The following is a 67,867-nucleotide window of genomic DNA, read 5'->3' on the forward strand; positions in this document are numbered from 1 at the left end:
TGTCAGAGTGTGTCAGAGAGTGATAGAGAGTGTCAGAGTGTGTCAGAGAGTGATACAGTGTGATTGAGTGTGTCAAAGAGTGTCAGAGAGCGATAGACAGTTTCAGAGAGTGATAGAGAGTGTCTGAGATTGTCTGAGAGTGACAGAGAGTGAAAGAGAGTGTCTGAGAGTGTCAGTGAGTGTCAGAGAGTGATAGAGAGTGTCTGAGAGTGTCAGTGAGTGATAGAGAGTGATAGAGAGCCTCTGAGAGTGTCAGAGAGATTCAGAGAGTGATAGAGAGTGTCAGAAAGTGATAGTGAGTGGCAGAGTGTGTCTGAGAGTGTCAGTGAGTGTCAGAGAGTGATAAAGAGTGTCAGAGAGTGATAGAGATTGATAGAGAGTGTCAGAGAGTGTCAGAGAGTGTCATAGAGTGATGGAGAGTGTCAGAGAGTGTCAGAGAGTGTCAGAGAGTGATAGAGAGTGTCTGAGAGTGTCTGAGAGTGACAGAGAGTGAAAGAGAGTGTCTGAGAGTGTCTGAGAGTATCAGTGAGTGACAGAGAGTGATAGAGAGTGTCTGAGAGTGTCAGTGAGTGATAGAGAGTGATAGAGAGCCACTGAGAGTGTCAGAGAGTGTCAGAGAGTGATAGAGATTGTCAGAGAGTGATAGAGAGTGTCAGAGAGTGATAGAGAGTGATAGAGAGTGTCTGAGAGTGATAGAGAGGGTCAGAGAGTGATGGAGAGTGTCAGAGAGTGATAGAGAGTGACAGAGAGGGTCTGAGAGTGTCAGAGAGTGTCAGAGTGTGTCAGAGAGTGATAGAGAGTGTCAGAGTGTGTCAGAGAGTGATATAGTGTGATTGAGTGTATCAGAGAGTGTCAGAGAGCGATAGACAGTTTCAGAGAGTGATAGAGTGTGTCTGAGATTGTCTGAGAGTGACAGAGAGTGAAAGAGAGTGTCTGAGAGTGTCAGTGAGTGTCAGAGAGTGATAGAGAGTGTCTGAGAGTGTCAGTGAGTGATAGAGAGTGATAGAGAGCCTCTGAGAGTGTCAGAGAGATTCAGAGAGTGATAGAGAGTGTCAGAGAGTGATAGTGAGTGGCAGAGAGTGTCTGAGAGTGTCAGTGAGTGTCAGAGAGTGATAGAGAGTTTCAGAGAGTGATAGAGAGTGATAGAGAGTGTCAGAGAGTGTCATAGAGTGATGGAGAGTGTCAGAGAGTGTCAGAGAGTGTCAGAGAGTGATAGAGAGTGACAGAGAGGGTCTGAGAGTGTCAGAGAGTGTCAGAGTGTGTCAGAGAGTGATAGAGAGTGTCAGAGTGTGTCAGAGAGTGATATAGTGTGATTGAGTGTGTCAGAGAGTGTCAGAGAGCGATAGACAGTTTCAGAGAGTGATAGAGTGTGTCTGAGATTGTCTGAGAGTGACAGAGAGTGATAGAGAGTGTCTGAGAGTGTCAGTGAGTGATAGAGAGTGATAGAGAGCCTCTGAGCGTGTCAGAGAGATTCAGAGAGTGATAGAGAGTGTCAGAGAGTGATAGTGAGTGGCAGAGAGTGTCTGAGAGTGTCAGTGAGTGTCAGAGAGTGATAGAGAGTTTCAGAGAGTGATAGAGAGTGTCAGAGAGTGTCATGGAGTGATGGAGAGTGTCAGAGAGTGTCAGAGAGTGTCAGAGAGTGATAGAGAGTGATAGAGAGTGTCAGAGTGTGTCAGAGAGTTTCAGAGAGTGATAGAGAGTCATTGAGAGTGTCAGAGAGTGTCAGAGAGTGATAGAGATTGTCAGAGAGTGATAGAGAGTGTCAGAGAGTGATATAGAGTGATAGAGAGTGTCTGAGAGTGATAGAGAGGGTCAGAGAGTGATGGAGAGTGTCAGAGAGTGATAGAGAGTGACAGAGAGGGTCTGAGAGTGTCAGAGAGTGTCAGAGTGTGTCAGAGAGTGATAGAGAGTGTCAGAGTGTGTCAGAGAGTGATATAGTGTGATTGAGTGTATCAGAGAGTGTCAGAGAGCGATAGACAGTTTCAGAGAGTGATAGAGTGTGTCTGAGATTGTCTGAGAGTGACAGAGAGTGAAAGAGAGTGTCTGAGAGTGTCAGTGAGTGTCAGAGAGTGATAGAGAGTGTCTGAGAGTGTCAGTGAGTGATAGAGAGTGATAGAGAGCCTCTGAGAGTGTCAGAGAGATTCAGAGAGTGATAGAGAGTGTCAGAGAGTGATAGTGAGTGGCAGAGAGTGTCTGAGAGTGTCAGTGAGTGTCAGAGAGTGATAGAGAGTTTCAGAGAGTGATAGAGAGTGATAGAGAGTGTCAGAGAGTGTCATAGAGTGATGGAGAGTGTCAGAGAGTGTCAGAGAGTGTCAGAGAGTGATAGAGAGTGACAGAGAGGGTCTGAGAGTGTCAGAGAGTGTCAGAGTGTGTCAGAGAGTGATAGAGAGTGTCAGAGTGTGTCAGAGAGTGATATAGTGTGATTGAGTGTGTCAGAGAGTGTCAGAGAGCGATAGACAGTTTCAGAGAGTGATAGAGTGTGTCTGAGATTGTCTGAGAGTGACAGAGAGTGATAGAGAGTGTCTGAGAGTGTCAGTGAGTGATAGAGAGTGATAGAGAGCCTCTGAGCGTGTCAGAGAGATTCAGAGAGTGATAGAGAGTGTCAGAGAGTGATAGTGAGTGGCAGAGAGTGTCTGAGAGTGTCAGTGAGTGTCAGAGAGTGATAGAGAGTTTCAGAGAGTGATAGAGAGTGTCAGAGAGTGTCATGGAGTGATGGAGAGTGTCAGAGAGTGTCAGAGAGTGTCAGAGAGTGATAGAGAGTGATAGAGAGTGTCAGAGTGTGTCAGAGAGTTTCAGAGAGTGATAGAGAGTCATAGAGAGTGTCACAGAGTGTCATTGATTAATAGAGAGTGTCAGAGAGTGTCAGAGATTGATAGAGAGTGATAGAGAGTGATAGAGAGTGTCAGAGAGTGTCAGAGAGTGAAAGAGAGTGATAGAGTGTGTCAGAGTGTGTCAGAGAGTGATAGAGAGTGATAGAGAGAGTCAGAGAGAGTTAGAGAGTTACAGAGAGTGTCAGAGAGTGATAGAGTGTGTCAGAGTGTGTCAGAGAGTGATAGAGAGTGATAGAGAGAGTCAGAGAGAGTTAGAGAGTTACAGAGAGTGTCATTGAGTGATAGAGAGTGTCAGAGAGTGTCAAGGTGTGATAGAGATTGTCAGAGAGTGTCAGAGAGTGATAGAGAGTGTCTGAGAATGTCAGAGAGTGATGGAGAGTGTCAGAGAGTGATAGAGATTGTCTGAGAGTTTCAGAGAGTGAGAGAGAGATTCTGAGAGTGTCAGAGTGTGTCAGAGAGTGATAGCGAGTGATAGAGAGAGTCTGAGAGTGTCAGAGAGTGTCAGAGTGTGTCAGAGAGTGTCAGAGAGTGATAGAGAGTGTCTGAGCGTGTCTGAGAGTGACAGAGAGTGTCTGAGAGTGACAGCGAGTGTCTGACAGTGTCAGTGAGTGTCAGAGATTGATAAAGAGAGATAGAGAGTGATAGAGAGTTTCAGAGTGTGTCATTGAGTGATAGAGAGTGTCAGACCGTGTCAGAGTGTGATAGAGAGTGTCAGAGAGTGACAGAGAGTGACAGAGAGTGATAGAGAGTGTCAGAGAGTGATAGAGAGTGTCAGAGAGTGTCAGAGAGTGTCATATAGTGATAGAGTGTCAGAGTGTGTCAGAGAGTGATAGAGAGTGATTGAGAGTGTCAGAGAGTGTCAGAGAGCGATAGAGAGTGTCAGAGAGAGACAGAGAGTGTCAGAGAGTGATAGAGAGTGTCTGAGAGTGTCAGTGAGTGTCAGAGAGTGATAGAGAGTGTCTGAGAGTGATAGAGAGTGATAGAGAGAGATAGAGAGTTTCAGAGTGTGTCATTGAGTGATAGAGAGTGTCAGACAGTGTCAGAGTGTGATAGAGAGTGTCTGAGAGTGTCTGAGAGTGTCAGAGAGTGTCAGAGTGTGTCAGAGAGTGATAGAGCGTGATAAAGAGTGTCAGAGAGTGTCATAGAGTGATAGAGAGTGTCAGAGTGTGTCAGAGAGTGATAGAGAGTGATTGAGTGTGTCAGATAGTGTCAGAGAGCGATAGAGAGTGTCAGAGAGAGATAGAGAGTGCCAGAGAGTGATAGAGAGTGTCTGAGAGTGTCTGAGAGTGACAGAGAGTGAAAGAGAGTGTCTGAGAGTGTCAGTGAGTGTCAGAGAGTGATAGAGAGTGTCTGAGAGTGTCAGTGAGTGATAGAGAGTGATAGAGAGCCACTGAGAGTGTCAGAGAGTGTCAGAGAGTGATAGAGAGTGTCAGAGAGTGATAGAGAGTGTCAGAGAGTGATAGAGGGTGATAGAGAGTGTCTGAGAGTGATAGAGAGTGATGGAGAGTGTCAGAGAGTGATAGAGAGTGATAGAGAGTGACAGAGAGGGTCTGAGATTGTCAGAGAGTGTCAGAGTGTGTCAGAGAGTGATAGAGAGTGTCAGAGTGTGTCAGAGAGTGATACAGTGTGATTGAGTGTGTCAGAGAGTGTCAGAGAGCGATAGACAGTTTCAGAGAGTGATAGAGAGTGTCTGAGATTGTCTGAGAGTGACAGAGAGTGAAAGAGAGTGTCTGAGAGTGTCAGGGAGTGTCAGAGAGTGATAGAGAGTGTCTGAGAGTGACAGAGAGTGACAGAGAGTGAAAGAGAGTGTCTGAGAGTGTCAGGGAGTGTCAGAGAGTGATAGAGAGTGTCTGAGAGTGTCAGGGAGTGTCAGAGAGTGATAGAGAGTGTCTGAGAGTGTCAGTGAGTGATAGAGAGTGATAGAGAGCCACTGAGAGTGTCAGAGAGTGTCAGAGAGTGATAGAGAGTGTCAGAGAGTGATAGAGAGTGTCAGAGAGTGATAGAGGGCGATAGAGAGTGTCTGAGAGTGATAGAGAGTTTCAGAGAGTGATGGAGAGTGTCAGAGAGTGATAGAGAGTGATAGAGAGTGACAGAGAGGGTCTGAGAGTGTCAGAGAGTGTCAGAGTGTGTCAGAGAGTGATAGAGAGTGTCAGAGTGTGTCAGAGAGTGATACAGTGTGATTGAGTGTGTCAGAGAGTGTCAGAGAGCGATAGACAGTTTCAGAGAGTGATAGAGAGTGTCTGAGATTGTCTGAGAGTGACAGAGAGTGAAAGAGAGTGTCTGAGAGTGTCAGTGAGTGTCAGAGAGTGATAGAGAGTGTCTGAGAGTGTCAGTGAGTGATAGAGAGTGATAGAGAGCCTCTGAGAGTGTCAGAGAGATTCAGAGAGTGATAGAGAGTGTCAGAGAGTGATAGTGAGTGGCAGAATGTGTCTGAGAGTGTCAGTGAGTGTCAGAGAGTGATAAAGAGTGTCAGAGAGTGATAGAGATTGATAGAGAGTGTCAGAGAGTGTCAGAGAGTGTCATAGAGTGATGGAGAGTGTCAGAGAGTGTCAGAGAGTGTCAGAGAGTGATAGAGAGTGTCTGAGAGTGTCTGAGAGTGATAGAGAGTGAAAGAGAGTGTCTGAGAGTGTCTGAGAGTATCAGTGAGTGACAGAGAGTGATAGAGAGTGTCTGAGAGTGTCAGTGAGTGATAGAGAGTGATAGAGAGCCACTGAGAGTGTCAGAGAGTGTCAGAGAGTGATAGAGATTGTCAGAGAGTGATAGAGAGTGTCAGAGAGTGATAGAGAGTGATAGAGAGTGTCTGAGAGTGATAGAGAGTGTCAGAGAGTGTCAGAGAGTGATGGAGAGTGTCAGAGAGTGATAGAGAGTGACAGAGAGGGTCTGAGAGTGTCAGAGAGTGTCAGAGTGTGTCAGAGAGTGATAGAGAGTGTCAGAGTGTGTCAGAGAGTGATATAGTGTGATTGAGTGTATCAGAGAGTGTCAGAGAGCGATAGACAGTTTCAGAGAGTGATAGAGTGTGTCTGAGATTGTCTGAGAGTGACAGAGAGTGAAAGAGAGTGTCTGAGAGTGTCAGTGAGTGTCAGAGAGTGATAGAGAGTGTCTGAGAGTGTCAGTGAGTGATAGAGAGTGATAGAGAGCCTCTGAGAGTGTCAGAGAGATTCAGAGAGTGATAGAGAGTGTCAGAGAGTGATAGTGAGTGGCAGAGAGTGTCTGAGAGTGTCAGTGAGTGTCAGAGAGTGATAGAGAGTTTCAGAGAGTGATAGAGAGTGATAGAGAGTTTCAGAGAGTGTCATAGAGTGATGGAGAGTGTCAGAGAGTGTCAGAGAGTGTCAGAGAGTGATAGAGAGTGACAGAGAGGGTCTGAGAGTGTCAGAGAGTGTCAGAGTGTGTCAGAGAGTGATAGAGAGTGTCAGAGTGTGTCAGAGAGTGATATAGTGTGATTGAGTGTGTCAGAGAGTGTCAGAGAGCGATAGACAGTTTCAGAGAGTGATAGAGTGTGTCTGAGATTGTCTGAGAGTGACAGAGAGTGATAGAGAGTGTCTGAGAGTGTCAGTGAGTGATAGAGAGTGATAGAGAGCCTCTGAGCGTGTCAGAGAGATTCAGAGAGTGATAGAGAGTGTCAGAGAGTGATAGTGAGTGGCAGAGAGTGTCTGAGAGTGTCAGTGAGTGTCAGAGAGTGATAGAGAGTTTCAGAGAGTGATAGAGAGTGTCAGAGAGTGTCATGGAGTGATGGAGAGTGTCAGAGAGTGTCAGAGAGTGTCAGAGAGTGATAGAGAGTGATAGAGAGTGTCAGAGTGTGTCAGAGAGTTTCAGAGAGTGATAGAGAGTCATTGAGAGTGTCAGAGAGTGATAGAGATTGTCAGAGAGTGATAGAGAGTGTCAGAGAGTGATAGAGAGTGTCAGAGAGTGATAGAGCATGATAGAGAGTGTCAGAGAGTGATGGAGAGTGTCAGAGAGTGATAGAGAGTGACAGAGAGGGTCTGAGAGTGTCAGAGAGTGTCAGAGTGTGTCAGAGAGTGATAGAGAGTGTCAGAGTGTGTCAGAGAGTGATATAGTGTGATTGAGTGTATCAGAGAGTGTCAGAGAGCGATAGACAGTTTCAGAGAGTGATAGAGTGTGTCTGAGATTGTCTGAGAGTGACAGAGAGTGAAAGAGAGTGTCTGAGAGTGTCAGTGAGTGTCAGAGAGTGATAGAGAGTGTCTGAGAGTGTCAGTGAGTGATAGAGAGTGATAGAGAGCCTCTGAGAGTGTCAGAGAGATTCAGAGAGTGATAGAGAGTGTCAGAGAGTGATAGTGAGTGGCAGAGAGTGTCTGAGAGTGTCAGTGAGTGTCAGAGAGTGATAGAGAGTTTCAGAGAGTGATAGAGAGTGATAGAGAGTGTCAGAGAGTGTCATAGAGTGATGGAGAGTGTCAGAGAGTGTCAGAGAGTGTCAGAGAGTGATAGAGAGTGACAGAGAGGGTCTGAGAGTGTCAGAGAGTGTCAGAGTGTGTCAGAGAGTGATAGAGAGTGTCAGAGTGTGTCAGAGAGTGATATAGTGTGATTGAGTGTGTCAGAGAGTGTCAGAGAGCGATAGACAGTTTCAGAGAGTGATAGAGTGTGTCTGAGATTGTCTGAGAGTGACAGAGAGTGATAGAGAGTGTCTGAGAGTGTCAGTGAGTGATAGAGAGTGATAGAGAGCCTCTGAGCGTGTCAGAGAGATTCAGAGAGTGATAGAGAGTGTCAGAGAGTGATAGTGAGTGGCAGAGAGTGTCTGAGAGTGTCAGTGAGTGTCAGAGAGTGATAGAGAGTTTCAGAGAGTGATAGAGAGTGTCAGAGAGTGTCATGGAGTGATGGAGAGTGTCAGAGAGTGTCAGAGAGTGTCAGAGAGTGATAGAGAGTGATAGAGAGTGTCAGAGTGTGTCAGAGAGTTTCAGAGAGTGATAGAGAGTCATAGAGAGTGTCACAGAGTGTCATTGATTAATAGAGAGTGTCAGAGAGTGTCAGAGATTGATAGAGAGTGATAGAGTGTGATAGAGAGTGTCAGAGAGTGTCAGAGAGTGAAAGAGAGTGATAGAGTGTGTCAGAGTGTGTCAGAGAGTGATAGAGAGTGATAGAGAGAGTCAGAGAGAGTTAGAGAGTTACAGAGAGTGTCAGAGAGTGATAGAGTGTGTCAGAGTGTGTCAGAGAGTGATAGAGAGTGATAGAGAGAGTCAGAGAGAGTTAGAGAGTTACAGAGAGTGTCATTGAGTGATAGAGAGTGTCAGAGAGTGTCAAGGTGTGATAGAGATTGTCAGAGAGTGTCAGAGAGTGATAGAGAGTGTCTGAGAATGTCAGAGAGTGATGGAGAGTGTCAGAGAGTGATAGAGATTGTCTGAGAGTTTCAGAGAGTGAGAGAGAGATTCTGAGAGTGTCAGAGTGTGTCAGAGAGTGATAGCGAGTGATAGAGAGAGTCTGAGAGTGTCAGAGAGTGTCAGAGTGTGTCAGAGAGTGTCAGAGAGTGATAGAGAGTGTCTGAGCGTGTCTGAGAGTGACAGAGAGTGTCTGAGAGTGACAGCGAGTGTCTGACAGTGTCAGTGAGTGTCAGAGATTGATAAAGAGAGATAGAGAGTGATAGAGAGTTTCAGAGTGTGTCATTGAGTGATAGAGAGTGTCAGACCGTGTCAGAGTGTGATAGAGAGTGTCAGAGAGTGACAGAGAGTGACAGAGAGTGATAGAGAGTGTCAGAGAGTGATAGAGAGTGTCAGAGAGTGTCAGAGAGTGTCATATAGTGATAGAGTGTCAGAGTGTGTCAGAGAGTGATAGAGAGTGATTGAGAGTGTCAGAGAGTGTCAGAGAGCGATAGAGAGTGTCAGAGAGAGACAGAGAGTGTCAGAGAGTGATAGAGAGTGTCTGAGAGTGTCAGTGAGTGTCAGAGAGTGATAGAGAGTGTCTGAGAGTATCAGTGAGTGATAGAGAGTGATAGAGAGCCTCTGAGAGTGTCAGAGAGTGAAAGAGAGTGATAGAGAGTGTCAGAGAGTGATAGAGAGTGACAGAGAGTGTCATAGAGTGATAGAGAGTGTCAGAGAGTGACAGAGAGTGTCAGAGAGTAATAGAGAGTGTCTAAGAGTGACAGAGAGTGTCAGAGAGTGTCTGAGAGTGATAGAGAGTGATAGAGAGTGATAGAGAGTTTCAGAGTGTGTCATTGAGTGATAGAGAGTGTCAGACAGTGTCAGAGTGTGATAGAGAGTGTCTGAGAGTGTCTGAGAGTGTCAGAGAGTGTCAGAGTGTGTCAGAGAGTGATAGAGCGTGATAAAGAGTGTCAGAGAGTGTCATAGAGTGATAGAGAGTGTCAGAGTGTGTCAGAGAGTGATAGAGAGTGATTGAGTGTGTCAGATAGTGTCAGAGAGCGATAGAGAGTGTCAGAGAGAGATAGAGAGTGCCAGAGAGTGATAGAGAGTGTCTGAGAGTGTCTGAGAGTGACAGAGAGTGAAAGAGAGTGTCTGAGAGTGTCAGTGAGTGTCAGAGAGTGATAGAGAGTGTCTGAGAGTGTCAGTGAGTGATAGAGAGTGATAGAGAGCCACTGAGAGTGTCAGAGAGTGTCAGACAGTGATAGAGAGTGTCTGAGAGTGTCAGGGAGTGTCAGAGAGTGATAGAGAGTGTCTGAGAGTGTCTGAGAGTGATAGAGAGTGATGGAGAGTGTCAGAGAGTGATAGAGAGTGATAGAGAGTGACAGAGAGGGTCTGAGATTGTCAGAGAGTGTCAGAGTGTGTCAGAGAGTGATAGAGAGTGTCAGAGTGTGTCAGAGAGTGATACAGTGTGATTGAGTGTGTCAGAGAGTGTCAGAGAGCGATAGACAGTTTCAGAGAGTGATAGAGAGTGTCTGAGATTGTCTGAGAGTGACAGAGAGTGAAAGAGAGTGTCTGAGAGTGTCAGGGAGTGTCAGAGAGTGATAGAGAGTGTCTGAGAGTGACAGAGAGTGACAGAGAGTGAAAGAGAGTGTCTGAGAGTGTCAGGGAGTGTCAGACAGTGATAGAGAGTTTCTGAGAGTGTCAGGGAGTGTCAGAGAGTGATAGAGAGTGTCTGAGAGTGTCAGTGAGTGATAGGGAGTGATAGAGAGCCACTGAGAGTGTCAGAGAGTGTCAGAGAGTGATAGAGAGTGTCAGAGAGTGATAGAGAGTGTCAGAGAGTGATAGAGGGCGATAGAGAGTGTCTGAGAGTGATAGAGAGTTTCAGAGAGTGATGGAGAGTGTCAGAGAGTGATAGAGAGTGATAGAGAGTGACAGAGAGGGTCTGAGAGTGTCAGAGAGTGTCAGAGTGTGTCAGAGAGTGATAGAGAGTGTCAGAGTGTGTCAGAGAGTGATACAGTGTGATTGAGTGTGTCAGAGAGTGTCAGAGAGCGATAGACAGTTTCAGAGAGTGATAGAGAGTGTCTGAGATTGTCTGAGAGTGACAGAGAGTGAAAGAGAGTGTCTGAGAGTGTCAGTGAGTGTCAGAGAGTGATAGAGAGTGTCTGAGAGTGTCAGTGAGTGATAGAGAGTGATAGAGAGCCTCTGAGAGTGTCAGAGAGATTCAGAGAGTGATAGAGAGTGTCAGAGAGTGATAGTGAGTGGCAGAGTGTGTCTGAGAGTGTCAGTGAGTGTCAGAGAGTGATAAAGAGTGTCAGAGAGTGATAGAGATTGATAGAGAGTGTCAGAGAGTGTCATAGAGTGATGGAGAGTGTCAGAGAGTGTCAGAGAGTGTCAGAGAGTGATAGAGAGTGTCTGAGAGTGTCTGAGAGTGACAGAGAGTGAAAGAGAGTGTCTGAGAGTGTCTGAGAGTATCAGTGAGTGACAGAGAGTGATAGAGAGTGTCTGAGAGTGTCAGTGAGTGATAGAGAGTGATAGAGAGCCACTGAGAGTGTCAGAGAGTGTCAGAGAGTGATAGAGATTGTCAGAGAGTGATAGAGAGTGTCAGAGAGTGATAGAGAGTGATAGAGAGTGTCTGAGAGTGATAGAGAGTGTCAGAGAGTGATGGAGAGTGTCAGAGAGTGATAGAGAGTGACAGAGAGGGTCTGAGAGTGTCAGAGAGTGTCAGAGTGTGTCAGAGAGTGATAGAGAGTGTCAGAGTGTGTCAGAGAGTGATATAGTGTGATTGAGTGTATCAGAGAGTGTCAGAGAGCGATAGACAGTTTCAGAGAGTGATAGAGTGTGTCTGAGATTGTCTGAGAGTGACAGAGAGTGAAAGAGAGTGTCTGAGAGTGTCAGTGAGTGTCAGAGAGTGATAGAGAGTGTCTGAGAGTGTCAGTGAGTGATAGAGAGTGATAGAGAGCCTCTGAGAGTGTCAGAGAGATTCAGAGAGTGATAGAGAGTGTCAGAGAGTGATAGTGAGTGGCAGAGAGTGTCTGAGAGTGTCAGTGAGTGTCAGAGAGTGATAGAGAGTTTCAGAGAGTGATAGAGAGTGATAGAGAGTGTCAGAGAGTGTCATAGAGTGATGGAGAGTGTCAGAGAGTGTCAGAGAGTGTCAGAGAGTGTCAGAGAGTGATAGAGAGTGATAGAGAGTGTCTGAGAGTGATAGAGAGTGTCAGAGAGTGATAGAGAGTGACAGAGAGGGTCTGAGAGTGTCAGAGAGTGTCAGAGTGTGTCAGAGAGTGATAGAGAGTGTCAGAGAGTGATAGAGATTGTCAGAGAGTGATAGAGAGTGTCAGAGAGTGATAGAGAGTGATAGAGAGTGTCTGAGAGTGATAGAGAGTGTCAGAGAGTGATAGAGAGTGACAGAGAGGGTCTGAGAGTGTCAGAGAGTGTCAGAGTGTGTCAGAGAGTGATAGAGAGTGTCAGAGTGTGTCAGAGAGTGATATAGTGTGATTGAGTGTGTCAGAGAGTGTCAGAGAGCGATAGACAGTTTCAGAGAGTGATAGAGTGTGTCTGAGATTGTCTGAGAGTGACAGAGAGTGATAGAGAGTGTCTGAGAGTGTCAGTGAGTGATAGAGAGTGATAGAGAGCCTCTGAGCGTGTCAGAGAGATTCAGAGAGTGATAGTGAGTGGCAGAGAGTGTCTGAGAGTGTCAGTGAGTGTCAGAGAGTGATAGAGAGTTTCAGAGAGTGATAGAGAGTGTCAGAGAGTGTCATAGAGTGATGGAGAGTGTCAGAGAGTGTCAGAGAGTGTCAGAGAGTGATAGAGAGTGATAGAGAGTGTCAGAGTGTGTCAGAGAGTTTCAGAGAGTGATAGAGAGTCATAGAGAGTGTCACAGAGTGTCATTGATTAATAGAGAGTGTCAGAGAGTGTCAGAGATTGATAGAGAGTGATAGAGAGTGATAGAGAGTGTCAGAGAGTGTCAGAGAGTGAAAGAGAGTGATAGAGTGTGTCAGAGTGTGTCAGAGAGTGATAGAGAGTGATAGAGAGAGTCAGAGAGAGTTAGAGAGTTACAGAGAGTGTCAGAGAGTGATAGAGTGTGTCAGAGTGTGTCAGAGAGTGATAGAGAGTGATAGAGAGAGTCAGAGAGAGTTAGAGAGTTACAGAGAGTGTCATTGAGTGATAGAGAGTGTCAGAGAGTGTCAAGGTGTGATAGAGATTGTCAGAGAGTGTCAGAGAGTGATAGAGAGTGTCTGAGAATGTCAGAGAGTGATGGAGAGTGTCAGAGAGTGATAGAGATTGTCTGAGAGTTTCAGAGAGTGAGAGAGAGATTCTGAGAGTGTCAGAGTGTGTCAGAGAGTGATAGCGAGTGATAGAGAGAGTCTGAGAGTGTCAGAGAGTGTCAGAGTGTGTCAGAGAGTGTCAGAGAGTGATAGAGAGTGTCTGAGCGTGTCTGAGAGTGACAGAGAGTGTCTGAGAGTGACAGCGAGTGTCTGACAGTGTCAGTGAGTGTCAGAGATTGATAAAGAGAGATAGAGAGTGATAGAGAGTTTCAGAGTGTGTCATTGAGTGATAGAGAGTGTCAGACCGTGTCAGAGTGTGATAGAGATTGTCAGAGAGTGACAGAGAGTGTCAGAGAGTGATAGAGAGTGTCAGAGAGTGATAGAGAGTGTCAGAGAGTGTCAGAGAGTGTCATATAGTGATAGAGTGTCAGAGTGTGTCAGAGAGTGATAGAGAGTGATTGAGAGTGTCAGAGAGTGTCAGAGAGCGATATAGAGTGTCAGAGAGAGACAGAGAGTGTCAGAGAGTGATAGAGAGTGTCTGAGAGTGTCAGTGAGTGTCAGAGAGTGATAGAGAGTGTCTGAGTGTGTCAGAGAGTGATAGAGAGTGATAGAGAGAGTCAGAGAGAGTTAGAGAGTTACAGAGAGTGTCATTGAGTGATAGAGAGTGTCAGAGAGTGTCAAGGTGTGATAGAGATTGTCAGAGAGTGTCAGAGAGTGATAGAGAGTGTCTGAGAATGTCAGAGAGTGATGGAGAGTGTCAGAGAGTGATAGAGATTGTCTGAGAGTTTCAGAGAGTGAGAGAGAGATTCTGAGAGTGTCAGAGTGTGTCAGAGAGTGATAGCGAGTGATAGAGAGAGTCTGAGAGTGTCAGAGAGTGTCAGAGTGTGTCAGAGAGTGTCAGAGAGTGATAGAGAGTGTCTGAGCGTGTCTGAGAGTGACAGAGAGTGTCTGAGAGTGACAGTGAGTGTCTGACAGTGTCAGTGAGTGTCAGAGATTGATAAAGAGAGATAGAGAGTGATAGAGAGTTTCAGAGTGTGTCATTGAGTGATAGAGAGTGTCAGACCGTGTCAGAGTGTGATAGAGAGTGTCAGAGAGTGACAGAGAGTGACAGAGAGTGATAGAGAGTGTCAGAGAGTGATAGAGAGTGTCAGAGAGTGTCAGAGAGTGTCATATAGTGATAGAGTGTCAGAGTGTGTCAGAGAGTGATAGAGAGTGATTGAGAGTGTCAGAGAGTGTCAGAGAGCGATATAGAGTGTCAGAGAGAGACAGAGAGTGTCAGAGAGTGATAGAGAGTGTCTGAGAGTGTCAGTGAGTGTCAGAGAGTGATAGAGAGTGTCTGAGAGTATCAGTGAGTGATAGAGAGTGATAGAGAGCCTCTGAGAGTGTCAGAGAGTGAAAGAGAGTGATAGAGAGTGTCAGAGAGTGATAGAGAGTGACAGAGAGTGTCATAGAGTGATAGAGAGTGTCAGAGAGTGACAGAGAGTGTCAGAGAGTGATAGAGAGTGTCTAAGAGTGACAGAGAGTGTCAGAGAGTGTCTGAGAGTGATAGAGAGTGATAGAGAGTGATAGAGAGTTTCAGAGTGTGTCATTGAGTGATAGAGAGTGTCAGACAGTGTCAGAGTGTGATAGAGAGTGTCTGAGAGTGTCTGAGAGTGTCAGAGAGTGTCAGAGTGTGTCAGAGAGTGATAGAGCGTGATAAAGAGTGTCAGAGAGTGTCATAGAGTGATAGAGAGTGTCCGAGTGTGTCAGAGAGTGATAGAGAGTGATTGAGTGTGTCAGATAGTGTCAGAGAGCGATAGAGAGTGTCAGAGAGAGATAGAGAGTGCCAGAGAGTGATAGAGAGTGTCTGAGAGTGTCTGAGAGTGACAGAGAGTGAAAGAGAGTGTCTGAGAGTGTCAGTGAGTGTCAGAGAGTGATAGAGAGTGTCTGAGAGTGTCAGTGAGTGATAGAGAGTGATAGAGAGCCACTGAGAGTGTCAGAGAGTGTCAGAGAGTGATAGAGAGTGTCAGAGAGTGATAGAGAGTGTCAGAGAGTGATAGAGGGTGATAGAGAGTGTCTGAGAGTGATAGAGAGTGATGGAGAGTGTCAGAGAGTGATAGAGAGTGATAGAGAGTGACAGAGAGGGTCTGAGATTGTCAGAGAGTGTCAGAGTGTGTCAGAGAGTGATAGAGAGTGTCAGAGTGTGTCAGAGAGTGATACAGTGTGATTGAGTGTGTCAGAGAGTGTCAGAGAGCGATAGACAGTTTCAGAGAGTGATAGAGAGTGTCAGAGAGTGATAGAGAGTGACAGAGAGTGTCATAGAGTGATAGAGAGTGTCAGAGAGTGACAGAGAGTGTCAGAGAGTGATAGAGAGTGTCTAAGAGTGACAGAGAGTGTCAGAGAGTGTCTGAGAGTGATAGAGAGTGATAGAGAGTGATAGAGAGTTTCAGAGTGTTTCATTGAGTGATAGAGAGTGTCAGACAGTGTCAGAGTGTGATAGAGAGTGTCTGAGAGAGTCTGAGAGTGTCAGAGAGTGTCAGAGTGTGTCAGAGAGTGATAGAGCGTGATAAAGAGTGTCAGAGAGTGTCATAGAGTGATAGAGAGTGTCAGAGTGTGTCAGAGAGTGATAGAGAGTGATTGAGTGTGTCAGATAGTGTCAGAGAGCGATAGAGAGTGTCAGAGAGAGATAGAGAGTGCCAGAGAGTGATAGAGAGTGTCTGAGAGTGTCTGAGAGTGACAGAGAGTGAAAGAGAGTGTCTGAGAGTGTCAGTGAGTGTCAGAGAGTGATAGAGAGTGTCTGAGAGTGTCAGTGAGTGATAGAGAGTGAGAGAGAGCCACTGAGAGTGTCAGAGAGTGTCAGAGAGTGATAGAGAGTGTCAGAGAGTGATAGAGAGTGTCAGAGAGTGATAGAGGGTGATAGAGAGTGTCTGAGAGTGATAGAGAGTGATGGAGAGTGTCAGAGAGTGATAGAGAGTGATAGAGAGTGACAGAGAGGGTCTGAGATTGTCAGAGAGTGTCAGAGTGTGTCAGAGAGTGATAGAGAGTGTCAGAGTGTGTCAGAGAGTGATACAGTGTGATTGAGTGTGTCAGAGAGTGTCAGAGAGCGATAGACAGTTTCAGAGAGTGATAGAGAGTGTCTGAGATTGTCTGAGAGTGACAGAGAGTGAAAGAGAGTGTCTGAGAGTGTCAGTGAGTGTCAGAGATTGATAGAGAGTGACAGAGAGTGTCTGAGAGTGATAGAGAGTGTCAGAGAGTGACAGAGAGTGTCAGAGAGTGATAGAGAGTGTCTGAGAGTGACAGAGAGTGTCAGAGAGTGTCTGAGAGTGATAGAGAGTGATAGAGAGTGATAGAGAGTTTCAGAGTGTGTCATTGAGTGATAGAGAGTGTCAGACAGTGTCAGAGTGTGATAGAGAGTGTCTGAGAGTGTCAGAGAGTGTCAGAGTGTGTCAGAGAGTGATAGAGCGTGATAGAGAGTGTCAGAGAGTGTCATAGAGTGATAGAGAGTGTCAGAGTGTGTCAGAGAGTGATAGAGAGTGATTGAGTGTGTCAGATAGTGTCAGAGAGCGATAGAGAGTGTCAGAGAGAGATAGAGAGTGTCAGAGAGTGATAGAGAGTGTCTGAGAGTGTCTGAGAGTGACAGAGAGTGACAGAGAGTGAAAGAGAGTGTCTGAGAGTGTCAGGGAGTGTCAGAGAGTGATAGAGAGTGTCTGAGAGTGACAGAGAGTGACAGAGAGTGAAAGAGAGTGTCTGAGAGTGTCAGGGAGTGTCAGAGAGTGATAGAGAGTGTCTGAGAGTGTCAGGGAGTGTCAGAGAGTGATAGAGAGTGTCTGAGAGTGTCAGTGAGTGATAGAGAGTGATAGAGAGCCACTGAGAGTGTCAGAGAGTGTCAGAGAGTGATAGAGAGTGTCAGAGAGTGATAGAGAGTGTCAGAGAGTGATAGAGGGTGATAGAGAGTGTCTGAGAGTGATAGAGAGTTTCAGAGAGTGTCTGAGATTGTCTGAGAGTGACAGAGAGTGAAAGAGAGTGTCTGAGAGTGTCAGTCAGTGTCAGAGAGTGATAGTGTCTGAGAGTGTCAGTGAGTGATAGAGAGTGATAGAGAGCCTCTGAGAGTGTCAGAGAGATTCAGAGAGTGATAGAGAGTGTCAGAGAGTGATAGTGAGTGGCAGAGTGTGTCTGAGAGTGTCAGTGAGTGTCAGAGAGTGATAAAGAGTGTCAGAGAGTGATAGAGAGTGATAGAGAGTGTCAGAGAGTGTCATAGAGTGATGGAGAGTGTCAGAGAGTGTCAGAGAGTGTCAGAGAGTGATAGAGAGTGTCTGAGAGTGTCTGAGAGTGACAGAGAGTGAAAGATGTCTGAGAGTGTCTGAGAGTATCAGTGAGTGTCAGAGAGTGATAGAGAGTGTCTGAGAGTGTCAGTGAGTGATAGAGAGTGATAGAGAGCCACTGAGAGTGTCAGAGAGTGTCAGAGAGTGATATAGATTGTCAGAGAGTGATAGAGAGTGTCAGAGAGTGATAGAGAGTGATAGAGAGTGTCTGAGAGTGATAGAGAGTGTCAGAGAGTGATAGAGAGTTTCAGAGAGTGTCATAGAGTGATGGAGAGTGTCAGAGAGTGTCAGAGAGTGTCAGAGAGTGATAGAGAGTGACAGAGAGGGTCTGAGAGTGTCAGAGAGTGTCAGAGTGTGTCAGAGAGTGATAGAGAGTGTCAGAGTGTGTCAGAGAGTGATATAGTGTGATTGAGTGTGTCAGAGAGTGTCAGAGAGCGATAGACAGTTTCAGAGAGTGATAGAGTGTGTCTGAGATTGTCTGAGAGTGACAGAGAGTGATAGAGAGTGTCTGAGAGTGTCAGTGAGTGATAGAGAGTGATAGAGAGCCTCTGAGCGTGTCAGAGAGATTCAGAGAGTGATAGAGAGTGTCAGAGAGTGATAGTGAGTGGCAGAGAGTGTCTGAGAGTGTCAGTGAGTGTCAGAGAGTGATAGAGAGTTTCAGAGAGTGATAGAGAGTGTCAGAGAGTGTCATGGAGTGATGGAGAGTGTCAGAGAGTGTCAGAGAGTGTCAGAGAGTGATAGAGAGTGATAGAGAGTGTCAGAGTGTGTCAGAGAGTTTCAGAGAGTGATAGAGAGTCATTGAGAGTGTCAGAGAGTGTCAGAGAGTGATAGAGATTGTCAGAGAGTGATAGAGAGTGTCAGAGAGTGATAGAGAGTGTCAGAGAGTGATAGAGAGTGATAGAGAGTGTCAGAGAGTGATGGAGAGTGTCAGAGAGTGATAGAGAGTGACAGAGAGGGTCTGAGAGTGTCAGAGAGTGTCAGAGTGTGTCAGAGAGTGATAGAGAGTGTCAGAGTGTGTCAGAGAGTGATATAGTGTGATTGAGTGTATCAGAGAGTGTCAGAGAGCGATAGACAGTTTCAGAGAGTGATAGAGTGTGTCTGAGATTGTCTGAGAGTGACAGAGAGTGAAAGAGAGTGTCTGAGAGTGTCAGTGAGTGTCAGAGAGTGATAGAGAGTGTCTGAGAGTGTCAGTGAGTGATAGAGAGTGATAGAGAGCCTCTGAGAGTGTCAGAGAGATTCAGAGAGTGATAGAGAGTGTCAGAGAGTGATAGTGAGTGGCAGAGAGTGTCTGAGAGTGTCAGTGAGTGTCAGAGAGTGATAGAGAGTTTCAGAGAGTGATAGAGAGTGATAGAGAGTGTCAGAGAGTGTCATAGAGTGATGGAGAGTGTCAGAGAGTGTCAGAGAGTGTCAGAGAGTGATAGAGAGTGACAGAGAGGGTCTGAGAGTGTCAGAGAGTGTCAGAGTGTGTCAGAGAGTGATAGAGAGTGTCAGAGTGTGTCAGAGAGTGATATAGTGTGATTGAGTGTGTCAGAGAGTGTCAGAGAGCGATAGACAGTTTCAGAGAGTGATAGAGTGTGTCTGAGATTGTCTGAGAGTGACAGAGAGTGATAGAGAGTGTCTGAGAGTGTCAGTGAGTGATAGAGAGTGATAGAGAGCCTCTGAGCGTGTCAGAGAGATTCAGAGAGTGATAGAGAGTGTCAGAGAGTGATAGTGAGTGGCAGAGAGTGTCTGAGAGTGTCAGTGAGTGTCAGAGAGTGATAGAGAGTTTCAGAGAGTGATAGAGAGTGTCAGAGAGTGTCATGGAGTGATGGAGAGTGTCAGAGAGTGTCAGAGAGTGTCAGAGAGTGATAGAGAGTGATAGAGAGTGTCAGAGTGTGTCAGAGAGTTTCAGAGAGTGATAGAGAGTCATAGAGAGTGTCACAGAGTGTCATTGATTAATAGAGAGTGTCAGAGAGTGTCAGAGATTGATAGAGAGTGATAGAGAGTGATAGAGAGTGTCAGAGAGTGTCAGAGAGTGAAAGAGAGTGATAGAGTGTGTCAGAGTGTGTCAGAGAGTGATAGAGAGTGATAGAGAGAGTCAGAGAGAGTTAGAGAGTTACAGAGAGTGTCAGAGAGTGATAGAGTGTGTCAGAGTGTGTCAGATAGTGATAGAGAGTGATAGAGAGAGTCAGAGAGAGTTAGAGAGTTACAGAGAGTGTCATTGAGTGATAGAGAGTGTCAGAGAGTGTCAAGGTGTGATAGAGATTGTCAGAGAGTGTCAGAGAGTGATAGAGAGTGTCTGAGAATGTCAGAGAGTGATGGAGAGTGTCAGAGAGTGATAGAGATTGTCTGAGAGTTTCAGAGAGTGAGAGAGAGATTCTGAGAGTGTCAGAGTGTGTCAGAGAGTGATAGCGAGTGATAGAGAGAGTCTGAGAGTGTCAGAGAGTGTCAGAGTGTGTCAGAGAGTGTCAGAGAGTGATAGAGAGTGTCTGAGCGTGTCTGAGAGTGACAGAGAGTGTCTGAGAGTGACAGCGAGTGTCTGACAGTGTCAGTGAGTGTCAGAGATTGATAAAGAGAGATAGAGAGTGATAGAGAGTTTCAGAGTGTGTCATTGAGTGATAGAGAGTGTCAGACCGTGTCAGAGTGTGATAGAGAGTGTCAGAGAGTGACAGAGAGTGACAGAGAGTGATAGAGAGTGTCAGAGAGTGATAGAGAGTGTCAGAGAGTGTCAGAGAGTGTCATATAGTGATAGAGTGTCAGAGTGTGTCAGAGAGTGATAGAGAGTGATTGAGAGTGTCAGAGAGCGATAGAGAGTGTCAGAGAGAGACAGAGAGTGTCAGAGAGTGATAGAGAGTGTCTGAGAGTGTCAGTGAGTGTCAGAGAGTGATAGAGAGTGATAGAGAGTGTCAGAGAGTGTCATAGAGTGATGGAGAGTGTCAGAGAGTGTCAGAGAGTGTCAGAGAGTGATAGAGAGTGTCTGAGAGTGTCTGAGAGTGACAGAGAGTGAAAGAGAGTGTCTGAGAGTGTCTGAGAGTATCAGTGAGTGTCAGAGAGTGATAGAGAGTGTCTGAGAGTGTCAGTGAGTGATAGAGAGTGATAGAGAGCCACTGAGAGTGTCAGAGAGTGTCAGAGAGTGATATAGATTGTCAGAGAGTGATAGAGAGTGTCAGAGAGTGATAGAGAGTGATAGAGAGTGTCTGAGAGTGATAGAGAGTGTCAGAGAGTGATAGAGAGTTTCAGAGAGTGTCATAGAGTGATGGAGAGTGTCAGAGAGTGTCAGAGAGTGTCAGAGAGTGATAGAGAGTGACAGAGAGGGTCTGAGAGTGTCAGAGAGTGTCAGAGTGTGTCAGAGAGTGATAGAGAGTGTCAGAGTGTGTCAGAGAGTGATATAGTGTGATTGAGTGTGTCAGAGAGTGTCAGAGAGCGATAGACAGTTTCAGAGAGTGATAGAGTGTGTCTGAGATTGTCTGAGAGTGACAGAGAGTGATAGAGAGTGTCTGAGAGTGTCAGTGAGTGATAGAGAGTGATAGAGAGCCTCTGAGCGTGTCAGAGAGATTCAGAGAGTGATAGAGAGTGTCAGAGAGTGATAGTGAGTGGCAGAGAGTGTCTGAGAGTGTCAGTGAGTGTCAGAGAGTGATAGAGAGTTTCAGAGAGTGATAGAGAGTGTCAGAGAGTGTCATGGAGTGATGGAGAGTGTCAGAGAGTGTCAGAGAGTGTCAGAGAGTGATAGAGAGTGATAGAGAGTGTCAGAGTGTGTCAGAGAGTTTCAGAGAGTGATAGAGAGTCATTGAGAGTGTCAGAGAGTGTCAGAGAGTGATAGAGATTGTCAGAGAGTGATAGAGAGTGTCAGAGAGTGATAGAGAGTGTCAGAGAGTGATAGAGAGTGATAGAGAGTGTCAGAGAGTGATGGAGAGTGTCAGAGAGTGATAGAGAGTGACAGAGAGGGTCTGAGAGTGTCAGAGAGTGTCAGAGTGTGTCAGAGAGTGATAGAGAGTGTCAGAGTGTGTCAGAGAGTGATATAGTGTGATTGAGTGTATCAGAGAGTGTCAGAGAGCGATAGACAGTTTCAGAGAGTGATAGAGTGTGTCTGAGATTGTCTGAGAGTGACAGAGAGTGAAAGAGAGTGTCTGAGAGTGTCAGTGAGTGTCAGAGAGTGATAGAGAGTGTCTGAGAGTGTCAGTGAGTGATAGAGAGTGATAGAGAGCCTCTGAGAGTGTCAGAGAGATTCAGAGAGTGATAGAGAGTGTCAGAGAGTGATAGTGAGTGGCAGAGAGTGTCTGAGAGTGTCAGTGAGTGTCAGAGAGTGATAGAGAGTTTCAGAGAGTGATAGAGAGTGATAGAGAGTGTCAGAGAGTGTCATAGAGTGATGGAGAGTGTCAGAGAGTGTCAGAGAGTGTCAGAGAGTGATAGAGAGTGACAGAGAGGGTCTGAGAGTGTCAGAGAGTGTCAGAGTGTGTCAGAGAGTGATAGAGAGTGTCAGAGTGTGTCAGAGAGTGATATAGTGTGATTGAGTGTGTCAGAGAGTGTCAGAGAGCGATAGACAGTTTCAGAGAGTGATAGAGTGTGTCTGAGATTGTCTGAGAGTGACAGAGAGTGATAGAGAGTGTCTGAGAGTGTCAGTGAGTGATAGAGAGTGGCAGAGAGTGTCTGAGAGTGTCAGTGAGTGTCAGAGAGTGATAGAGAGTTTCAGAGAGTGATAGAGAGTGTCAGAGAGTGTCATGGAGTGATGGAGAGTGTCAGAGAGTGTCGGAGAGTGTCAGAGAGTGATAGAGAGTGATAGAGAGTGTCAGAGTGTGTCAGAGAGTTTCAGAGAGTGATAGAGAGTCATAGAGAGTGTCACAGAGTGTCATTGATTAATAGAGAGTGTCAGAGAGTGTCAGAGATTGATAGAGAGTGATAGAGAGTGATAGAGAGTGTCAGAGAGTGTCAGAGAGTGAAAGAGAGTGATAGAGTGTGTCAGAGTGTGTCAGAGAGTGATAGAGAGTGATAGAGAGAGTCAGAGAGAGTTAGAGAGTTACAGAGAGTGTCAGAGAGTGATAGAGTGTGTCAGAGTGTGTCAGAGAGTGATAGAGAGTGATAGAGAGAGTCAGAGAGAGTTAGAGAGTTACAGAGAGTGTCATTGAGTGATAGAGAGTGTCAGAGAATGTCAAGGTGTGATAGAGATTGTCAGAGAGTGTCAGAGAGTGATAGAGAGTGTCTGAGAATGTCAGAGAGTGATGGAGAGTGTCAGAGAGTGATAGAGATTGTCTGAGAGTTTCAGAGAGTGAGAGAGAGATTCTGAGAGTGTCAGAGTGTGTCAGAGAGTGATAGCGAGTGATAGAGAGAGTCTGAGAGTGTCAGAGAGTGTCAGAGTGTGTCAGAGAGTGTCAGAGAGTGATAGAGAGTGTCTGAGCGTGTCTGAGAGTGACAGAGAGTGTCTGAGAGTGACAGCGAGTGTCTGACAGTGTCAGTGAGTGTCAGAGATTGATAAAGAGAGATAGAGAGTGATAGAGAGTTTCAGAGTGTGTCATTGAGTGATAGAGAGTGTCAGACCGTGTCAGAGTGTGATAGAGAGTGTCAGAGAGTGACAGAGAGTGACAGAGAGTGATAGAGAGTGTCAGAGAGTGATAGAGAGTGTCAGAGAGTGTCAGAGAGTGTCATATAGTGATAGAGTGTCAGAGTGTGTCAGAGAGTGATAGAGAGTGATTGAGAGTGTCAGAGAGCGATAGAGAGTGTCAGAGAGAGACAGAGAGTGTCAGAGAGTGATAGAGAGTGTCTGAGAGTGTCAGTGAGTGTCAGAGAGTGATAGAGAGTGTCTGAGAGTATCAGTGAGTGATAGAGAGTGATAGAGAGCCTCTGAGAGTGTCAGAGAGTGAAAGAGAGTGATAGAGAGTGTCAGAGAGTGATAGAGAGTGACAGAGAGTGTCATAGAGTGATAGAGAGTGTCAGAGAGTGACAGAGAGTGTCAGAGAGTAATAGAGAGTGTCTAAGAGTGACAGAGAGTGTCAGAGAGTGTCTGAGAGTGATAGAGAGTGATAGAGAGTGATAGAGAGTTTCAGAGTGTGTCATTGAGTGATAGAGAGTGTCAGACAGTGTCAGAGTGTGATAGAGAGTGTCTGAGAGTGTCTGAGAGTGTCAGAGAGTGTCAGAGTGTGTCAGAGAGTGATAGAGCGTGATAAAGAGTGTCAGAGAGTGTCATAGAGTGATAGAGAGTGTCAGAGTGTGTCAGAGAGTGATAGAGAGTGATTGAGTGTGTCAGATAGTGTCAGAGAGCGATAGAGAGTGTCAGAGAGAGATAGAGAGTGCCAGAGAGTGATAGAGAGTGTCTGAGAGTGTCTGAGAGTGACATAGAGTGAAAGAGAGTGTCTGAGAGTGTCAGTGAGTGTCAGAGAGTGATAGAGAGTGTCTGAGAGTGTCAGTGAGTGATAGAGTGTGATAGAGAGCCACTGAGAGTGTCAGAGAGTGTCAGAGTGTGATAGAGAGTGTCAGAGAGTGATAGAGAGTGTCAGAGAGTGATAGAGGGTGATAGAGAGTGTCTGAGAGTGATAGAGAGTGATGGAGAGTGTCAGAGAGTGATAGAGAGTGACAGAGAGTGACAGAGAGGGTCTGAGATTGTCAGAGAGTGTCAGAGTGTGTCAGAGAGTGATAGAGAGTGTCAGAGTGTGTCAGAGAGTGATACAGTGTGATTGAGTGTGTCAGAGAGTGTCAGAGAGCGATAGACAGTTTCAGAGAGTGATAGAGAGTGTCTGAGATTGTCTGAGAGTGACAGAGAGTGAAAGAGAGTGTCTGAGAGTGTCAGGGAGTGTCAGAGAGTGATAGAGAGTGTCTGAGAGTGACAGAGAGTGACAGAGAGTGAAAGAGAGTGTCTGAGAGTGTCAGGGAGTGTCAGAGAGTGATAGAGAGTGTCTGAGAGTGTCAGTGAGTGATAGAGAGTGATAGAGAGCCACTGAGAGTGTCAGAGAGTGTCAGAGAGTGATAGAGAGTGTCAGAGAGTGATAGAGGGCGATAGAGAGTGTCTGAGAGTGATAGAGAGTTTCAGAGAGTGATGGAGAGTGTCAGAGAGTGATAGAGAGTGATAGAGAGTGACAGAGAGGGTCTGAGAGTGTCAGAGAGTGTCAGAGTGTGTCAGAGAGTGATAGAGAGTGTCAGAGTGTGTCAGAGAGTGATACAGTGTGATTGAGTGTGTCAGAGAGTGTCAGAGAGCGATAGACAGTTTCAGAGAGTGATAGAGAGTGTCTGAGATTGTCTGAGAGTGACAGAGAGTGAAAGAGAGTGTCTGAGAGTGTCAGTGAGTGTCAGAGAGTGATAGAGAGTGTCTGAGAGTGTCAGTGAGTGATAGAGAGTGATAGAGAGCCTCTGAGAGTGTCAGAGAGATTCAGAGAGTGATAGAGAGTGTCAGAGAGTGATAGTGAGTGGCAGAGTGTGTCTGAGAGTGTCAGTGAGGGTCAGAGAGTGATAAAGAGTGTCAGAGAGTGATAGAGATTGATAGAGAGTGTCAGAGAGTGTCATAGAGTGATGGAGAGTGTCAGAGAGTGTCAGAGAGTGTCAGAGAGTGATAGAGAGTGTCTGAGAGTGTCTGAGAGTGACAGAGAGTGAAAGAGAGTGTCTGAGAGTGTCTGAGAGTATCAGTGAGTGACAGAGAGTGATAGAGAGTGTCTGAGAGTGTCAGTGAGTGATAGAGAGTGATAGAGAGCCACTGAGAGTGTCAGAGAGTGTCAGAGAGTGATAGAGATTGTCAGAGAGTGATAGAGAGTGTCAGAGAGTGATAGAGAGTGATAGAGAGTGTCTGAGAGTGATAGAGAGTGTCAGAGAGTGATGGAGAGTGTCAGAGAGTGATAGAGAGTGACAGAGAGGGTCTGAGAGTGTCAGAGAGTGTCAGAGTGTGTCAGAGAGTGATAGAGAGTGTCAGAGTGTGTCAGAGAGTGATATAGTGTGATTGAGTGTATCAGAGAGTGTCAGAGAGCGATAGACAGTTTCAGAGAGTGATAGAGTGTGTCTGAGATTGTCTGAGAGTGACAGAGAGTGAAAGAGAGTGATAGAGAGTGTCTGAGAGTGATAGAGAGTGTCAGAGAGTGATAGAGAGTGACAGAGAGGGTCTGAGAGTGTCAGAGAGTGTCAGAGTGTGTCAGAGAGTGATAGAGAGTGTCAGAGAGTGATAGAGATTGTCAGAGAGTGATAGAGAGTGTCAGAGAGTGATAGAGAGTGATAGAGAGTGTCTGAGAGTGATAGAGAGTGTCAGAGAGTGATAGAGAGTGACAGAGAGGGTCTGAGAGTGTCAGAGAGTGTCAGAGTGTGTCAGAGAGTGATAGAGAGTGTCAGAGTGTGTCAGAGAGTGATATAGTGTGATTGAGTGTGTCAGAGAGTGTCAGAGAGCGATAGACAGTTTCAGAGAGTGATAGAGTGTGTCTGAGATTGTCTGAGAGTGACAGAGAGTGATAGAGAGTGTCTGAGAGTGTCAGTGAGTGATAGAGAGCCTCTGAGCGTGTCAGAGAGATTCAGAGAGTGATAGAGAGTGTCAGAGAGTGATAGTGAGTGGCAGAGAGTGTCTGAGAGTGTCAGTGAGTGTCAGAGAGTGATAGAGAGTTTCAGAGAGTGATAGAGAGTGTCAGAGAGTGTCATAGAGTGATGGAGAGTGTCAGAGAGTGTCAGAGAGTGTCAGAGAGTGATAGAGAGTGATAGAGAGTGTCAGAGTGTGTCAGAGAGTTTCAGAGAGTGATAGAGAGTCATAGAGAGTGTCACAGAGTGTCATTGATTAATAGAGAGTGTCAGAGAGTGTCAGAGATTGATAGAGAGTGATAGAGAGTGATAGAGAGTGTCAGAGAGTGTCAGAGAGTGAAAGAGAGTGATAGAGTGTGTCAGAGTGTGTCAGAGAGTGATAGAGAGTGATAGAGAGAGTCAGAGAGAGTTAGAGAGTTACAGAGAGTGTCAGAGAGTGATAGAGTGTGTCAGAGTGTGTCAGAGAGTGATAGAGAGTGATAGAGAGAGTCAGAGAGAGTTAGAGAGTTACAGAGAGTGTCATTGAGTGATAGAGAGTGTCAGAGAGTGTCAAGGTGTGATAGAGATTGTCAGAGAGTGTCAGAGAGTGATAGAGAGTGTCTGAGAATGTCAGAGAGTGATGGAGAGTGTCAGAGAGTGATAGAGATTGTCTGAGAGTTTCAGAGAGTGAGAGAGAGATTCTGAGAGTGTCAGAGTGTGTCAGAGAGTGATAGCGAGTGATAGAGAGAGTCTGAGAGTGTCAGAGAGTGTCAGAGTGTGTCAGAGAGTGTCAGAGAGTGATAGAGAGTGTCTGAGCGTGTCTGAGAGTGACAGAGAGTGTCTGAGAGTGACAGCGAGTGTCTGACAGTGTCAGTGAGTGTCAGAGATTGATAAAGAGAGATAGAGAGTGATAGAGAGTTTCAGAGTGTGTCATTGAGTGATAGAGAGTGTCAGACCGTGTCAGAGTGTGATAGAGAGTGTCAGAGAGTGACAGAGAGTGACAGAGAGTGATAGAGAGTGTCAGAGAGTGATAGAGAGTGTCAGAGAGTGTCATATAGTGATAGAGTGTCAGAGTGTGTCAGAGAGTGATAGAGAGTGATTGAGAGTGTCAGAGAGTGTCAGAGAGCGATATAGAGTGTCAGAGAGAGACAGAGAGTGTCAGAGAGTGATAGAGAGTGTCTGAGAGTGTCAGTGAGTGTCAGAGAGTGATAGAGAGTGTCTGAGTGTGTCAGAGAGTGATAGAGAGTGATAGAGAGAGTCAGAGAGAGTTAGAGAGTTACAGAGAGTGTCATTGAGTGATAGAGAGTGTCAGAGAGTGTCAAGGTGTGATAGAGATTGTCAGAGAGTGTCAGAGAGTGATAGAGAGTGTCTGAGAATGTCAGAGAGTGATGGAGAGTGTCAGAGAGTGATAGAGATTGTCTGAGAGTTTCAGAGAGTGAGAGAGAGATTCTGAGAGTGTCAGAGTGTGTCAGAGAGTGATAGCGAGTGATAGAGAGAGTCTGATAGTGTCAGAGAGTGTCAGAGTGTGTCAGAGAGTGTCAGAGAGTGATAGAGAGTGTCTGAGCGTGTCTGAGAGTGACAGAGAGTGTCTGAGAGTGACAGTGAGTGTCTGACAGTGTCAGTGAGTGTCAGAGATTGATAAAGAGAGATAGAGAGTGATAGAGAGTTTCAGAGTGTGTCATTGAGTGATAGAGAGTGTCAGACCGTGTCAGAGTGTGATAGAGAGTGTCAGAGAGTGACAGAGAGTGACAGAGAGTGATAGAGAGTGTCAGAGAGTGATAGAGAGTGTCAGAGAGTGTCAGAGAGTGTCATATAGTGATAGAGTGTCAGAGTGTGTCAGAGAGTGATAGAGAGTGATTGAGAGTGTCAGAGAGTGTCAGAGAGCGATATAGAGTGTCAGAGAGAGACAGAGAGTGTCAGAGAGTGATAGAGAGTGTCTGAGAGTGTCAGTGAGTGTCAGAGAGTGATAGAGAGTGTCTGAGAGTATCAGTGAGTGATAGAGAGTGATAGAGAGCCTCTGAGAGTGTCAGAGAGTGAAAGAGAGTGATAGAGAGTGTCAGAGAGTGATAGAGAGTGACAGAGAGTGTCATAGAGTGATAGAGAGTGTCAGAGAGTGACAGAGAGTGTCAGAGAGTGATAGAGAGTGTCTAAGAGTGACAGAGAGTGTCAGAGAGTGTCTGAGAGTGATAGAGAGTGATAGAGAGTTTCAGAGTGTTTCATTGAGTGATAGAGAGTGTCAGACAGTGTCAGAGTGTGATAGAGAGTGTCTGAGAGTGTCTGAGAGTGTCAGAGAGTGTCAGAGTGTGTCAGAGAGTGATAGAGCGTGATAAAGAGTGTCAGAGAGTGTCATAGAGTGATAGAGAGTGTCAGAGTGTGTCAGAGAGTGATAGAGAGTGATTGAGTGTGTCAGATAGTGTCAGAGAGCGATAGAGAGTGTCAGAGAGAGATAGAGAGTGCCAGAGAGTGATAGAGAGTGTCTGAGAGTGTCTGAGAGTGACAGAGAGTGAAAGAGAGTGTCTGAGAGTGTCAGTGAGTGTCAGAGAGTGATAGAGAGTGTCTGAGAGTGTCAGTGAGTGATAGAGAGTGATAGAGAGCCACTGAGAGTGTCAGAGAGTGTCAGAGAGTGATAGAGAGTGTCAGAGAGTGATAGAGAGTGTCAGAGAGTGATAGAGGGTGATAGAGAGTGTCTGAGAGTGATAGAGAGTGATGGAGAGTGTCAGAGAGTGATAGAGAGTGATAGAGAGTGACAGAGAGGGTCTGAGATTGTCAGAGAGTGTCAGAGTGTGTCAGAGAGTGATAGAGAGTGTCAGAGTGTGTCAGAGAGTGATACAGTGTGATTGAGTGTGTCAGAGAGTGTCAGAGAGCGATAGACAGTTTCAGAGAGTGATAGAGAGTGTCTGAGATTGTCTGAGAGTGACAGAGAGTGAAAGAGAGTGTCTGAGAGTGTCAGTGAGTGTCAGAGATTGATAGAGAGTGACAGAGAGTGTCTGAGAGTGATAGAGAGTGTCAGAGAGTGACAGAGAGTGTCAGAGAGTGATAGAGAGTGTCTGAGAGTGACAGAGAGTGTCAGAGAGTGTCTGAGAGTGATAGAGAGTGATAGAGAGTGATAGAGAGTTTCAGAGTGTGTCATTGAGTGATAGAGAGTGTCAGACAGTGTCAGAGTGTGATAGAGAGTGTCTGAGAGTGTCAGAGAGTGTCAGAGTGTGTCAGAGAGTGATAGAGCGTGATAGAGAGTGTCAGAGAGTGTCATAGAGTGATAGAGAGTGTCAGAGTGTGTCAGAGAGTGATAGAGAGTGATTGAGTGTGTCAGATAGTGTCAGAGAGCGATAGAGAGTGTCAGAGAGAGATAGAGAGTGTCAGAGAGTGATAGAGAGTGTCTGAGAGTGTCTGAGAGTGACAGAGAGTGACAGAGAGTGAAAGAGAGTGTCTGAGAGTGTCAGGGAGTGTCAGAGAGTGATAGAGAGTGTCTGAGAGTGACAGAGAGTGACAGAGAGTGAAAGAGAGTGTCTGAGAGTGTCAGGGAGTGTCAGAGAGTGATAGAGAGTGTCTGAGAGTGTCAGGGAGTGTCAGAGAGTGATAGAGAGTGTCTGAGAGTGTCAGTGAGTGATAGAGAGTGATAGAGAGCCACTGAGAGTGTCAGAGAGTGTCAGAGAGTGATAGAGAGTGTCAGAGAGTGATAGAGAGTGTCAGAGAGTGATAGAGGGTGATAGAGAGTGTCTGAGAGTGATAGAGAGTTTCAGAGAGTGTCTGAGATTGTCTGAGAGTGACAGAGAGTGAAAGAGAGTGTCTGAGAGTGTCAGTGAGTGTCAGAGAGTGATAGAGAGTGTCTGAGAGTGTCAGTGAGTGATAGAGAGTGATAGAGAGCCTCTGAGAGTGTCAGAGAGATTCAGAGAGTGATAGAGAGTGTCAGAGAGTGATAGTGAGTGGCAGAGAGTGTCTGAGAGTGTCAGTGAGTGTCAGAGAGTGATAGAGAGTTTCAGAGAGTGATAGAGAGTGATAGAGAGTGTCAGAGAGTGTCATAGAGTGATGGAGAGTGTCAGAGAGTGTCAGAGAGTGTCATAGAGTGATGGAGAGTGTCAGAGAGTGTCAGAGAGTGTCAGAGAGTGTCAGAGAGTGATAGAGAGTGATAGAGAGTGTCAAAGTGCGTCAGAGAGATTCAGAGAGTGATAGAGAGTCATAGAGAGTGTCACAGAGTGTCATTGATTAATAGAGAGTGTCAGAGAGTGTCAGAGATTGATAGAGAGTGATAGAGAGTGTCAGAGAGTGTCAGAGAGTGAAAGAGAGTGATAGAGTGTGTCAGAGTGTGTCAGAGAGTGATAGAGAGTGATAGAGAGAGTCAGAGAGAGTTAGAGAGTTACAGAGAGTGTCATTGAGTGATAGAGAGTGTCAGAGAGTGTCAAGGTGTGATAGAGATTGTCAGAGAGTGTCAGAGAGTGATAGAGAGTGTCTGAGAATGTCAGAGAGTGATGGAGAGTGTCAGAGAGTGATAGAGATTGTCTGAGAGTTTCAGAGAGTGAGAGAGAGATTCTGAGAGTGTCAGAGTGTGTCAGAGAGTGATAGCGAGTGATAGAGAGAGTCTGAGAGTGTCAGAGAGTGTCAGAGTGTGTCAGAGAGTGTCAGAGAGTGATAGAGAGTGTCTGAGCGTGTCTGAGAGTGACAGAGAGTGTCTGAGAGTGACAGTGAGTGTCTGACAGTGTCAGTGAGTGTCAGAGAGTGATAAAGAGAGATAGAGAGTGATAGAGAGTTTCAGAGTGTGTCATTGAGTGATCGAGAGTGTCAGACCGTGTCAGAGTGTGATAGAGAGTGTCAGAGAGTGACAGAGAGTGACAGAGCGTGATAGAGAGTGTCAGAGAGTGATAGAGAGTGTCAGAGAGTGTCAGAGAGTGTCATATAGTGATAGAGAGTGTCAGAGTGTGTCAGAGAGTGATAGAGAGTGATTGAGAGTGTCAGAGAGTGTCAGAGAGCGATAGAGAGTGTCAGAGAGAGACAGAGAGTGTCAGAGAGTGATAGAGAGTGTCTGAGAGTGTCAGTGAGTGTCAGAGAGTGATAGAGAGTGTCTGAGAGTATCAGTGAGTGATAGAGAGTGATAGAGAGAGTTATCTGAGAGTGTCAGAGAGTGAAAGAGAGTGTCAGAGAGTGATAGAGAGTGACAGAGAGTGTCTGAGAGTGATAGAGAGTGTCAGAGAGTGACAGAGAGTGTCAGAGAGTGATAGAGAGTGTCTGAGAGTGACAGAGAGTGTCAGAGAGTGTCTGAGAGTGATAGAGAGTGATAGAGAGTGATAGAGAGTTTCAGAGTGTGTCATTGAGTGATAGGGAGTGTCAGACAGTGTCAGAGTGTGATAGAGAGTGTCTGAGAGTGTCAGAGAGTGTCAGAGTGTGTCAGAGAGTGATAGAGCGTGATAGAGAGTGTCAGAGAGTGTCATAGAGTGATAGAGAGTGTCAGAGTGTGTCAGAGAGTGATAGAGAGTGATTGAGTGTGTCAGATAGTGTCAGAGAGCGATAGAGAGTGTCAGAGAGAGATAGAGAGTGTCAGAGAGTGATAGAGAGTGTCTGAGAGTGTCTGAGAGTGACAGAGAGTGAAAGAGAGTGTCTGAGAGTGTCAGTGAGTGTCAGAGAGTGATAGAGAGTGTCTGAGAGTGTCAGTGAGTGATAGAGAGTGATAGAGAGCCACTGAGAGTGTCAGAGAGTGATAGAGAGTGTCAGAGAGTGATAGAGAGTGTCAGAGAGTGATAGAGGGTGATAGAGAGTGTCTGAGAGTGACAGGGAGTGTCAGAGAGTGATGGAGAGTGTCAGAGAGTGATAGAGAGTGATAGAGAGTGAAAGAGAGGGTCTGAGAGTGTCAGAGAGTGTCAGAGTGTGTCAGAGAGTGATAGAGAGTGTCAGAGTGTGTCAGAGAGTGATACAGTGTGATTGAGTGTGTCAGAGAGTGTCAGAGAGCGATAGACAGTTTCAGAGAGTGATAGAGAGTGTCTGAGATTGTCTGAGAGTGACAGAGAGTGAAAGAGAGTGTCTGAGAGTGTCAGTGAGTGTCAGAGATTGATAGAGAGTGACAGAGAGTGTCTGAGAGTGATAGAGAGTGTCAGAGAGTGACAGAGAGTGTCAGAGAGTGATAGAGAGTGTCTGAGAGAGACAGAGAGTGTCAGAGAGTGTCTGAGAGTGATAAAGAGTGATAGAGAGTGATAGAGAGTGATAGAGAGTTTCAGAGTGTGTCATTGAGTGATAGAGAGTGTCAGACAGTGTCAGAGTGTGATAGAGAATGTCTGAGAGTGTCAGAGTGTGTCAGAGAGTGATAGAGCGTGATAGAGAGTGTCAGAGAGTGTCATAGAGTGATAGAGAGTGTCAGAGAGTGACAGAGAGTGTCAGAGAGTGATAGAGATTGTCTGAGAGTGACAGAGAGTGTCTGAGAGTGTCTGAGAGTGATAGAGAGTGATAGAGAGTGATAGAGAGTTTCAGAGTGTGTCATTGAGTGATAGGGAGTGTCAGACAGTGTCAGAGTGTGATAGAGAGTGTCTGAGAGTGTCAGAGAGTGTCAGAGTGTGTCAGAGAGTGATAGAGCGTGATAGAGAGTGTCTGAGAGTGATAGAGAGTGCCAGAGAGTGATGGAGAGTGTCAGAGAGTGATAGAGAGTGATAGAGAGTGACAGAGAGGGTCTGAGAGTGTCAGACAGTGTCATAGAGTGATAGAGAGTGTCAGAGTGTGTCAGAGAGTGATAGAGAGTGATTGAGTGTGTCAGATAGTGTCAGAGAGCGATAGAGAGTGTCAGAGAGAGATAGAGAGTGTCAGAGAGTGGTAGAGAGTGTCTGAGAGTGTCTGAGAGTGACAGAGAGTGAAAGAGAGTGTCTGAGAGTGTCAGTGAGTGTCAGAGAGTGATAGAGAGTGTCTGAGAGTGTCAGTGAGTGATAGAGAGTGATAGAGAGCCACTGAGAGTGTCAGAGAGTGATAGAGAGTGTCAGAGAGTGATAGAGAGTGTCAGAGAGTGATAGAGGGTGATAGAGAGTGTCTGAGAGTGATAGAGAGTGCCAGAGAGTGATGGAGAGTGTCAGAGAGTGATAGAGAGTGATAGAGAGTGACAGAGAGGGTCTGAGAGTGTCAGAGAGTGTCAGAGTGTGTCAGAGAGTGATAGAGAGTGTCAGAGTGTGTCAGAGAGTGATACAGTGTGATTGAGTGTGTCAGAGAGTGTCAGAGAGCGATAGACAGTTTCAGAGAGTGATAGAGAGTGTCTGAGATTGTCTGAGAGTGACAGAGAGTGAAAGAGAGTGTCTGAGAGTGTCAGCGAGTGTCAGAGATTGATAGAGAGTGACAGAGAGTGTCTGAGAGTGATAGAGAGTGTCAGAGAGTGACAGAGAGTGTCAGAGAGTGATAGAGGGTGATAGAGAGTGTCTGAGAGTGATAGAGAGTGCCAGAGAGTGATGGAGAGTGTCAGAGAGTGATAGAGAGTGATAGAGAGTTTCAGAGTGTGTCATTGAGTGATAGAGAGTGTCAGACAGTGTCAGAGTGTGATAGAGAGTGTCTGAGAGTGTCAGAGTGTGTCAGAGAGTGATAGAGCGTGATAGAGAGTGCCAGAGAGTGTCATAGAGTGATAGAGAGTGTCAGAGTGTGTCAGAGAGTGAAAAAGAGTGATTGAGTGTGTCAGATAGTGTCAGAGAGCGATAGACAGTGTCAGAGAGAGATAGAGAGTGTCAGAGAGTGGTAGAGAGTGTCTGAGAGTGTCTGAGAGTGTCTGAGAGTGACAGAGAGTGACAGAGAGTGAAAGAGAGTGTCTGAGAGTGTCAGGGAGTGTCAGAGAGTGATAGAGAGTGTCTGAGAGTGTCAGGGAGTGTCAGAGAGTGATAGAGAGTGTCTGAGAGTGTCAGTGATTGATAGAGAGTGATAGAGAGCCACTGAGAGTGTCAGAGAGTGTCAGAGAGTGATAGAGAGTGTCAGAGAATGATAGAGGGTGATAGAGAGTGTCTGAGGGTGATAGAGAGTGTCTGAGAGTGATTGAGAATGTCAGAGAGTGATAGAGTGTGTCAGAGTGTGTCAGAGAGTGATAGAGAGTGTCAGAGTGTGTCAGAGAGTGTCAGAGAGCGATAGACAGTTTCAGAGAGTGATAGAGAGTGTCTGAGATTGTCTGAGAGTGACAGAGAGCGAAAGAGAGTGTCTGAGAGTGTCAGTGAGTGTCAGAGAGTGATAGAGAGTGTCTGAGAGTGTCAGTGAGTGATAGAGAGTGATAGAGAGCCTCTGAGAGTGTCAGAGAGATTCAGAGAGTGATAGAGAGTGTCAGAGAGTGATAGTGAGTGGCAGAGTGTGTCTGAGAGTGTCAGTGAGTGTCAGAGAGTGATAGAGAGTGTCAGAGAGTGATAGAGAGTGATAGAGAGTGTCAGAGAGTGTCATAGAGTGATGGAGAGTGTCAGAGAGTGTCAGAGAGTGTCAGAGAGTGATAGAGAGTGTCTGAGAGTGTCTGAGAGTGACAGAGAGTGAAAGAGAGTGTCTGAGAGTGTCTGAGAGTATCAGTGAGTGTCAGAGAGTGATAGAGAGTGTCTGAGAGTGTCAGTGAGTGATAGAGAGTGATAGAGAGCCACTGAGAGTGTCAGAGAGTGTCAGAGAGTGATAGAGATTGTCAGAGAGTGATAGAGAGTGTCAGAGAGTGATAGAGAGTGATAGAGAGTGTCTGAGAGTGATAGAGAGTGTCAGAGAGTGATGGAGAGTGTCAGAGAGTGATAGAGAGTGACAGAGAGGGTCTGAGAGTGTCAGAGAGTGTCAGAGTGTGTCAGAGAGTGATAGAGAGTGTCAGAGTGTGTCAGAGAGTGATATAGTGTGATTGAGTGTGTCAGAGAGTGTCAGAGAGCGATAGACAGTTTCAGAGAGTGATAGAGTGTGTCTGAGATTGTCTGAGAGTGACAGAGAGTGAAAGAGAGTGTCTGAGAGTGTCATTGAGTGTCAGAGAGTGATAGAGAGTGTCTGAGAGTGTCAGTGAGTGATAGAGAGTGACAGAGAGTGATAGAGAGTGTCTGAGAGTGACAGAGAGTGTCAGAGAGTGTCTGAGAGTGATAGAGAGTGATAGAGAGTGATAGAGAGTTTCAGAGTGTGTCATTGAGTGATAGAGAGTGTCAGACAGTGTCAGAGTGTGATAGAGAGTGTCTGAGAGTGTCAGAGTGTGTCAGAGAGTGATAGAGCGTGATAGAGAGTGCCAGAGAGTGTCATAGAGTGATAGAGAGTGTCAGAGTGTGTCAGAGAGTGAAAAAGAGTGATTGAGTGTGTCAGATAGTGTCAGAGAGCGATAGACAGTGTCAGAGAGAGATAGAGAGTGTCAGAGAGTGGTAGAGAGTGTCTGAGAGTGTCTGAGAGTGTCTGAGAGTGACAGAGAGTGACAGAGAGTGAAAGAGAGTGTCTGAGAGTGTCAGGGAGTGTCAGAGAGTGATAGAGAGTGTCTGAGAGTGTCAGGGAGTGTCAGAGAGTGATAGAGAGTGTCTGAGAGTGTCAGTGATTGATAGAGAGTGATAGAGAGCCACTGAGAGTGTCAGAGAGTGTCAGAGAGTGATAGAGAGTGTCAGAGAATGATAGAGGGTGATAGAGAGTGTCTGAGGGTGATAGAGAGTGTCTGAGAGTGATTGAGAATGTCAGAGAGTGATAGAGTGTGTCAGAGTGTGTCAGAGAGTGATAGAGAGTGTCAGAGTGTGTCAGAGAGTGTCAGAGAGCGATAGACAGTTTCAGAGAGTGATAGAGAGTGTCTGAGATTGTCTGAGAGTGACAGAGAGCGAAAGAGAGTGTCTGAGAGTGTCAGTGAGTGTCAGAGAGTGATAGAGAGTGTCTGAGAGTGTCAGTGAGTGATAGAGAGTGATAGAGAGCCTCTGAGAGTGTCAGAGAGATTCAGAGAGTGATAGAGAGTGTCAGAGAGTGATAGTGAGTGGCAGAGTGTGTCTGAGAGTGTCAGTGAGTGTCAGAGAGTGATAGAGAGTGTCAGAGAGTGATAGAGAGTGATAGAGAGTGTCAGAGAGTGTCATAGAGTGATGGAGAGTGTCAGAGAGTGTCAGAGAGTGTCAGAGAGTGATAGAGAGTGTCTGAGAGTGTCTGAGAGTGACAGAGAGTGAAAGAGAGTGTCTGAGAGTGTCTGAGAGTATCAGTGAGTGTCAGAGAGTGATAGAGAGTGTCTGAGAGTGTCAGTGAGTGATAGAGAGTGATAGAGAGCCACTGAGAGTGTCAGAGAGTGTCAGAGAGTGATAGAGATTGTCAGAGAGTGATAGAGAGTGTCAGAGAGTGATAGAGAGTGATAGAGAGTGTCTGAGAGTGATAGAGAGTGTCAGAGAGTGATGGAGAGTGTCAGAGAGTGATAGAGAGTGACAGAGAGGGTCTGAGAGTGTCAGAGAGTGTCAGAGTGTGTCAGAGAGTGATAGAGAGTGTCAGAGTGTGTCAGAGAGTGATATAGTGTGATTGAGTGTGTCAGAGAGTGTCAGAGAGCGATAGACAGTTTCAGAGAGTGATAGAGTGTGTCTGAGATTGTCTGAGAGTGACAGAGAGTGAAAGAGAGTGTCTGAGAGTGTCATTGAGTGTCAGAGAGTGATAGAGAGTGTCTGAGAGTGTCAGTGAGTGATAGAGAGTGATAGAGAGCCTCTGAGAGTGTCAGAGAGATTCAGAGAGTGATAGAGAGTGTCAGAGAGTGATAGTGAGTGGCAGAGAGTGTCTGAGAGTGTCAGTGAGTGTCAGAGAGTGATAGAGAGTTTCAGAGAGTGATAGAGAGTGTCAGAGAGTGTCATAGAGTGTCAGAGAGTGTCAGAGAGTGATAGAGAGTGATAGAGAGTGTCAGAGTGTGTCAGAGAGTTTCAGAGAGTGATAGAGAGTCATAGAGAGTGTCACAGAGTGTCATTGATTAATAGAGAGTGTCAGAGAGTGTCAGAGATTGATAGAGAGTGATAGAGAGTGATAGAGAGTATCAGAGAGTGATAGAGAGTTTCAGAGAGTGATAGAGAGTGATAGAGAGTGTCAGAGAGTGTCATAGAGTGATGGAGAGTGTCAGAGAGTGTCAGAGAGTGTCAGAGAGTGATAGAGAGTGATAGAGAGTGTCAGAGTGTGTCAGAGAGTGATAGAGAGTGATAGAGAGAGTCAGAGATAGTTAGAGAGTTACAGAGAGTGTCAGAGAGTGATAGAGTGTGTCAGAGTGTGTCAGAGAGTGATAGAGAGTGATAGAGAGAGTCAGAGAGAGTTAGAGAGTTACAGAGAGTGTCATTGAGTGATAGAGAGTGTCTGAGAGTGTCAAGGTGTGATAGAGATTGTCAGAGAGTGTCAGAGAGTGATAGAGAGTGTCTGAGAATGTCAGAGAGTGATGGAGAGTGTCTGAGAGTGTCAGAGTGTGTCAGAGAGTGATAGCGAGTGATAGAGAGAGTCTGAGAGTGTCAGAGAGTGTCAGAGTGTGTCAGAGAGTGTCAGAGAGTTATAGAGAGTGTCTGAGCGTGTCTGAGAGTGACAGAGAGTGTCTGAGAGTGACAGCGAGTGTCTGACAGTGTCAGTGAGTGTCAGAGAGTGATAAAGAGAGATAGAGAGTGATAGAGAGTTTCAGAGTGTGTCATTGAGTGATAGAGAGTGTCAGACCGTGTCAGAGTGTGATAGAGAGTGTCAGAGAGTGACAGAGAGTGACAGAGAGTGATAGAGAGTGTCAGAGAGTGATAGAGAGTGTCAGAGAGTGTCAGAGAGTGTCATATAGTGATAGAGAGTGTCAGAGTGAGTCAGAGAGTGATAGAGAGTGATTGAGAGTGTCAGAGAGTGTCAGAGAGCGATAGAGAGTGTCAGAGAGAGACAGAGAGTGTCAGAGAGTGATAGAGAGTGTCTGAGAGTGTCAGTGAGTGTCAGAGAGTGATAGAGAGTGTCTGAGAGTATCAGTGAGTGATAGAGAGTGATAGAGAGCCTCTGAGAGTGTCAGAGAGTGAAACAGAGTGATAGAGAGTGTCAGAGAGTGATAGAGAGTGACAGAGAGTGTCATAGAGTGATAGAGAGTGTCAGAGAGTGACAGAGAGTGTCAGAGAGTGATAGAGAGTGTCTGAGAGTGACAGAGAGTGTCAGAGAGTCTCTGAGAGTGATAGAGAGTGATAGAGAGTGATAGAGAGTTTCAGAGTGTGTCATTGAGTGATAGAGAGTGTCAGACAGTGTCAGAGTGTGATAGAGAGTGTCTGAGAGTGTCAGAGAGTGTCAGAGTGTGTCAGAGAGTGATAGAGCGTGATAGAGAGTGTCAGAGAGTGTCATAGAGTGATAGAGAGTGCCTGAGAGTGTCAGAGAGTGATAGAGAGTGATTGAGTGTGTCAGATAGTGTCAGAGAGCGATAGAGAGTGTCAGAGAGAGATAGAGAGTGTCAGAGAGTGATAGAGAGTGTCTGAGAGTGTCTGAGAGTGACAGAGAGTGACAGAGAGTGAAAGAGAGTGTCTGAGAGTGTCAGTGAGTGTCAGAGAGTGATAGAGAGCGTCTGAGAGTGTCAGTGAGTGATAGAGAGTGATAGAGAGCCTCTGAGAGTGTCAGAGAGATTCAGAGAGTGATAGAGAGTGTCAGAGAGTGATAGTGAGTGGCAGAGAGTGTCTGAGAGTGTCAGTGAGTGTCAGAGAGTGATAAAGAGTTTCAGAGAGTGATAGAGAGTGATAGAGAGTGTCAGAGAGTGTCATAGAGTGATGGAGAGTGTCAGAGAGTGTCAGAGAGTGTCAGAGAGTGATAGAGAGTGATAGAGAGTGTCAGAGAGTGTCAGAGAGTGAAAGAGAGTGATAGAGTGTGTCAGAGTGTGTCAGAGAGTGATAGAGAGTGATAGAGAGAGTCAGAGAGAGTTAGAGAGTTACAGAGAGTGTCAGAGAGTGATAGAGTGTGTCAGAGTGTGTCAGAGAGTGATAGAGAGTGATAGAGAGAGTCAGAGAGAGTTAGAGAGTTACAGAGAGTGTCATTGAGTGATAGAGAGTGTCAGAGAGTGTCAAGGTGTGATAGAGATTGTCAGAGAGTGTCAGAGAGTGATAGAGAGTGTCTGAGAATGTCAGAGAGTGATGGAGAGTGTCAGAGAGTGACAGAGATTGTCTGAGAGTTTCAGAGAGTGAGAGAGAGATTCTGAGAGTGTCAGAGTGTGTCAGAGAGTGATAGCGAGTGATAGAGAGAGTCTGAGAGTGTCAGAGAGTGTCAGAGTGTGTCAGAGAGTGTCAGAGAGTTATAGAGAGTGTCTGAGCGTGTCTGAGAGTGACAGAGAGTGTCTGAGAGTGACAGCGAGTGTCTGACAGTGTCAGTGAGTGTCAGAGAGTGATAAAGAGAGATAGAGAGTGATAGAGAGTTTCAGAGTGTGTCATTGAGTGATCGAGAGTGTCAGACCGTGTCAGAGTGTGATAGAGAGTGTCAGAGAGTGACAGAGAGTGACAGAGAGTGACAGAGAGTGATAGAGAGTGTCAGAGAGTGATAGAGAGTGTCAGAGAGTGTCATATAGTGATAGAGAGTGTCAGAGTGTGTCAGAGAGTGATAGAGAGTGATTGAGGGTGTCAGAGAGTGTCAGAGAGCGATAGAGAGTGTCAGAGAGAGACAGAGAGTGTCAGAGAGTGATAGAGAGTGTCTGAGAGTGTCAGTGAGTGTCAGAGAGTGATAGAGTGTGTCTGAGAGTATCAGTGAGTGATAGAGAGTGATAGAGAGCCTCTGAGAGTGTCAGAGAGTGAAAGAGAGTGATAGAGAGTGATAGAGAGTGTCAGAGAGTGATAGAGAGTGACAGAGAGTGTCATAGAGTGATAGAGAGTGTCAGAGAGTGACAGAGAGTGTCAGAGAGTGATAGAGAGTGTCTGAGAGTGACAGAGAGTGTCAGAGAGTGTCTGAGAGTGATAGAGAGTGATAGAGAGTGATAGAGAGTTTCAGAGTGTGTCATTGAGTGATAGGGAGTGTCAGACAGTGTCAGAGTGTGATAGAGAGTGTCTGAGAGTGCCAGAGAGTGTCAGAGTGTGTCAGAGAGTGATAGAGCGTGATAGAGAGTGTCAGAGAATGTCATAGAGTGATAGAGAGTGTCAGAGTGTGTCAGAGAGTGATAGAGAGTGATTGAGTGTGTCAGATAGTGTCAGAGAGCGATAGAGAGTGTCAGAGAGAGATAGAGAGTGTCAGAGAGTGATAGAGAGTGTCTGAGAGTGTCTGAGAGTGACAGAGAGTGAAAGAGAGTGAAAGAGAGTGTCTGAGAGTGTCAGTGAGTGTCAGAGAGTGATAGAGAGTGCCTGAGAGTGTCAGTGAGTGATAGAGAGTGATAGAGAGCCACTGAGAGTGTCAGAGAGTGTCAGAGAGTGATAGAGAGTGTCAGAGAGTGATAGAGAGTGTCAGAGAGTGATAGAGGGTGATAGAGAGTGTCTGAGAGTGATAGAGAGTGTCAGAGAGTGATGGAGAGTGTCAGAGAGTGATAGAGAGTGATAGAGAGTGACAGAGAGTGTCTGAGAGTGTCAGAGAGTGTCAGAGTGTGTCAGAGAGTGATGGAGAGTGTCAGAGTGTGTCAGAGAGTGATACAGTGTGATTGAGTGTGTCAGAGAGTGTCAGAGAGCGATAGACAGTTTCAGAGAGTGATAGAGAGTGTCTGAGATTGTCTTAGAGTGACAGAGAGTGAAAGAGAGTGTCTGAGAGTGTCAGCGAGTGTCAGAGATTGATAGAGAGTGACAGAGAGTGTCTGAGAGTGATAGAGAGTGTCAGAGAGTGACAGAGAGTGTCAGAGAGTGATAGAGAGTGTCTGAGAGTGACAGAGAGTGTCAGAGAGTGTCTGAGAGTGATAGAGAGTGATAGAGAGTGATAGAGAGTGATAGAGAGTTTCAGAGTGTGTCATTGAGTGATAGAGAGTGTCAGACAGTGTCAGAGTGTGATAGAGAGTGTCTGAGAGTGTCAGAGTGTGTCAGAGAGTGATAGAGCGTGATAGAGAGTGTCAGAGAGTGTCATAGAGTGATAGAGAGTGTCAGAGTGTGTCAGAGAGTGATAGAGAGTGATTGAGTGTGTCAGATAGTGTCAGAGAGCGATAGACAGTGTCAGAGAGAGATAGAGAGTGTCAGAGAGTGATAGAGAGTGTCTGAGAGTGTCTGAGAGTGACAGAGAGTGACAGAGAGTGAAAGAGAGTGTCTGAGAGTGTCAGGGAGTGTCAGAGAGTGATAGAGAGTGTCTGAGAGTGTCAGGGAGTGTCAGAGAGTGATAGAGAGTGTCTGAGAGTGTCAGTGATTGATAGAGAGTGATAGAGAGCCACTGAGAGTGTCAGAGAGTGTCAGAGAGTGATAGAGAGTGTCTGAGAGTGATAGAGAGTGTCAGAGAGTGATGGAGAGTGTCAGAGAGTGATAGAGTGTGTCAGAGTGTGTCAGAGAGTGATAGAGAGTGTCAGAGTGTGTCAGAGAGTGTCAGAGAGCGATAGACAGTTTCAGAGAGTGATAGAGAGTGTCTGAGATTGTCTGAGAGTGACAGAGAGCGAAAGAGAGTGTCTGAGAGTGTCAGTGAGTGTCAGAGAGTGATAGAGAGTGTCTGAGAGTGTCAGTGAGTGATAGAGAGTGATAGAGAGCCTCTGAGAGTGTCAGAGAGATTCAGAGAGTGATAGAGAGTGTCAGAGAGTGATAGTGAGTGGCAGAGTGTGTCTGAGAGTGTCAGTGAGTGTCAGAGAGTGATAGAGAGTGTCAGAGAGTGATAGAGAGTGATAGAGAGTGTCAGAGAGTGTCATAGAGTGATGGAGAGTGTCAGAGAGTGTCAGAGAGTGTCAGAGAGTGATAGAGAGTGTCTGAGAGTGTCTGAGAGTGACAGAGAGTGAAAGAGAGTGTCTGAGAGTGTCTGAGAGTATCAGTGAGTGTCAGAGAGTGATAGAGAGTGTCTGAGAGTGTCAGTGAGTGATAGAGAGTGATAGAGAGCCACTGAGAGTGTCAGAGAGTGTCAGAGAGTGATAGAGATTGTCAGAGAGTGATAGAGAGTGTCAGAGAGTGATAGAGAGTGATAGAGAGTGTCTGAGAGTGATAGAGAGTGTCAGAGAGTGATGGAGAGTGTCAGAGAGTGATAGAGAGTGACAGAGAGGGTCTGAGAGTGTCAGAGAGTGTCAGAGTGTGTCAGAGAGTGATAGAGAGTGTCAGAGTGTGTCAGAGAGTGATATAGTGTGATTGAGTGTGTCAGAGAGTGTCAGAGAGCGATAGACAGTTTCAGAGAGTGATAGAGTGTGTCTGAGATTGTCTGAGAGTGACAGAGAGTGAAAGAGAGTGTCTGAGAGTGTCATTGAGTGTCAGAGAGTGATAGAGAGTGTCTGAGAGTGTCAGTGAGTGATAGAGAGTGATAGAGAGCCTCTGAGAGTGTCAGAGAGATTCAGAGAGTGATAGAGAGTGTCAGAGAGTGATAGTGAGTGGCAGAGAGTGTCTGAGAGTGTCAGTGAGTGTCAGAGAGTGTTAGAGAGTTTCAGAGAGTGATAGAGAGTGATATAGAGTGTCAGAGTGTGTCAGAGAGTTTCAGAGAGTGATAGAGAGTCATAGAGAGTGTCACAGAGTGTCATTGATTAATAGAGAGTGTCAGAGAGTGTCAGAGATTGATAGAGAGTGATAGAGAGTGATAGAGAGTGTCAGAGAGTTATAGAGAGTTTCAGAGAGTGATAGAGAGTGATAGAGAGTGTCAGAGAGTGTCATAGAGTGATGGAGAGTGTCAGAGAGTGTCAGAGAGTGATAGAGAGTGATAGAGAGTGTCAGAGTGTGTCAGAGAGTGATAGAGAGTGATAGAGAGAGTCAGAGAGAGTTAGAGAGTTACAGAGAGTGTCAGAGAGTGATAGAGTGTGTCAGAGTGTGTCAGAGAGTGATAGAGAGTGATAGAGAGAGTCAGAGAGAGTTAGAGAGTTACAGAGAGTGTCATTGAGTGATAGAGAGTGTCAGAGAGTGTCAAGGTGTGATAGAGATTGTCAGAGAGTGTCAGAGAGTGATAGAGAGTGTCTGAGAATGTCAGAGAGTGATGGAGAGTGTCAGAGAGTGATAGAGATTGTCTGAGAGTTTCAGAGAGTGTCAGAGAGTGATAGCGAGTGATAGAGAGAGTCTGAGAGTGTCAGAGAGTGTCAGAGAGTGTCAGAGTGTGTCAAAGAGTGTCAGAGAGTGATAGAGAGTGTCTGAGTGTGTCTGAGAGTGACAGAGAGTGTCTGAGAGTGACAGCGAGTGTCTGACAGTGTCAGTGAGTGTCAGAGAGTGATAAAGAGAGATAGAGAGTGATAGAGAGTTTCAGAGTGTGTCATTGAGTGATAGAGAGTGTCAGACCGTGTCAGAGTGTGATAGAGAGTGTCAGAGAGTGACAGAGAGTGACAGAGAGTGATAGAGAGTGTCAGAGAGTGATAGAGAGTGTCAGAGAGTGTCAGAGAGTGTCATATAGTGATAGAGAGTGTCAGAGTGAGTCAGAGAGTGATAGAGAGTGATTGAGAGTGTCAGAGAGTGTCAGAGAGCGATAGAGAGTGTCAGAGAGAGACAGAGAGTGTCAGAGAGTGATAGAGAGTGTCTGAGAGTGTCAGTGAGTGTCAGAGAGTGATAGAGAGTGTCTGAGAGTATCAGTGAGTGATAGAGAGTGATAGAGAGCCTCTGAGAGTGTCAGAGAGTGAAAGAGAGTGATAGAGAGTGACAGAGAGTGCCATAGAGTGATAGAGAGTGTCAGAGAGTGACAGATAGTGTCAGAGAGTGATAGAGAGTGTCTGAGAGTGACAGAGAGTGTCAGAGAGTGTCTGAGAGTGATAGAGAGTGATAGAGAGTGATAGAGAGTTTCAGAGTGTGTCATTGAGTGATAGAGAGTGTCAGACAGTGTCAGAGTGTGATAGAGAGTGTCTGAGAGTGTCAGAGAGTGTCAGAGTGTGTCAGAGAGTGATAGAGCGTGATAGAGAGTGTCAGAGAGTGTCATAGAGTGATAGAGAGTGTCAGAGTGTGCCAGAGAGTGATAGAGAGTGATTGAGTGTGTCAGATAGTGTCAGAGAGCGAGAGAGAGTGTCAGAGAGAGATAGAGAGTGTCAGAGAGTGATAGAGAGTGTCTGAGAGTGTCTGAGAGTGACAGAGAGTGAAAGAGAGTGTCTGAGAGTGTCAGTGAGTGTCAGAGAGTGATAGAGAGTCTCTGAGAGTGTCAGTGAGTGATAGAGAGTGATAGAGAGCCACTGAGAGTGTCAGAGAGTGTCAGAGAGTGATAGAGAGTGTCAGAGAGTGATAGAGAGTGTCAGAGAGTGATAGAGAGTGATAGAGAGTGTCTGAGAGTGATAGAGAGTGTCAGAGAGTTATGGAGAGTGTCAGAGAGTGACAGAGAGTGATAGAGAGTGACAGAGAGGGTCTGAGAGTGTCAGAGAGTGTCAGAGTGTGTCAGAGAGTGATAGAGAGTGTCAGAGTGTGTCAGAGAGTGATACAGTGTGATTGAGTGTGTCAGAGAGTGATAGAGAGTGTCTGAGATTGTCTGAGAGTGACAGAGAGTGAAAGAGAGTGTCTGAGAGTGTCAGTGAGTGTCAGAGATTGATAGAGAGTGTCTGAGAGTGTCAGTGAGTGACAGAGAGTGATAGAGAGCCTCTGAGAGTGTCAGAGAGATTCAGAGAGTGATAGAGAGTGTCAGAGAGTGATAGTGAGTGGCAGAGTGTGTCTGAGAGTGTCAGTGAGTGACAGAGAGTGATAGAGAGTGTCAGAGAGTGATAGAGAGTGATAGAGAGTGTCAGAGAGTGTCATAGAGTGATGGAGAGTGTCAGAGAGTGTCAGAGAGTGTCAGAGAGTGATAGAGAGTGTCTGAGAGTGTCTGAGAGTGTCAGAGAGTTTCAGAGAGTGTCAGAGAGTGATAGAGAGTGTCTGAGAGTGTCTGAGAGTGACAGAGAGTGACAGAGAGTGAAAGAGAGTGTCTGAGAGTGTCTGAGAGTGTCTGAGAGTGTCCGTGAGTGTCAGAGAGTGATAGAGAGTGTCTGAGAGTGTCAGTGAGTGATAGAAAGAGATAGAGAGCCACTGAGAGTGTCAGAGAGAGTCAGAGAGTGATAGAGATTGTCAGAGAGTGATAGAGAGTGATAGAGAGTGTCTGAGAGTGATAGAGAGTGTCAGAGAGTGATGGAGAGTGTCAGAGAGTGATAGAGAGTGACAGAGAGGGTCTGAGAGTGTCAGAGAGTGTCAGAGTGTGTCAGAGAGTGATAGAGAGTGTCAGAGTGTGTCAGAGAGAGATATAGTGTGATTGAGTGTGTCAGAGAGTGTCAGAGAGCGATAGACAGTTTCAGAGAGTGATAGAGTGTGTCTGAGATTGTCTGAGAGTGACAGAGAGTGAAAGAGAGTGTCTGAGAGTGTCAGTGAGTGTCAGAGAGTGATAGAGAGTGTCTGAGAGTGTCAGTGAGTGATAGAGAGTGATAGAGAGCCTCTGAGAGTGTCAGAGAGTGATAGTGAGTGTCAGAGAGTGTCTGAGATTGTCAGTGAGTGTCAGAGAGTGATAGAGAGTTTCAGAGAGTGATAGAGAGTGATAGAGAGTGTCAGAGAGTGTCATAGAGTGATGGAGAGTGTCAGAGAGTGTCAGAGATTGATAGAGAGTGATAGAGAGTGTCAGAGTGTGTCAGAGAGTTTCAGAGAGTGATAGAGAGTCATAGAGAGTGTCACAGAATGTCATTGATTAATAGAGAGTGTCAGAGAGTGTCAGAGAGTGTCAGAGATTGATAGAGAGTGATAGAGAGTGATATAGAGTGTCAGAGAGTGTCAGAGAGTGAAAGAGAGTGATAGAGTGTGTCAGAGTGTGTCAGAGAGTGATAGAGAGTGATAGAGAGAGTCAGAGAGAGTTAGAGAGTTACAGAGAGTGTCAGAGAGTGATAGAGTGTGTCAGAGTGTGTCAGAGAGTGATAGAGAGTGATAGAGAGAGTCAGAGAGAGTTAGAGAGTTACAGAGAGTGTCATTGAGTGATAGAGAGTGTCAGAGAGTGTCAAGGTGTGATAGAGATTGTCAGAGAGTGTCAGAGAGTGATAGAGAGTGTAAGAGAGTGATAGAGAGTGATAGAGAGTGTCAGAGATTGATAGAGATTGATAGAGAGTGACAGAGAGTGACAGGGAGTGTCTGAGAGTGTCAGAGAGTGTCAGAGTGTGTCAGAGAGTGATAGAGAGTGATAGAGAGTGTCAGAGAGTGCCATAGAGTGATAGAGAGTGTCAGAGTGTTTCAGAGAGTGATAGAGAGTGATAGAGAGTGATTGAGTGTGTCAGAGAGTGTCAGAGAGCGATAGAGAGTGTCAGAGAGCGATAGAGAGTGTCTGAGAGTGTCTGAGAGTGACAGAGAGTGAAAGAGAGCCTCTGAGAATGTCAGAGAGATTCAGAGAGTGATAGAGAGTGTCAGAGAGTGATAGTGAGTGGCAGAGAGTGTCTGAGAGTGTCAGTGAGTGTCAGAGAGTGATAGAGAGTGTCAGAGAGTGATAGAGAGTGATAGAGAGTGTCAGAGAGTGTCAGAGAGTGATAGAGAGTGATAGAGAGTGTCAGAGTGTGTCAGAGAGTTTCAGAGAGTGATAGAGAGTCATAGAGAGTGTCCCAGAGTGTCATTGATTAATAAAGTGTATCAGAGAGTGTCAGAGATTGATAGAGAGTGATAGAGAGTGTCAGAGAGTGAAAGAGAGTGATAGAGAGTGTCAGAGTGTGTCAGAGAGTGATAGAGAGTGATAGAGAGAGTCAGAGAGAGTTAGAGAGTTACAGAGAGTGTCAGAGAGTGATAGAGAGTGATAGAGAGTGTCAGAGAGTGTAAGAGAGTGATATGGAGTGAGATAGAGAGTGCCTGAGAGTGTCAGAGTGTGTCAGAGAGTGTCAGAGAGTGATGGAGAGTGATAGAGAGTGTCACAGAGGGTCATTGAGTGATAGAGAGTGTCAGAGAGTGTCAGAGAGTGATAGAGAGTGTCAGAGAGTGCCAGAGAGTGATAGGGAGTGTCAGAGAGTGACAGAGAGATTCTGAGAATGTCAGAGAGTGATAGAGAATGTCAGAGAGTGATAGAGAGTGATAGAGAGTCTCTGAGAGTGTCAGAGAGCTTCATAGAGTGAGAGAGAGATACTGAGAGTGTCAGAGAGTGTCAGAGAGTGATAGAGAGTGATAGAGAGTGATAGAGAGTGTCAGAGAGTGTCAGAGAGTGATAGAGAGTGTCTGAGAGTGTCTGAGAGTGACAGAGAGTGTCTGAGAGTGACAGCGAGTGTCTGAGAGTGTCAGTGAGTGTCAGAGAGTGATAGAGTGTGTCAGAGAGTGTCAGATAGTGATAGAGAGTGTAAGAGAGTGATAGAGAGTGTTAGAGCGGGTCAGAGATTGATAGAGAGTGACAGAGAGTGACAGAGAGTGTCTGAGAGTGTCAGAGAGTGTCAGAGTGTGTCAGAGAGTGATAGAGAGTGATAGAGAGTGTCAGAGAGTGTCATAGAGTGATGGAGAGTGTCAGAGTGTTTCAGAGAGTGATAGAGACTCATTGAGTGAGTCAGAGAGTGTCAGAGAGCGATAGAGAGTGTCAGAGAGTGATAGAGAGTGTCAGAGCGCGATAGAGAGTGTCTGAGAGTGTCTGAGAGTGACAGAGAGTGAAAGGGAGTGTCTGAGAGTGTCAGTGAGTGTCAGAGACTGATAGAGAGTGTCTGAGAGTGTCAGTGAGTGATAGAGAGTGATAGAGACCCTCTGAGAGTGTCAGAGAGTGTCAGAGAGTGAGAGAGAGTGTCAGAGAGTGATGGAGGGTGTCAGAGAGTGATAGAGAGTGATAGAGAGTGACAGAGAGGGTCTGAGAGTGTCAGAGAGTGTCAGAGTGTGTCAGAGTGTGATAGGGAGTGTCAGAGTGTGTCAGAGAGTGATACAGTGTGATTGAGTGTGTCAGAGAGTGTCAGAGAGCGATAGACAGTTTCAGAGAGTGATAGAGAGTGTCTGAGATTGTCTGAGAGTGACAGAGAGTGAAAGAGACTGTCTGAGAGTGTCAGTGAGTGTCAGAGATTGATAGAGAGTGTCTGAGAGTGTCAGTGAGTGATAGAGAGTGATAGAGAGCCTCTGAGAGTGTCAGAGAGATTCAGAGAGTGATAGAGAGTGTCAGAGAGTGATAGTGAGTGGCAGAGTGTGTCTGAGAGTGTCAGTGAGTGTCAGAGAGTGATAGAGAGTGTCAGAGAGTGATAGAGAGTGATAGAGAGTGTCAGAGAGTGTCATAGAGTGATGGAGAGTGTCAGAGAGTGTCAGAGAGTGTCAGAGAGTGATAGAGAGTGTCTGAGAGTGTCTGAGAGTGACAGAGAGTGACAGAGAGTGAAAGAGAGTGTCTGAGAGTGTCTGAGAGTGTCAGTGAGTGTCAGAGAGTGATAGAGAGTGTCTGAGAGTGTCAGTGAGTGATAGAAAGTGATAGAGAGCCACTGAGAGTGTCAGAGAGTGTCAGAGAGTGATAGAGATTGTCAGAGAGTGATAGAGAGTGTCTGAGAGTGATAGAGAGTGTCAGAGAGTGATGGAGAGTGTCAGAGAGTGATAGAGAGTGACAGAGAGGGTCTGAGAGTGTCAGAGAGTGTCAGAGTGTGTCAGAGAGTGATAGAGAGTGTCAGAGTGTGTCAGAGAGTGATATAGTGTGATTGAGTGTGTCAGAGAGTGTCAGAGAGCGATAGACAGTTTCAGAGAGTGATAGAGTGTGTCTGAGATTGTCGGAGAGTGACAGAGAGTGAAAGAGAGTGTCTGAAAGTGTCAGTGAGTGTCAGAGAGTGATAGAGAGTGTCTGAGAGTGTCAGTGAGTGATAGAGAGTGATAGAGAGCCTCTGGGAGTGTCAGAGAGATTCAGAGAGTGATAGAGAGTGTCAGAGAGTGATAGTGAGTGGCAGAGAGTGTCTGAGAGTGTCAGTGAGTGTCAGAGAGTGATAGAGAGTTTCAGAGAGTGATAGAGAGTGTCAGAGAGTGTCATAGAGTGATGGAGAGTGTCAGAGAGTGTCAGAGAGTTTCAGAGAGTGATAGAGAGTGATAGAGAGTGTCAGAGTGTGTCAGAGAGTTTCAGAGAGTGATAGAGAGTCATAGAGAGTGTCACAGAGTGTCATTGATTAATAGAGAGTGTCAGAGAGTGTCAGAGATTGATAGAGAGTGATAGAGAGTGATAGAGAGTGTCAGAGAGTATCAGAGAGTGAAAGAGAGTGAGAGAGTGTGTCAGAGTGTGTCAGAGAGTGATAGAGAGTGATAGAGAGAGTCAGAGAGAGTTAGAGAGTTACAGAGAGTGACAGAGAGTGATAGAGTGTGTCAGAGTGTGTCAGAGATTGATAGAGAGTGATAGACAGAGTCAGAGAGAGTTAGAGAGTTACAGAGAGTGTCATTGAGTGATAGAGAGTGTCAGAGAGTGTCAAGGTGTGATAGAGATTGTCAGAGAGTGTCAGAGAGTGATAGAGAGTGTAAGAGAGTGATAGAGAGTGATAGAGAGTGTCAGAGATTGATCGAGATTGATAGAGAGTGACAGAGAGTGACAGAGAGTGTCTGAGAGTGTCAGAGAGTGTCAGAGTGTGTCAGAGAGTGATAGAGAGTGATAGAGAGTGTCAGAGAGTGTCATAGAGTGATAGAGAGTGTCAGAGTGTTTCAGAGAGTGATAGAGAGTGATAGAGAGTGATTGAGTGTGTCAGAGAGTGTCAGAGAGCGATAGAGAGTGTCAGAGAGCGATAGAGAGTGTCTGAGAGTGTCTGAGAGTGACAGAGAGTGAAAGAGAGCCTCTGAGAGTGTCAGAGAGTTTCAGAGAGTGATAGAGAGTGTCAGAGAGTGATAGTGAGTGGCAGAGAGTGTCTGAGAGTGTCAGTGAGTGTCAGAGAGTGATAGAGAGTGTCAGAGAGTGATAGAGAGTGATAGAGAGTGTCAGAGAGTGTCAGAGAGTGTCAGAGAGTGATAGAGAGTGATAGAGAGTGTCAGAGTGTGTCAGAGAGTTTCAGAGAGTGATAGAGAGTCATAGAGAGTGTCCCAGAGTGTCATTGATTAATAAAGTGTATCAGAGAGTGTCAGAGATTGATAGAGAGTGATAGAGAGTGTCAGAGAGTGAAAGAGAGTGAAAGAGAGTGTCAGAGTGTGTCAGAGAGTGATAGATAGTGATAGAGAGAGTCAGAGAGAGTTAGAGAGTTACAGAGAGTGTCAGAGAGTGATAGAGAGTGTCAGAGAGTGTAAGAGAGTGATATGGAGTGTGATAGAGAGTGCCTGAGAGTGCCTGAGAGTGTCAGAGTGTGTCAGAGTGTGTCAGAGAGTGATGGAGAGTGATAGAGAGTGTCACAGAGGGTCATTGAGTGATAGAGAGTGTCAGAGAGTGTCAGAGAGTGATAGAGAGTGTCAGAGAGTGCCAGAGAGTGATAGGGAGTGTCAGAGAGTGACAGAGAGATTCTGAGAATGTCAGAGAGTGATAGAGAATGTCAGAGAGTGATAGAGAGTCTCTGAGAGTGTCAGAGAGCTTCATAGAGTGAGAGAGAGATTCTGAGAGTGTCAGAGAGTGATAGAGAGTGATAGAGAGTGATAGAGAGTGTCAGAGAGTGATAGAGAGTGTCTGAGAGTGTCTGAGAGTGACAGAGAGTGTCTGAGAGTGACAGCGAGTGTCTGAGAGTGTCAGTGAGTGTCAGAGAGTGATAGAGAGTGTCAGAGAGTGTCAGAGAGTGATAGAGAGTGTAAGAGAGTGATAGAGAGTGTTAGAGCGGGTCAGAGATTGATAGAGAGTGACAGAGAGTGACAGAGAGTGTCTGAGAGTGTCAGAGAGTGTCAGAGTGTGTCAGAGAGTGATAGAGAGTGTCAGAGAGTGTCATAGAGTGATAGAGAGTGTCAGAGTGTTTCAGAGAGTGATAGAGAGTCATTGAGTGTGTCAGAGAGTGTCAGAGAGCGATAGAGAGTGTCAGAGAGTGATAGAGAGTGTCAGAGCGCGATAGAGAGTGTCTGAGAGTGTCTGAGAGTGACAGAGAGTGAAAGGGAGTGTCTGAGAGTGTCAGTGAGTGTCAGAGACTGATAGAGAGTGTCTGAGAGTGTCAGTGAGTGATAGAGAGTGATAGAGACCCTCTGAGAGTGTCAGAGAGTGAGAGAGAGTGTCAGAGAGTGTCAGAGAGTGATAGAGAGTGACAGAGAGTGATAGAGAGTGATAGAGAGCCTATGAGAGTGTCAGTGAGTGTCAGAGTGTGTCAGAGGGTGTCAGAGAGTGTCAGAGAGTGTCAGAGAGTGATGGAGAGTTTCAGAGATTGTCACAAAGTGTCAGAGAGTGATAGAGAGTGATAGAGATTGTCAGAGTGTGCCAGAGAGTGTCAGGGAGTGATAGAGAGTGATAGATAGCGTCAGAGAGTGTCACAGAGTGATATAGAGGGATAGAGAGTGTCACACAGTGTCATTGAGTAATAGAGAGTGTCAGAAAGTGTCAGAGAGTGTCAGGGAGTGTCAGAGAGTGTCAGAGAGTGATACGGAGTGTGATTGAGAGTGTCTGAGAGTGTCAGAGTGTGATAGAGAGTGACTGAGAGTGTCTGAGAGTGTCAGAGAGTGTCAGAGAGTGTCATAGAGTGATACAGAGTGTCAGAGTGTGTCAGAGAGTGATAGAGAGTGATTGAGTGTGTCAGAGAGTGTCAGAGAGCGATAGAGAGTGTCAGAGAGAGATAGGCAGTGGCAGAGAGTGATAGAGAGTGTCTGAGAGTGACAGAGAGTGAAAGAGAGTGTCTGAGTGTGTCAGTGAGTATCAGAGAGTGATAGAGAGTGTCTGAGAGTGTCAGTGAGAGATTGAGAGTGATAGAGAGCCTCTGAGAGTATCAGAGAGTGTCAGAGAGTGATAGAGAGTGTCAGAGAGTGGTAGAGAGTGACAGAGTGTCTGAGAGTGATAGAGAGTGTCAGAGTGTTTCAGAGAGTGATAGAGAGTGTTTGAGTGTGTCAGAGAGTGCCAGAGAGCGATAGAGAGTGTCAGAGAGCGATAGAGAGTGTCAGAGAGTGATAGAGAGTGTCAGAGAGCGATAGAGAGTGTCTGAGAGTGTCTGAGAGTGACAGAGAGTGAAAGAGAGTGTCTGAGAGTGTCTGTGAGTGTCAGAGACTGATAGAGAGTGTCTGAGAGTGTCAGTGAGTGATAGAGAGTGATAGAGACCCTCTGAGAGTGTCAGAAACTGTCAGAGAGTGATAGAGAGTGTCAGAGAGTGTCAGAGAGTGATAGAGAGTGATAGAGAGCCTATGAGAGTGTCAGAGAGTGTCAGAGTGTGTCAGAGGGTGTCAGAGAGTTTCAGAGAGTGATGGAGAGTGTCAGAGATTGTCACAAAGTGTCCGAGAGTGATAGAGAGTGTCAGAGAGAGATAGACAGTGTCAGAGAGTGATAGAGAGTGTCTGAGAGTGACAGAGAGTGAAAGAGAGTGTCTGAGTGTGTCAGTGAGTGTCAGAGAGTGATAGAGAGTGTCTGAGTGTGTCAGTGAGTGTCAGAGAGTGATAGAGAGTGTCTGAGAGTGTCAGTGAGTGATTGAGAGTGATAGAGAGCCTCTGAGAGTATCAGAGACTGTCAGAGAGTGATAGAGAGCGTCAGAGAGTGGTAGAGAGTGACAGAGAGTGTCTGAGAGTGATAGAGAGTGTCAGAGTGTTTCAGAGAGTGATAGAGAGTGATTGAGTGTGTCAGAGAGTGCCAGAGAGCGATAGAGAGTGTCAGAGAGCGATAGAGAGTGTCAGAGAGTGATAGACAGTGTCAGAGAGCGATAGAGAGTGTCTGAGAGTGACAGAGAGTGAAAGAGAGTGTCTGAGAGTGTCAGTGAGTGTCAGAGACTGATAGAGAGTGTCTGAGTGTCAGTGAGTGATAGAGAGTGATAGAGACCCTCTGAGAGTGTCAGAGAGTGTCAGAGTGTGATAGAGAGTGTCAGAGAGTGTCAGAGAGTGATAGAGAGTGATAGAGAGCCTATGAGAGTGTCAGAGAGTGTCAGAGTGTGTCAGAGAGTGTCAGAGAGTGATAGAGAGTGATAGAGAGTTTCAGAGAGTGATGGAGAGTGTCAGAGATTGTCACAAAGTGTCCGAGAGTGATAGAGAGTGATAGAGAGTGATATAGAGTGTCAGAGTGTGTCAGAGAGTGTCATAGAGTAATAGAGAGGGATAGAGAGTGTCACAGAGTGTCATTGAGGAATAGAGAGTGTCAGAAAGTGCCAGAGAGTGATAGAGAGTGTCAGAGATTGTCAGAGAGTTTCAGAGAGTGATACGGAGTGTGATTGAGAGTGTCTGAGAGTGTCAGAGAGTGTCAGAGAGTGTCAGAGAGTGATGGAAAGTGTCAGACCGTGTCAGAGTGTGATAGAGAGTGTCTGAGAGTGTCAGAGAGTGTCAGAGTGTGTCAGAGAGTGATAGAGAGTGATAGAGAGTGATAGAGAGTGTCAGAGAGTGTCAGAGAGTGATAGAGAGTGTCAGAGTGTGTCAGAGAGTGATGGAGAGTGATTGAGTGTGTCAGAGAGCGATAGAGAGTGTCAGAGAGAGATAGACAGTGTCTGAGAGTGACAGAGAGTGAAAGAGAGTGTCTGAGAGTGTCAGTGAGTGTCAGAGAGTGATATAGAGTGTCTGAGAGTGTCAGTGAGTGATTGAGAGTGATAGAGAGCCTCTGAGAGTGTCAGAGAGTGTCAGAGAGTGATAGAGAGTGTCAGAGAGTGGTAGAGAGTGACAGAGAGTGTCTGAGAGTGATAGAGAGTGTCAGAGAGTGATAGAGTATGTCAGAGAGTGATAGAGAGTGACAGAGAGGGTCTGAGAGTGTCAGAGAGTGTCAGAGTGTGTCAGAGAGTGACAGAGAGTGATAGAGAGTGTCAGAGAGTGTCAGAGAGTGATAGAGAGTGTCAGAGTGTGTCAGAGAGTGATGGAGAGTGATTGAGTGTGTCAGAGAGCGATCGAGAGTGTCAGAGAGAGATAGACAGTGTCTGAGAGTGACAGAGAGTGAAAGAGAGTGTCTGAGAGTGTCAGTGAGTGTCAGAGAGTGATATAGAGTGTCTGAGAGTGTCAGTGAGTGATTGAGAGTGATAGAGAGCCTCTGAGAGTGTCAGAGAGTGTCAGAGAGTGATAGAGAGTGTCAGAGAGTGGTAGAGAGTGACAGAGAGTGTCTGAGAGTGATAGAGAGTGTCAGAGAGTGATAGAGTATGTCAGAGAGTGATAGAGAGTGACAGAGAGGGTCTGAGAGTGTCAGAGAGTGTCAGAGTGTGTCAGAGAGTGACAGAGAGTGATAGAGAGTGTCAGAGAGTGTCATAGAGTGATAGAGAGAGTCAGAGTGTGTCAGAGAGTGATAGAGTGTGATTGAATGTGTCAGAGTGTGTCAGAGAGCTATAGACAGTTTCAGAGAGTGATAGAGTGTGTCTGAGATTGTCTGAGAGTGACAGGGAGTGAAAGAGAGTGTCTGAGAGTGTCAGTGAGTGTCAGAGAGTGATAGAGAGCCTCTGAGAGTGTCAGAGACATTCAGAGAGTGATAGAGAGAGTCAGAGAGTGATAGTGAGTGGCAGAGAGTGTCTGAGAGTGTCAGTGAGTGTCAGAGAGTGATAGAGAGTGTCAGAGAGTGTAAGAGAGTGATAGAGATTGTCAGAGAGTGTCAGAGAGTGTCATAGAGTGATGGAGAGTCTCAGAGAGTGTCAGAGAGTGTCAGAGAGTGATAGAGAGTGATAGAGAGCGTCAGAGTGTGTCAGAGTGTGATAGAGATTGTCAGAGTGTGATAAAGAGTGATAGAGAGTGTCAGAGAGTGATAGAGAGTTACAGAGAGTGTCAGAGAGTGATAGAGAGTGTCAGAGAGTGTCAGAGAGTGATACGGAGTATGATAGAGAGTGTCTGAGAGTGTCAGAGTGTGTCAGAGAGTGTCGGAGAGTGATGGAGAGTGATAGAGAGTGTCACAGAGGGTCATTGAGTGATAGGGTGTGTCAGAGAGTGTCAGAGAGAGATAGAGAGTGTCAGAGAGTGTCAGAGAGTGATAGGGAGTGTCAGAGAGTGACAGAGAGAGTCTGAGAATGTCAGAGAGTGATAGAGAATGTCAGAGAGTGATAGAGAGTGATAGAGAGTCTCTGAGAGTGTCAGAGAGTTTCAGAGAGTGACAGAGAGTAATAGAGAGAATCTGAGAGTGTCAGAGAGTGTCAGAGAGCGAAAGAGAGTGTCAGTGAGTGACAGAGAGTGTCAGAGAGTGATAGAGAGTGTCAGAGAGTGTCAGAGAGTGTCAGAGAGTGACAGAGAGTGTCTGAGAGTGACAGCGAGTGTCTGAGAGTGTCTGAGAGTGATAGAGAGTGATAGCGAGTGATAGACAGTTTCAGAGTGTGTCATTGAGTGATAGAAGTGTCAGAGAGTGTCAGAGTGTGATAGAGAGTGTCAGAGAGTGTCAGAGAGTGATAGAGAGTGTAAGAGAGTGATAGAGAGTGATAGAGAGTGTCAGAGATTGATAGAGAGTGACAGAGAGTGACAGAGAGTGTCTGAGAGTGTCAGAGAGTGTCAGAGTGTGTCAGAGAGTGATAGAGAGTGATAGAGAGTGTCAGAGAGTGTCATAGAGTGATAGAGAGTGTCAGAGTGTTTCAGAGAGTGATAGAGAGTGATTGAGTGTGTCAGAGAGTGTCAGAGAGTGATAGAGAGTGTCAGAGAGTGATAGAGAGTGTCTGAGAGTGTCTGAGAGTGTCTGAGAGTGACAGAGGGTGAAATAGAGTGTCTGAGAGTGTCAGTGAGTGTCAGAGACTGATAGAGAGTGTCTGAGAGTGTCAGTGAGTGATAGAGAGTGATAGAGACCCTCTGAGAGTGTCAGAGAGTGATAGAGAGTGTCAGAGAGTGTCAGAGAATGATAGAGAGTGACAGAGAGTGATGGAGAGTGATAGAGAGCCTATGAGAGTGTCAGAGAGTTTCAGAGAGTGTCAGAGTGTGTCAGAGGGTGTCAGAGAGTGTCAGAGAGTGATAGAGAGTGATAGAGAGTTTCAGAGAGTGTCAGAGAGTGATGGAGAGTGTCAGAGAGTGTCACAGGGTGTCAGAGATTGATAGAGAGTGATAGAGAGTGATAGAGAGTGTCAGAGTGTGTCAGAGAGGGTCAGAGAGTGATAGAGAGTGATAGATAGCGTCAGAGAGTGTCATAGAGTGATAGAGAGGGATAGAGAGTGTCACAGAGTGTCATTGAGTAATAGAGAGTGTCAGAAAGTGTCAGAGTGTGTCAGAGAGTGTCAGAGAGTGATGGAGAGAGATAGAGAGTGTCATTGAGTGATAGAGAGTGTCAGAGAGTGTCAGAGAGTGTCAGAGAGTGATAGAGAGTGATAGAGAGTGTCAGCAGAGTGTCAGAGAGTGAAAGAGAGTTTCAGAGAGTGATAGAGAGTGTCAGAGAGTGATCGAGAGTGATAGAGAGCTTCAGAGAGTGTCAGAGAGTGATAGAGAGTGATAGGGAGTGTCAGAGAGTGTCAGAGAGTGATAGAGAGTGGTAGAGAGTGTCAGGGAGTGTCAGAGAGCGATAGAGAGTGATACAGAGTGTCAGAGAGTGATAGAGAGTGTCAGAGAGTGTCAGAGAGCGATAAAGAGTGATAGAGCGTGTCTGAGAGTGTCAGAGAGTGTCTGAGAGTGATACGGAGTGTGATTGAGAGTGTCTGAGAGTGTCAGAGAGTGTCAGAGTGTGTCAGAGAGTGATAGAGAGTGATAGAGAGTGATAGAGAGTGTCAGAAAGTGTCAGAGAGTGATAGAGAGTGTCAGAGTGTGTCAGAGAGTGATAGAGAGTGATTGAGTGTGTCAGAGAGTGTCAGAGAGCGATAGAGAGTGTCAGAGAGAGATAGAGAGTGTCAGAGAGAGATAGACAGTGTCAGAGAGTGTCTGAGAGTGTCTGAGAGTGACAGAGAGTGAAAGAGAGTGTCTGAGAGTGTCAGTGAGTGTCAGAGAGTGATAGTGAGTGTCCGAGAGTGTCAGTGAGTGATTGAGAGTGATAGAGAGCCTCTGAGAGTGTCAGAGAGTGTCAGAGAGTGATAGAGAGTGTCAGAGAGTGGTAGAGAGTGACAGAGAGTGTCTGAGAGTGATAGAGAGTGTCAGAGAGTGATAGAGAATGTCAGAGAGTGATAGAGAGTGACAGAGAGGGTCATTGAGTGTCAGAGAGTGTCAGAGTGTGTCAGAGAGTGACAGAGAGTGATAGAGAGTGTCAGAGAGTGTCATAGAGTGATAGAGAGAGTCAGAGTGTGTCAGAGAGTGATAGAGTGTGATTGAATGTGTCAGAGAGTGTCAGAGAGCTATAGACAGTTTCACAGAGTGATAGAGTGTGTCTGAGATTGTCTGAGAGTGTCAGTGAGTGTCAGAGAGTGATAGAGAGAGTCAGAGAGTGATAGTGAGTGGCAGAGAGTGTCTGAGAGTGTCAGTGAGTGTCAGAGAGTGATAGAGAGTGTCAGAGAGTGTAAGAGAGTGATAGAGATTGTCAGAGAGTGATAGAGAGTGATAGAGAGTGTCAGAGAGTGTCATAGAGTGATGGAGAGTCTCAGAGAGTGTCAGAGAGTGTCAGAGTGATAGAGAGTGATAGAGAGCGTCAGAGTGTGTCAGAGAGTTTCAGAGAGTCATAGAGAGTGTCACAGAGTGTCATTGATTAATAGAGAGTGTCAGAGATTGATAGAGAGTTACAGAGAGTGATAGAGAGTGTCAGAGTGTGTCAGAGAGTGATAGAGAGTGATAGAGAGTGATAGAGAGTGTCAGAGGGTGATGGAGAGTTACAGAGAGTGTCAGAGAGTGATAGAGAGTGTCAGAGAGTGTCAGAGAGTGATACGGTGTATGATAGAGATTGTCTGAGAGTGTCAGAGTGTGTCAGAGAGTGTCAGAGAGTGATAGAGAGTGACAGAGAGTGATAGAGAGCCTATGAGAGTGTCAGTGAGTGTCAGAGTGTGTCAGAGGGTGTCAGAGAGTGTCAGAGAGTGATAGAGAGTGATAGAGAGTTTCAGAGAGTGTCAGAGAGTGATGGAGAGTGTCAGAGATTGTCACAAAGTGTCAGAGAGTGATAGAGAGTGATAGAGAGTGTCAGAGTGTGCCAGAGAGTGTCAGGGAGTGATAGAGAGTGATAGATAGCGTCAGAGAGTGTGACAGAGTGATATAGAGGGATAGAGAGTGTCACACAGCGTCATTGAGTAATAGAGAGTGTCAGAAAGTGTCAGAGAGTGTCAGAGAGTGTCAGAGAGTGATACGGAGTGTGATTGAGAGTGTCTGAGAGTGTCAGAGAGTGTCAGAGAGTGATGGAGAGTGTCAGACCGTGTCAGAGTGTGATAGAGAGTGTCTGAGAGTGTCTGAGAGTGTCAGAGAGTGTCAGAGTGTGTCAGAGAGTGATTGAGAGTGATAGAGAGTGTCAGAGAGTGTCATAGAGTGATACAGAGTGTCAGAGTGTGTCAGAGAGTGATAGAGAGTGATTGAGTGTGTCACAGAGTGTCAGAGAGCGATAGAGAGTGTCAGAGAGAGATAGACAGTGTCAGAGAGTGATAGAGAGTGTCAGAGAGTGATAGAGAGTGTCTGAGAGTGACAGAGAGTGAAAGAGAGTGTCTGAGTGTGTCAGTGAGTGTCAGAGAGTGATAGAGAGTGTCTGAGAGTGTCAGTGAGAGATTGAGAGTGATAGAGAGCCTCTGAGAGTATCAGAGAGTGTCAGAGAGTGATAGAGAGTGTCAGAGAGTGGTAGAGAGTGACAGAGAGTGTCTGAGAGTGATGGAGAGTGTCAGAGAGTGATAGAGTATGTCAGAGAGTGATAGAGAGTGACAGAGAGGGTCTGAGAGTGTCAGAGAGTGTCAGAGTGTGTCAGAGAGTGACAGAGAGTGATAGAGAGTGTCAGAGAGTGTCATAGAGTGATAGAGAGAGTCAGAGTGTGTCAGAGAGTGATAGAGTGTGATTGAATGTGTCAGAGAGTGTCAGAGAGCTATAGACAGTTTCAGAGAGTGATAGAGTGTGTCTGAGATTGTCTGAGAGTGACAGGGAGTGAAAGAGAGTGTCTGAGAGTGTCAGTGAGTGTCAGAGAGTGATAGAGAGCCTCTGAGAGTGTCAGAGAGATTCAGAGAGTGATAGAGAGAGTCAGAGAGTGATAGTGAGTGGCAGAGAGTGTCTGAGAGTGTCAGTGAGTGTCAGAGAGTGATAGAGAGTGTCAGAGAGTGTAAGAGAGTGATAGAGATTGTCAGAGAGTGTCAGAGAGTGTCATAGAGTGATGGAGAGTCTCAGAGAGTGTCAGAGAGTGTCAGAGAGTGATAGAGAGTGATAGAGAGCGTCAGAGTGTGTCAGAGTGTGATAGAGATTGTCAGAGTGTGATAAAGAGTGATAGAGAGTGTCAGAGAGTGATAGAGAGTTACAGAGAGTGTCAGAGAGTGATAGAGAGTGTCAGAGAGTGTCAGAGAGTGATACGGAGTATGATAGAGAGTGTCTGAGAGTGTCAGAGTGTGTCAGAGAGTGTCGGAGAGTGATGGAGAGTGATAGAGTGTGTCACAGAGGGTCATTGAGTGATAGGGAGTGTCAGAGAGTGTCAGAGAGTGATAGAGAGTGTCAGAGAGTGTCAGAGAGTGATACGGAGTGTCAGAGAGTGACAGAGAGAGTCTGAGAATGTCAGAGAGTGATAGAGAATGTCAGAGAGTGATAGAGAGTGATAGAGAGTCTCTGAGAGTGTCAGAGAGTTTCAGAGAGTGAGAGAGAGATTCTGAGAGTGTCAGAGTGTGTCAGAGAGTGACAGAGAGTAATAGAGAGAATCTGAGAGTGTCAGAGAGTGTCAGAGAGCGAAAGAGAGTGTCAGTGAGTGTCAGAGAGTGTCAGAGAGTGATAGAGAGTGTCAGAGAGTGTCAGAGAGTGACAGAGAGTGTCTGAGAGTGACAGCGAGTGTCTGAGAGTGTCAGTGAGTGTCAGAGAGTGATAGAGAGTGATAGCGAGTGATAGACAGTTTCAGAGTGTGTCATTGAGTGATAGAGAGTGTCAGAGAGTGTCAGAGTGTGATAGAGAATGTCAGAGAGTGTCAGAGAGTGTCAGAGAGTGATAGAGAGTGTAAGAGAGTGATAGAGAGTGATAGAGAGTGTCAGAGATTGATAGAGAGTGACAGAGAGTGACAGAGAGTGACAGAGAGTGTCTGAGAATGTCAGAGAGTGTCAGAGAGTGTCAGAGTGTGTCAGAGAGTGATAGAGAGTGATAGAGAGTGTCAGAGAGTGTCATAGAGTGATAGAGAGTGTCAGAGTGTTTCAGAGAGTGATAGAGAGTGATTGAGTGTGTCAGAGAGTGTCAGAGAGTGATAGAGAGTGTCAGAGAGTGATAGAGAGTGTCTGAGAGTGTCTGAGAGTGTCTGAGAGTGACAGAGGGTGAAATAGAGTGTCTGAGAGTGTCAGTGAGTGTCAGAGACTGATAGAGAGTGTCTGAGAGTGTCAGTGAGTGATAGAGAGTGATAGAGACCCTCTGAGAGTGTCAGAGAGTGATAGAGAGTGTCAGAGAGTGTCAGAGAATGATAGAGAGTGACAGAGAGTGATGGAGAGTGATAGAGAGCCTATGAGAGTGTCAGAGAGTGTCAGAGAGTGTCAGAGTGTGTCAGAGGGTGTCAGAGAGTGTCAGAGAGTGATAGAGAGTGATAGAGAGTTTCAGAGAGTGTCAGAGAGTGATTGAGAGTGTCAGAGAGTGTCACAGGGTGTCAGAGATTGATAGAGAGTGATAGAGAGTGATAGAGAGTGTCAGAGTGTGTCAGAGTGTGTCAGAGAGGGTCAGAGAGTGATAGAGAGTGATAGATAGCGTCAGAGAGTGTCATAGAGTGATAGAGAGTGTCAGAAAGTGTCAGAGAGTGATAGAGAGTGTCAGAGAGTGTCAGAGAGTGATACGGAGTGTGATTGAGAGTGTCTGAGAGTGTCAGAGTGTGTCAGAGAGTGTCAGAGAGTGATGGAGAGAGATAGAGAGTGTCAGAGAGTGATAGAGAATGTCAGAGAGTGATAGAGAGTGACAGAGAGGGTCATTGAGTGTCAGAGAGTGTCAGAGTGTGTCAGAGAGTGACAGAGAGTGATAGAGAGTGTCAGAGAGTGTCAGAGAGTGATAGAGAGAGTCAGAGTGTGTCAGAGAGTGATAGAGTGTGATTGAATGTGTCAGAGAGTGTCAGAGAGCTATAGACAGTTTCAGAGAGTGATAGAGTGTGTCTGAGATTGTCTGAGAGTGTCAGTGAGTGTCAGAGAGTGATAGAGAGTGTCTGAGAGTGTCAGTGAGTGATAGAGAGTGATAGAGAGCCTCTGAGAGTGTCAGAGTGATTCAGAGAGTGATAGAGAGAGTCAGAGAGTGATAGTGAGTGGCAGAGAGTGTCTGAGAGTGTCAGTGAGTGTCAGAGAGTGATAGAGAGTGTCAGAGAGTGTAAGGGAGTGATAGAGATTGTCAGAGAGTGATAGAGAGTGATAGAGAGTGTCAGAGAGTGTCATAGAGTGATGGAGAGTCTCAGAGAGTGTCAGAGAGTGTCAGAGTGATAGAGAGTGATAGAGAGCGTCAGAGTGTGTCAGAGAGTTTCAGAGAGTCATAGAGAGTGTCACAGAGTGTCATTGATTAATAGAGAGTGTCAGAGATTGATAGAGAGTTACAGAGAGTGATAGAGAGTGTCAGAGTGTGTCAGAGAGTGATAGAGAGTGATAGAGAGTGATAGAGAGTGTCAGAGAGTGATAGAGAGTTACAGAGAGTGTCAGAGAGTGATAGAGAGTGTCAGAGAGTGTCAGAGAGTGATACGGTGTATGATAGAGATTGTCTGAGAGTGTCAGAGTGTGTCAGAGAGTGTCAGAGAGTGATAGAGAGTGACAGAGAGTGATAGAGAGTGATAGAGAGCCTATGAGAGTGTCAGTGAGTGTCAGAGTGTGTCAGAGGGTGTCAGAGAGTGTCAGAGAGTGATAGAGAGTGATAGAGAGTTTCAGAGAGTGTCAGATAGTGATGGAGAGTGTCAGAGATTGTCACAAAGTGTCAGAGAGTGATAGAGAGTGTCAGAGTGTGCCAGAGAGTGTCAGGGAGTGATAGAGAGTGATAGATAGCGTCAGAGAGTGTCACAGAGTGATATAGAGGGATAGAGAGTGTCACACAGCGTCATTGAGTAATAGAGAGTGTCAGAAAGTGTCAGAGAGTGTCAGAGAGTGTCAGAGAGTGATACGGAGTGTGATTGAGAGTGTCTGAGAGTGTCAGAGAGTGATGGAGAGTGTCAGACCGTGTCAGAGTGTGATAGAGAGTGTCTGAGAGTGTCTGAGAGTGTCAGAGAGTGTCAGAGTGTGTCAGAGAGTGATTGAGAGTGATAGAGAGTGTCAGAGAGTGTCATAGAGTGATACAGAGTGTCAGAGTGTGTCAGAGAGTGATAGAGAGTGATTGAGTGTGTCACAGAGTGTCAGAGAGCGATAGAGAGTGTCAGAGAGAGATAGACAGTGTCAGAGAGTGATAGAGAGTGTCTGAGAGTGACAGAGAGTGAAAGAGAGTGTCTGAGTGTGTCAGTGAGTGTCAGAGAGTGATAGAGAGTGTCTGAGAGTGTCAGTGAGAGATTGAGAGTGATAGAGAGCCTCTGAGAGTATCAGAGAGTGTCAGAGAGTGATAGAGAGTGTCAGAGAGTGGTAGAGAGTGACAGAGAGTGTCTGAGAGTGATGGAGAGTGTCAGAGAGTGATAGAGTATGTCAGAGAGTGATAGAGAGTGACAGAGAGGGTCTGAGAGTGTCAGAGAGTGTCAGAGTGTGTCAGAGAGTGACAGAGAGTGATAGAGAGTGTCAGAGAGTGTCATAGAGTGATAGAGAGAGTCAGAGTGTGTCAGAGAGTGATAGAGTGTGATTGAATGTGTCAGAGAGTGTCAGAGAGCTATAGACAGTTTCAGAGAGTGATAGAGTGTGTCTGAGATTGTCTGAGAGTGACAGGGAGTGAAAGAGAGTGTCTGAGAGTGTCAGTGAGTGTCAGAGAGTGATAGAGAGCCTCTGAGAGTGTCAGAGAGATTCAGAGAGTGATAGAGAGAGTCAGAGAGTGATAGTGAGTGGCAGAGAGTGTCTGAGAGTGTCAGTGAGTGTCAGAGAGTGATAGAGAGTGTCAGAGAGTGTAAGAGAGTGATAGAGATTGTCAGAGAGTGTCAGAGAGTGTCATAGAGTGATGGAGAGTCTCAGAGAGTGTCAGAGAGTGTCAGAGAGTGATAGAGAGTGATAGAGAGCGTCAGAGTGTGTCAGAGTGTGATAGAGATTGTCAGAGTGTGATAAAGAGTGATAGAGAGTGTCAGAGAGTGATAGAGAGTTACAGAGAGTGTCAGAGAGTGATAGAGAGTGTCAGAGAGTGTCAGAGAGTGATACGGAGTATGATAGAGAGTGTCTGAGAGTGTCAGAGTGTCTCAGAGAGTGTCGGAGAGTGATGGAGAGTGATAGAGAGTGTCACAGAGGGTCATTGAGTGATAGGGAGTGTCAGAGAGTGTCAGAGAGTGATAGAGAGTGTCAGAGAGTGTCAGAGAGTGATAGGGAGTGTCAGAGAGTGACAGAGAGAGTCTGAGAATGTCAGAGAGTGGTAGAGAATGTCAGAGAGTGATAGAGAGTGATAGAGAGTCTCTGAGAGTGTCAGAGAGTTTCAGAGAGTGAGAGAGAGATTCTGAGAGTGTCAGAGTGTGTCAGAGAGTGACAGAGAGTAATAGAGAGAATCTCAGAGTGTCAGAGAGTGTCAGAGAGCGAAAGAGAGTGTCAGTGAGTGACAGAGAGTGTCAAAGAGTGATAGAGAGTGTCAGAGAGTGTCAGAGAGTGACAGAGAGTGTCTGAGAGTGACAGCGAGTGTCTGAGAGTGTCAGTGAGTGTCAGAGAGTGATAGAGAGTGATAGCGAGTGATAGACAGTTTCAGAGTGTGTCATTGAGTGATAGAGAGTGTCAGAGAGTGTCAGAGTGTGATAGAGAATGTCAGAGAGTGTCAGAGAGTGTCAGAGAGTGATAGAGAGTGTAAGAGAGTGATAGAGAGTGATAGAGAGTGTCAGAGATTGATAGAGAGTGACAGAGAGTGACAGAGAGTGACAGAGAGTGTCTGAGAATGTCAGAGAGTGTCAGAGAGTGTCAGAGTGTGTCAGAGAGTGATAGAGAGTGATAGAGAGTGTCAGAGAGTGTCATAGAGTGATAGAGAGTGTCAGAGTGTTTCAGAGAGTGATAGAGAGTGATTGAGTGTGTCAGAGAGTGATAGAGAGTGTCAGAGAGTGATAGAGAGTGTCTGAGAGTGTCTGAGAGTGTCTGAGAGTGACAGAGGGTGAAATAGAGTGTCTGAGTGTGTCAGTGAGTGTCAGAGACTGATAGAGAGTGTCTGAGAGTGTCAGTGAGTGATAGAGAGTGATAGAGACCCTCTGAGAGTGTCAGAGAGTGATAGAGAGTGTCAGAGAGTGTCAGAGAATGATAGAGAGTGACAGAGAGTGATGGAGAGTGATAGAGAGCCTATGAGAGTGTCAGAGAGTGTCAGAGAGTGTCAGAGTGTGTCAGAGGGTGTCAGAGAGTGTCAGAGAGTGATAGAGAGTGATAGAGAGTTTCAGAGAGTGTCAGAGAGTGATGGAGAGTGTCAGAGAGTGTCAGAGAGGGTCAGAGAGTGATAGAGAGTGATAGATAGCGTCAGAGAGTGTCATAGAGTGATAGAGTGTGTCAGAAAGTGTCAGAGAGTGATAGAGAGTGTCAGAGAGTGTCAGAGAGTGATACGGAGTGTGATTGAGAGTGTCTGAGAGTGTCAGAGTGTGTCACAGGGTGTCAGAGATTGATAGAGAGTGATAGAGAGTGATAGAGAGTGTCAGAGTGTGTCAGAGAGGGTCAGAGAGTGATAGAGAGTGATAGATAGCGTCAGAGAGTGTCATAGAGTGATAGAGAGTGTCAGAAAGTGTCAGAGAGTGATAGAGAGTGTCAGAGAGTGTCAGAGAGTGATACGGAGTGTGATTGAGAGTGTCTGAGAGTGTCAGAGTGTGTCAGAGAGTGTCAGAGAGTGATGGAGAGAGATAGAGAGTGTCATTGAGTGATAGAGAGTGTCAGAGAGTGTCAGAGAGTGATAGAGAGTGATAGAGAGTGTCAGCAGAGTGTCAGAGAGTGAAATAGAGTTTCAGAGAGTGATAGAGAGTGTCAGAGAGTGATCGAGAGTGATAGAGAGCTTCAGAGAGTGTCAGAGAGTGATAGAGAGTGGTAGGGAGTGTCAGAGAGTGTCAGAGAGTGATAGAGAGTGGTAGAGATTGTCAGGGAGTGTCAGAGAGCGATAGAGAGTGATACAGAGTGTCAGAGAGTGATAGAGAGTGTCAGAGAGTGTCAGAGAGCGATAAAGAGTGATAGAGCGTGTCTGAGAGTGTCAGAGAGTGTCTGAGAGTGATACGGAGTGTGATTGAGAGTGTCTGAGAGTGTCAGAGAGTGTCAGAGAGTGTCAGAGAGTGATAAAGAGTGATAGAGAGTGATAGAGAGTGTCAGAGAGTGTCAGAGAGTGATAGAGAGTGTCAGAGTGTGTCAGAGAGTGATAGAGAGTGATTGAGTGTGTCCGAGAGTGTCAGAGAGCGATAGAGAGTGTCAGAGAGAGATAGAGAGTGTCAGAGAGAGATAGACAGTGTCAGAGAGTGTCTGAGAGTGTCTGAGAGTGACAGAGAGTGAAAGAGAGTGTCTGAGAGTTTCAGTGAGTGTCAGAGAGTGATAGAGAGTGTCCGAGAGTGTCAGTGAGTGATTGAGAGTGATAGAGAGCCTCTGAGAGTGTCAGAGAGTGTCAGAGAGTGATAGAGAGTGTCAGAGAGTGGTAGAGAGTGACAGAGAGTGTCTGAGAGTGATAGAGAGTGTCAGAGAGTGATAGAGAATGTCAGAGAGTGATAGAGAGTGACAGAGAGGGTCTGAGAGTGTCAGAGAGTGTCAGAGTGTGTCAGAGAGTGACAGAGAGTGATAGAGAGTGTCAGAGAGTGTCAGAGAGTGATAGAGAGAGTCAGAGTGTGTCAGAGAGTGATAGAGTGTGATTGAATGTGTCAGAGAGTGTCAGAGAGCTATAGACTGTTTCAGAGAGTGATAGAGTGTGTCTGAGATTGTCTGAGAGTGTCAGTGAGTGTCAGAGAGTGATAGAGAGTGTCTGAGAGTGTCAGTGAGTGATAGAGAGTGATAGAGAGCCTCTGAGAGTGTCAGAGAGATTCAGAGAGTGATAGAGAGAGTCAGAGAGTGATAGTGAGTGGCAGAGAGTGTCTGAGAGTGTCAGTGAGTGTCAGTGAGTGTCAGAGAGTGATAGAGAGAGTCAGAGATTGTAAGAGAGTGATAGAGATTGTCAGAGAGTGATAGAGAGTGATAGAGAGTGTCAGAGAGTGTCATAGAGTGATGGAGAGTCTCAGAGAGTGTCAGAGAGTGTCAGAGAGTGTCAGAGAGTGATAGAGAGTGATAGAGAGCGTCAGAGTGTGTCAGAGATTTTCAGAGAGTCATCGAGAGTGTCACAGAGTGTCATTGATTAATAGAGAGTGTCAGAGATTGATAGAGAGTGATAGAGAGTGTCAGAGAGTGTCAGCGAGAGAAAGAGAGTGATAGAGAGTGTCAGAGTGTGGCAGAGAGTGATAGAGAGTGATAGAGAGTGATAGAGAGTGTCAGAGAGTGATAGAGAGTTACAGAGAGTGTCAGAGAGTGATAGGGAGTGTCAGAGAGTGTCAGAGAGTGATACGGAGTATGATAGAGAGTGTCTGAGAGTGTCAGAGTGTGTCAGAGAGTGTCAGAGAGTGATGGAGAGTGATAGAGAGTGTCACAGAGTGTCATTGAGTGATAGAGAGTGTCAGAGAGTGTCAGAGAGTGATAGAGAGTGTCAGAGATTGTCAGAGAGTGATATAGAGTGTCTGAGAGTGATATAGAGTGTCAGAGTGTTTCAGAGAGTGATAGAGAGTGTTTGAGTGTGTCAGAGAGTGCCAGAGAGCGATAGAGAGTGTCAGAGAGCGATAGAGAGTGTCAGAGAGTGATAGAGAGTGTCAGAGAGCGATAGAGAGTGTCTGAGAGTGTCTGAGAGTGACAGAGAGTGAAAGAGAGTGTCTGAGAGTGTCAGTGAGTGTCAGAGACTGATAGAGAGTGTCTGAGAGTGTCAGTGAGTGATAGAGAGTGATAGAGACCCTCTGAGAGTGTCAGAAACTGTCAGAGAGTGATAGAGAGTGTCAGAGAGTGTCAGAGAGTGATAGAGAGTGATAGAGAGCCTATGAGAGTGTCAGAGAGTGTCAGAGTGTGTCAGAGGGTGTCAGAGAGTTTCAGAGAGTGATGGAGAGTGTCAGAGATTGTCACAAAGTGTCCGAGAGTGATAGAGAGTGTCAGAGAGAGATAGACAGTGTCAGAGAGTGATAGAGAGTGTCTGAGAGTGACAGAGAGTGAAAGAGAGTGTCTGAGTGTGTCAGTGAGTGTCAGAGACTGATAGAGAGTGTCTGAGTGTGTCAGTGAGTATCAGAGAGTGATAGAGAGTGTCTGAGAGTGTCAGTGAGTGATTGAGAGTGATAGAGAGCCTCTGAGAGTATCAGAGACTGTCAGAGAGTGATAGAGAGCGTCAGAGAGTGGTAGAGAGTGACAGAGAGTGTCTGAGAGTGATAGAGAGTGTCAGAGTGTCTCAGAGAGTGATAGAGAGTGATTGAGTGTGTCAGAGAGTGCCAGAGAGCGATAGAGAGTATCAGAGAGCGATAGAGAGTGTCAGAGAGTGATAGAGAGTGTCAGAGAGCGATAGAGAGTGTCTGAGAGTGACAGAGAGTGAATGAGAGTGTCTGAGAGTGTCAGTGAGTGTCAGAGACTGATAGAGAGTGTCTGAGAGTGTCAGTGAGTGATAGAGAGTGATAGAGACCCTCTGAGAGTGTCAGAGAGTGTCAGAGTGTGATAGAGAGTGTCAGAGAGTGTCAGAGAGTGTCAGAGAGTGATAGAGAGTGATAGAGAGCCTATGAGAGTGTCAGAGAGTGTCAGAGTGTGTCAGAGGGTGTCAGAGAGTGTCAGAGCGTGATAGAGAGTGATAGAGAGTTTCAGAGAGTGATGGAGAGTGTCAGAGATTGTCGCAAAGTGTCCGAGAGTGATAGAGAGTGATAGAGAGTGTCAGAGTGTGCCAGAGAGTGTCAGGGAGTGATAGAGAGTGATAGATAGCGTCAGAGAGTGTCACAGAGTGATATAGAGGGATAGAGAGTGTCACACAGTGTCATTGAGTAATAGAGAGTGTCAGAAAGTGTCAGAGAGTGTCAGAGAGTGTCAGAGAGTGTCAGAGAGTGACAGAGAGTGAACGATAGCGTCAGAGAGTGTCATAGAGTAATAGAGAGGGATAGAGAGTGTCACAGAGTGTCATTGAGGAATAGAGAGTGTCAGAAAGTGCCAGAGAGTGATAGAGAGTGTCAGAGATTGTCAGAGAGTGTCAGAGAGTGATACGGAGTGTGATTGAGAGTGTCTGAGAGTGTCAGAGAGTGTCAGAGAGTGATTGAAAGTGTCAGACCGTGTCAGAGTGTGATAGAGAGTGTCTGAGAGTGTCAGAGAGTGTCAGAGTGTGTCAGAGAGTGATAGAGAGTGATAGAGAGTGTCAGAGAGTGTCAGAGAGTGATAGAGAGTGTCAGAGTGTGTCAGAGAGTGATGGAGAGTGATTGAGTGTGTCAGAGAGCGATAGAGAGTGTCAGAGAGAGATAGACAGTGTCTGAGAGTGACAGAGAGTGAAAGAGAGTGTCTGAGAGTGTCAGTGAGTGTCAGAGAGTGATATAGAGTGTCTGAGAGTGTCAGTGAGTGATTGAGAGTGATAGAGAGCCTCTGAGAGTATCAGAGAGTGTCAGAGAGTGGTAGAGAGTGACAGAGAGTGTCTGAGAGTGATAGAGAGTGTCAGAGAGTGATAGAGTATGTCAGAGAGTGATAGAGAGTGACAGAGAGGGTCTGAGAGTGTCAGAGAGTGTCAGAGTGTGTCAGAGAGTGACAGAGAGTGATAGAGAGTGTCAGAGAGTGTCATAGAGTGATAGAGAGAGTCAGAGTGTGTCAGAGAGTGATTGAGTGTGATTGAATGTGTCAGAGAGTGTCAGAGAGCTATAGACAGTTTCAGAGAGTGATAGAG

This window comes from Heterodontus francisci, chromosome 18, assembly GCF_036365525.1.
Source record: "Heterodontus francisci isolate sHetFra1 chromosome 18, sHetFra1.hap1, whole genome shotgun sequence".
NCBI classification, from domain to species: domain Eukaryota; kingdom Metazoa; phylum Chordata; class Chondrichthyes; order Heterodontiformes; family Heterodontidae; genus Heterodontus; species Heterodontus francisci.